At 40.3% G+C, this 72,089-nt stretch overlaps 3 protein-coding genes across 4 annotated transcripts; 1 reads left to right on the top strand and 2 right to left on the bottom strand.

Moving 5' to 3' along the window:
• Positions 1–43,200: 43,200 nt before the first annotated feature.
• On the top strand, positions 43,201–43,806 carry LOC122054809 (calmodulin-binding protein 25-like). The gene has a single exon (XM_042616240.1). It carries the CDS (start codon positions 43,201–43,203, stop codon positions 43,804–43,806), a length of 606 nt encoding a protein of 201 aa, XP_042472174.1.
• Positions 43,807–45,187: 1,381 nt separating this feature from the next.
• Positions 45,188–49,532, bottom strand: LOC122056374 (calmodulin-3-like). 2 transcript variants are annotated; one of them, XM_042618299.1, is made up of 3 exons: positions 49,491–49,532; positions 49,293–49,373; positions 45,188–45,892 (listed from the first exon to the last, which is right to left on the bottom strand). In XM_042618299.1, the coding sequence occupies exons 2-3, from the start codon at positions 49,366–49,368 to the stop codon at positions 45,519–45,521; spliced, it is 450 nt and encodes a 149-aa protein (XP_042474233.1). In that variant the 5' UTR covers positions 49,369–49,373; positions 49,491–49,532; the 3' UTR covers positions 45,188–45,518. The 2 variants fall into 2 exon arrangements, with proteins under 2 accessions (XP_042474233.1, XP_042474232.1); XM_042618298.1 differs by lacking the exon at positions 49,491–49,532 and adding an exon at positions 49,464–49,482.
• A 5,018-nt stretch (positions 49,533–54,550) lies between these two features.
• On the bottom strand, positions 54,551–57,703 carry LOC122054808 (leucine-rich repeat protein 1-like). The gene is made up of 6 exons (XM_042616239.1): positions 57,477–57,703; positions 56,765–56,836; positions 55,506–55,649; positions 55,289–55,360; positions 55,070–55,160; positions 54,551–54,595 (listed from the first exon to the last, which is right to left on the bottom strand). The coding sequence occupies exons 1-6, from the start codon at positions 57,701–57,703 to the stop codon at positions 54,551–54,553; spliced, it is 651 nt and encodes a 216-aa protein (XP_042472173.1).
• Positions 57,704–72,089: the final 14,386 nt, after the last annotated feature.

Here is a 72,089-nt window from a genome sequence, read left to right as displayed (position 1 = left end):
CAACCAACACTTATAGAAAGTTTAAAAACTGATAACAATTCGCTAACGCTTTGAAACTATACAAGAAAGTCCACTCCTGCAATCGATTTGAATTGAAAGTGTCTTTCTCATCCATTGCATTTCATTTCCACTGATCATGGAACCAATTTTACTTATTACATTTTTTTGTCTATTTTTTCCTATGGATAATTCATTATTCTGTACTTTTGCTTTGAACTACAAATTGCATTCTCTTTGCCTTCCTTGCATATTGTTGTTTTGCAAGATTATTTGATGAGATTAGATGGCTAAAGTTCGAGCTACCATATTTCATTTTTTTTCTTTCCGAGTCTTACATCCTTTGATCACACAGTGGTTTAAAATACGATTTTGAGCTAGGGTATCTCGCCTAGAACGATATGGTTTTGATGTTGTGTCTGTTGGTGCAACATCCCTCAGGTCAAGGTTGACCTGGTTGACCAAGCTGAGTCTTGGTTTGAGTTTAGATGTTTGACAATAAGAAATTGATTGAAGAAGAGTCAAGTAGGTCAAGGTTGACCGGATACTTGACTGGGAAGTCCTAACTGGGATGTTAGGTAGAATGGAAGTCCTGGTGAGTGAAGCCAGGCAGAAGGGAAGTCCTAGTGAGTGAAGCTAGGCAGATTGAAAACCCTAGTGAGTGAAGCTAGGTGAAAGTCCTGGTGAGTGAAGCCAGGCAAGGGAAAATCCAGATGGATCAAGGACGATCGGACATCTGGTGTTGGGAAGTCCAAGTAGGTCAAAGGATTGACTGGATACTTGGCACGAGGAAATACAGATAGGTCAAAGGGATTGACCGGACATCTGGTGGAAGTCCAAGTAGGTCAAGGGAGTGACCAGATACTTGGCATGAATAGAAAAGTCCAAGTGGGTCAAAGGGATTGACCAGACACTTGGTGGGAAGTCCTAGCAGGTCAAAGGAGTGACCAGATGCTAGGCATGATGTACCAACAGGTCAAGGTTGACCGGATGTTGGTTTGAGAGGCTTGGAACTTAGTTTTGGGCAAAAACCAAGTGTTGGATCGATCAGTGGATCGATCCAGGAGCTGGATCGATCAGTGGATCGATCCAGGCCTTTTCTAGCGAACAGAGAGCCTCTGGATCGATCTAGATGTCCCAATCGATCAGTGAATCGATCGGGACGATGCTGCTTCGCGCGATAAGCGCTGGATCGATCCGTGGATCGATCCAGGCGTTACTCCAGAGCACAGAGGCGCTCTGGATCGATCTGTGGATCGATCCAAAGCCTCCCCGATCGATTGGGAACATTCGAATCGATCGGGATCCGACCGTTAGCGTCGATAAAGGCCGCAGGCGCACGATTCCTTCGGCATCTCTTCACCGATTCACTTCAGATCTCTCGCCAGCTCCTCCACAGCACTCAAAAAGCTCAGATCGCCAGTTCTTGAAGGATCTTGGAAGTTCTCCAAGTCAAGAGGCGGATCAAAGCCAAGAAGAGAAGCTAGGGTTAGGGTTTATACTCATTGTAAGCTTGTAAGCTTGTATTTCTTGTATCCTTTCCCTCTCTTCTTGTATTGAGTCTTGTAGGGCTTCTCCGCCCTTGGTAGTTACCATAAAGGAGAGTTTTATTAGTGGAGGGTGTGTGTGTTGGTGTGGATCCTTGGATTAGTCACCTCTTGTGAGGTGGATACCAAGTAAACCAACCGTGTTAGCGTTGTGTGATTGTTTGTGTATTTTCCGCTGCCATATCTTTGAAGAAACAAGCAACGCCGAGCACCGAGCGAACGCGACGAGCTATTCACCCCCCCCCCCCTCTAGCTACTTTTGGTCCTAACAAGTGGTATCAGAGCGAGGTCGCTCTTCACCGGAATCATCGCCGGAAGGGTCAAGCATAACAAGAAGAGCTAGAGGGTGAAAAAGTTGAAGCAAAATTGTCAAAGTCAAAGAAATTCAAAAGCTCAACTTTTACAATGGAATTCCGAGATGGGCTCAGATTCGACACAAGAGTGGTTCCACCATACACTTCCACGAGCTTCGATTCTTGGAAATCAAGAATCGAAAATTTTCTTATGATGGAGATAGAGCAATGGTTTGCTCTTATGGAAGGCTTCAAGACTCCAACAAACTCAAAGGGCAAAGTTCTCAAGAGGAGCAAGTGGAACCAAGAGCAAGTCCAAAGGTACGAGGCCAATGACAAAGTGACCAAGCTTTTGGTAAATTTATTGCCAAGCACCATCCTTTGCAAAATTGGAGAATTTGAAGATGCAAAGGAATTATGGAGCAAATTAGCCAAGCTTCATGAAGAGATCCCTTCCTAACAAGAGCAAGAAGTATCCAGAGAGGGTGACTCTTTGGAGCAAGACCAAGAGGAGGACTCCGAGGTTGAGAGATGCTCAACCTCCGAAGAAGAGGAAATCCAAGAAGCTTCATCCTCAAGGGAATGCAACGAAGGGAACAAGGAGGGAGCATACTCCTTGTTTCATATTCAAGATGATGAAGCCTCCACCTCTAGGATTGAGGGGGAGCAATCCTTGGTGACGCCGGATCAAGAAGAAGGAGAAGCTTCTACATCCGGGTCAAGAGACAAAGAGGAGGAAGAAGATTCTACCTCCACAAGTCAAGAAAAATCAAATGGAGGAGAATCAAGGTCCGATCAAGAGGAAGCTTCTACCTCCGGATCCAAAGAAAATGCCACCCCTACAAGCAAAGGTATAAATATTTCAATTAATAATAAAAATCATATTATATGCTTTGAGTGTAGGGAACATGGGCACTACAAGAGCAAGTGCCCTAAATTGGCCAAGAAGAAGGGCCAAGTGGCACAAAAAGGCAAGGTGAAGCCCAAGGAGATCATCCCCAACACAAAGAAGAGCAAGGAGCATATTATATGCTTCTCTTGCAATCAAAAAGGGCATTACCGAAGTCAATGTCCCAAGGGGAAGAAGGTGGTCAAGGCTCAAGGAGGCACTAGTCAAGGGGGAGCCTCCAAGGTAAAGAAGAAGGTATCTTTTATTGAGCCTACCCCTTTACATTATGGTAAAAAGCATGATAGTTCTAATTTTTATCATTTTAATGCGATTTACCATAAGAATAGGAAGCATGAGGGCTTTAAGGAAAAGCATGTGGCCCTACATGTCAAAACTATCCAACCTAAGGTTAGGAAGGTAGATGGACACTTGGGAAAGAACACTAAGGATAATAGATACAAGCCCAAAAACAAAAATGCTCATGGGTGTAATGAAAAATCAAAATCTAAGGATTTAATGATAGAAAATCAAGTCTTGAGATCAAGACTTGATAAGATGGAAAAGACCCTAAAAATGATGGAAAATATCCTAAAAGGGCAAAATGAGCATAACCTAGGTTTAGGGGTACAAAAGCCATCCAATGGCCATAGAGGTTTGGGATACAAACCCAAAGCTAAAAGGGATGTGCCTAGTTATCATAGGGTTCCATATAGCTATGGAACAAACCCTAAGTCTAGAGGTTAAGTCAAAGATACAAGGGAAGATATCCCTAGAAGTATCTTTGCAACCAAAGTGACTAAGACTTCTAAGAAGTCTAAGAAAGTCACTAACAAGGTCACAAGGGAGGCTATCCCTAGAGTTGACCTAGAAAATGTGACCAAGGCTTCTAAGAAGCCCAACAAGGTCACTAGGAAGATATCTAGGGAAGTTATCCCTAGTGAGTACCTAGAGCATCCAAGGAGCACCAATAGGTGTTGGGTTCCTAGGAGCATTTTCTCTACCCCATAAATGGGTTAGAGAGTGTCAACTCCGATTAGAAGGGTAGTCAACCCAACTTTGAGGAAATTGACACTCAAGGAGCATTTTCAAGGTTTTGTTAACTTTTGAAAATGAAATGGAATTATTATTTACTCCTTGAAAGAGTAAAATGTGCCTAATGATGGAAGAATTGATTTTAATCTTAAATGGCACATATTGGGAAATTCATAAGAACTACCAAGTTGGGAGTGTGGTATGTTCTTAGGAAATTTAAGGCAATCCGGGCCTTATTTTAAAAGTGCTACTCTTGTGAAAAATGAAATATGCCAACATTTGAGGATATGCTTAATTTCGACTGGCACAAATTAATCAAGGGAATTAGAAATGCCAATTTAGGCTTTGGCATTTTCATGAAGCACTTTAGGGCAATCTAGGTTTAAGTTGTAAGTTTAGCTATGATTTTAAGGATACTTAGATAGTTAATCTAGGTATATTTTATTTATGCTATGGTAGATATGCCATGATTGTTTGCCCATCATATGCCATGACATCATGTCTATTTTTGCATTCATGTTTTATTATGAAAAATCCAAAAATACCATATCATGACATTCATACATCATGTAGTTATAGGATATTTTCTTTTGAAAATTATTTCTTTTTGATGTATGCCATAACATTATCATGCATTAAGTTTAATTCCTTGTAATTAAGGACAAAAGACATTTAACAACACTTATTAACAAGTGACATCCTAGGTGGGTGTCTAATATCTCCAAAATGCCTAGATAGATATGCATGATCCCTAGATTAAGGGCAAAACCAAAATCTACATCTCACAAAGACCTATAAGATGACTTGTATGTATTTTTAGTACACATTAGATACAAGTGAGATGTTAGGATGATGAATAAAGCTCAAGATGTTGATTTAGTGCATTCTTTTGAGTTTTAGGTTCATCAAAACACATAGTTATGTGTTTTCCCATCATTGGGAAAGCTAATGTACAAGTCATGTGCATTATGCCCAAGGAACATGATGGGATATTGGTTTTGAAAATGTTTTTAAAATGCTTTTGGAAAACCATGGTGAAGGCTATCTTTTGATAGTAATCACCATTGAATAGTTAGACACAAACTTGAAGAAAACGCTAAAGTTTTAGCAAGTTTTCAAGCTTGTGTCAATCTTTGAAAATATGATGTATTTTCATAGAAAACTATTTTTCCATGATTAAGAATGCCCTAAATAATGTCTACACGAAATTTCATGATTTTTGAATTTTTGTAGAATTTTCTAGGGGTTTCTGAAGTTGACTGAAATGGAATTTCAGCAACTATCAGAGCTCCGATCGATCCATGGATCGATTGGAGTTCCTGAATCGATCCGTGGATCGATTCAGAAGGCAAGTCCCCCGCGAGCAGAAGCTCGCTGGATCGATCAGCCGATCGATCCAGGTAGTCTGAATCGATCAGTGGATCGATTCAGAAAGGCTCAATCGATTGGAACCCAACTCCAATCGATCCAAGTTGCTGATTTTGGCTGGGAAGGCCTGATTTCAGCATCTTTGAACCTATTTGAGTCTAGGTAACCATTCCAAACCCCTAAAATACATTTGTATACATACAAAGGGTGTTTTCATGTGAAAACAAGGATGGATTGGTTAAGGAAGGCTTCATTGAAGTTTAGGTTGAGGTTTGTTTCAAATTTTGAGTATTTAAACCTCAAAACTTCTAAATCTGGGTTTCCTAAAGGTTTAGGGATTCCAAGTCATTGTTGGTGCAATGACAGAAGTTACCACCATGTCTTTAGGGGGAGGGACTCTTTAAAGACATGAAAAATTATTTTTATGAACCTTGGAAGGTGGTTAACCTTCTTTAAAGAAAATGCTCATGTATGAGCTTTTGAACTGGTAATGGGGAGTGGATATCCTCATTATTTCAAGTGGGAACTCAAGTGGTTAGAGAATGCTCAAGGTTGGGTATTTGTCTACATTGAGGGAGAAGTTAAGGATAAATGAAGGGTATGAGACCTTCATTATCATGTTGATCACAACGAGTGATGTTGTGAACAACAATGAGCAACTCTTCAGGGGGAGAGTCGTCAACAAATGGATTTGTTGATGTGTACCCAAAATTGGGGCATGGGTTGATGTGTACCCAAAGATGGGTTGATGTGTGCCAATAGGGGGAGAATGAAAGGACCTGTGAATGGGTGTAAGTTAGGCTTTCATTACCTAGAGGGAGTGTGCCCTCTTAGGGGGAGAATGAAGAGCTTAATTTATGTGTTCATTACCTGGTGGCATGAAGATTGAGGCTATAGGATTAGCCTAACTTACATGTGGTATTGTAAGTGTTATTTTGGTATTGTCAAACATCAAAAAGGGGGAGATTGTTGGTGCAACATCCCTCAGGTCAAGGTTGACCTGGTTGACCAAGCTGAGTCTTGGTTTGAGTTTAGATGTTTGACAATAAGAAATTGATTGAAGAAGAGTCAAGTAGGTTAAGGTTGACCGGATACTTGACTGGGAAGTCCTAACTAGGATGTTAGGTAGAATGGAAGTCCTGGTGAGTGAAGCCAGGCAGAAGGGAAGTCCTAGTGAGTGAAGCTAGGCAGATTGAAAACCCTAGTGAGTGAAGCTAGGTGAAAGTCCTGGTGAGTGAAGCCAGGCAAGGGAAAATCCAGATGGATCAAGGACGATCGGACATCTGGTGTTGGGAAGTCCAAGTAGGTCAAAGGATTGACTGGATACTTGGCACGAGGAAATACAGATAGGTCAAAGGGATTGACCGGACATCTGGTGGAAGTCCAAGTAGGTCAAGGGAGTGACCAGATACTTGGCATGAATAGAAAAGTCCAAGTGGGTCAAAGGGATTGACCAGACACTTGGTGGGAAGTCCTAGCAGGTCAAAGGAGTGACCAGATGCTAGGCATGATGTACCAACAGGTCAAGGTTGACCGGATGTTGGTTTGAGAGGCTTGGAACTTGGTTTTGGGCAAAAACCAAGTGTTGGATCGATCAGTGGATCGATCCAGGAGCTGGATCGATCAGTGGATCGATCCAGGCCTTTTCTAGCGAACAGAGAGCCTCTGGATCGATCCGTGGATCGATCCAGATGTCCCAATCGATCAGTGAATCGATCGGGACGATGCTGTTTCGCGCGATAAGCGCTGGATCGATCCGTGGATCGATCCAGGCGTTACTCCAGAGCACAGAGGCGCTCTGGATCGATCTGTGGATCGATCCAAAGCCTCCCCGATCGATTGGGAACATTCGAATCGATCGGGATCCGACCGTTAGCGTCGATAAAGGCCGCAGGCGCACGATTCCTTCGGCATCTCTTCACCGATTCACTTCAGATCTCTCGCCAGCTCCTCCACAGCACTCAAAAAGCTCAGATCGTCAGTTCTTGAAGGATCTTGGAAGTTCTCCAAGTCAAGAGGCGGATCAAAGCCAAGAAGAGAAGCTAGGGTTAGGGTTTATACTCATTGTAAGCTTGTAAGCTTGTATTTCTTGTATCCTTTCCCTCTCTTCTTGTATTGAGTCTTGTAGGGCTTCTCCGCCCTTGGTAGTTACCATAAAGGAGAGTTTTATTAGTGGAGGGTGTGTGTGTTGGTGTGGATCCTTGGATTAGTCACCTCTTGTGAGGTGGATACCAAGTAAACCAACCGTGTTAGCGTTGTGTGATTGTTTGTGTATTTTCCGCTGTCATATCTTTGAAGAAACAAGCAACGCCGAGCACCGAGCGAACGCGACGAGCTATTCACCCCCCCCCCTCTAGCTACTTTTGGTCCTAACAGTGTCAACATGCCGAGCCCAATGGCATTATTAAATCAAAAAATCATAAAAATCTAAAAATAAAAAAATATATAATTTTATATATATATATAAATATATATCACTATTAATAATATAATATTATCATTATTAAATCAAGGGTAATATGGTAAAATATCACATTAGGTTATATACTAAAACCTCTAAACAAATAAGATTTTACTGGATTACCTAAATTGAACCAAACAACCAATGGTTATGTTTCATTCCCTATAATCTTGGTTATGTGATTATTTGGTACAATGGCAGAGCCAGGAATTATAAACTACCCGGGCTAAAAAATAGAAACTAAAATCAAAATGGTCGATCATAAAATTTTTTTATCTCTAATGCATTTTGTGAAGAAAATTTAATTTCGTCGTGAAATTTTGCAATGAAATTTAATATTCATCACTAAATCTAGCGACGAAATTAAATTTCCATCGCTAATTTTCTTAATATTTTAAAAAATAAATATTAAAAAAACAATAATATTATCACACAAAAAATATTTCAAAAATTATTTTTTACAAGACAAATAGAAGAATATAACTTATATCTTTTACTTTAACCAAAATTCATTAAAAAAAACTCATTTGTCAAACAAACCCATAGAAAAATAATAGATATTAAAAAATATATCAGAATGCAAATTATCAAAGAATACAAATTGAGTAGAATCACTAATTTATGGGACTAGACAAGCACATCAAATAGGTAACTAAAACTGAGTTGAAATCATATCAATTATAGACAAAAGGTACCATGAAAGTAAGTTTAACGATAACTCTAGAATTAATCCTTAGGTCATTGTGGATAATGATACTATGAGCTGCAACAACAATGATGACCTCGAAGTATTTGTCGGTTGAACCCTATAAAACACGAGAGCACTAGTCAATTCGTTAGCAGTATAAAGTTCAATAGCATGAAAAGGAAAACTAAACTCACCTCATTAATACAAAATATTAGAAGTGTAACAAGCATAAACAAATAAAAAGTCTTGAAAGGTTGAGGGGCCAAAGTCAAGTTCTGCAAAAGGAATCTCTTTGGTGTTCCTTCTTGAGTTCTACAAAAGAAAATTATATTTAAAATGGATAGAAAATCAAAATCTAACAAAACACGAATATACTATTAGGAATAAATAATTAGTCGATGCTTAAAGGTCTTCATGGTCATTGATTGCCCGATAAAATGAAGCATATAGTAATTCTTTATAGTGTTTTGTGATTATGTGCCAACAAAAGAAATGAAAGAAAATCAATGTGCGACTGTAATATATAGAGTATCTATTAAAATTTTGAATTTTAAGAATAAAAAAAGAAATTAAAATAGGTTCAATACGAAACACACGCTTAATTTGTCAAGTGAAAACCAGATAATAGATAAACCAAAACTAGGAAGAATACCTTCAACACTATTCTTGAACCAAACCAAACATCACCAGAAACTTTTAAGTTGTCAAGGTCAACAATACTGAGTATGGACTTGAAACGGGAATGGAAGTTTGCCACCTACAAGTTGAGAAGCAAAATTAATCAAACAAATTGCTAGCTAACAAAAAACTAATTAAAGTTAAAAAATCGCTTGGTCATGATTTTACTTTCTTAAATGTATGTCCAAGTAAAAAAAATATAAAGTTAGGAAAGATACAGAAAGTAAAAAAAGGATAGTTGAAATCATGTTGTTCCTTATAGAAAAGATGATGGATGTATACTTGCATTAGAAGCAGATCAAATGTTGCCTTCACGGGCAAAAATCGGGACTGTCGTACATTAATCTCAATCGCATTGTTAAAAACTGTTAAAGCATACTTTGGTATGTTTTAGATATATATGATTTGAACTACAAGAGACAAAGTATCTAAGCAGCTAAAAGATTACTTGAATTGTCTCTCCAGCTGGAGTTCCAGTTGAAGAACTTTCACGCCATCAACTTCCTAAATAAAAGTTGAAAAAAATTAATTAGCACAAATAAATCACAAAGTAAAAAAAATCATTTTATGATTCATATATACATACATATATTATTGAAGTTGTGATCTACGATTCTTCAAAGTATAATATTCATCAATTATAGAATTTGAATCAATACTTGCAGCAAACTCTCTCTCAATGTGAATAATCATAGAATCTGTCAGAAAATCCTCTCCCATTCTATTACGAAGAACTGTTTTCATATGCTTCATAGCCGAAAATGCACGCTTTGTAGTTGTCGTAGAAACAGGCAAAGTTAAAACTAGACGAATCAACTTGTCAATCAAATTATAGTATTGCAATTTTTTTATTTCAAATAACCCTTGGCACAATTCTGAGATAGTGGACATTTTTTGAAATTTTTCATGACAAACTACATCGAGCTCATAATGTTGTAGTTGACACCTCAAATTATGCATTTCCTGTTGAGTGAAGTTCTCAGGATAATACTTCTCAGCGAGAGTACAAATCTTATCAATGTTAAACCAATTAAAATTATCTTTTGGATCTAAGGCAGAGCTAAGCATAAGAAGTTCTACTGTCTCATCACTGAATCTAGAGTTTAACTCTTCCAATTGAAAATTTATTGCAGTATTAAATATATCGTAATGAAAGTGATGCTCAACTGTGATGGTATCTCTTTGCCGACATGAACGACTAGAATGCTTATAATGAGCACTCATGTCTAGTATATCAATATCTAATCTTGTGCAAAATGATTTGATATATTGAAAAAGAATATCAAAACCATCATTTCTCAATGTCAGAAGAAGTGCTTTAGTTGTAGAGACCAAATCCATTGCATTTATGATATCAAGAGATTTATGTTACAAGGCGCAACAAAGTAAATCTATGATCCCCATAATTTTATGCATCAAATGCAAAATAAAAATGAAATCAAAAGACTTCATCACTATTAAGGAACCACCAACTTCCCCACGCATCGAAGTAGAGGAACCATCAGTGACAATGTTTTCAAGCACATTAATAGTTGCATTATACTTATCTATTAAGTCGCAAATAGATTCAAAATGGGAGCTCCAACGAGTAGTTCCTTCTCGATGCAAAGTACCAATCTGATTAGCTCCTCACCCAATCCCACGTTCACCAGCAACAACAGAACGTGCAATTTCATTAACTTGAGCAGATTGTAACTCGGCATTGCGTTTGGCAGAAGATGTATCAAGATTAACAATAGTCGTCATATTCGAAAAGAAAAACCATATAGAGATCTCATTTTAAGCGTCTACAACTAACGCTAGTTGGAGTCGATGGGCGAAACAATGCACATAATATGCATAGGGGCAATCTTTAAGAAATAAAGCTTGCAATCCATTAAAAGCGACAGACATGTTGCTAGCACCATCATACCCTTGACCTCGCATATTATGTATTTCTAGATTATATCTAGTGAGAACATTACATATTTCTTTCTTAAGTGTTGCAGCTGTGGTGTCATGAACATGCACAATTTGAAGAAAAAAAATGCTCCCGTAAAAAGCCATGGAGATCAACAAATCTCAAAATTATAGTCATCTGTTCTTTGTTAGATACATCCTTAGCTTCATCCACCAAAATACAAAACTTAGAATCTCCAATTTCATCACGGATTTTATTTCTGACTCTGTTACCAATAATATGTAAAATTTCTTTTTGAACATCTGGTGAGGTATACTTTGCATTTCCCAGAGCTTTCTCTAAGATAACATCGCCAATACTAGCATTCCATTTTCCCAAAAGTTTTAGCATCTCAATGAAATTACCATGATTTTGGGAATCTAAAGTTTCATCATGACCTCTCAATCCACATGCTTGCAAACTAAGCCAACGAACGCTCTCAATTGTTGCTGCAAGCCTTAATCGATTCTTTCGAATCTGTTCAGAAAATTCTCAATTCATAACTTTATCTATATGTTGAGTTACATTCATCACATCAACAACAGATTTTACAGATTTATTATGCACTGAGTTAGAACTTCCCATGTGAGACATAAAAGCACACTTGGCTCCATCATTAACGCGTTTCCAACTTTTAAACCCTTCAACTGTAAATGTAGATTGTTGTGCTTCACTTAATTCAAAAAGATAACATGGAAAACAAAATGCCGCATCCTTTGAAGAAGAGTACTCCAACCATGGAAATTTTTTAAACCATGTATATTGAAATCGACTATGTTAATTTTCTGATTTAGATCGTGGGTACTCTTGAAATTTATGTTGATATGGGTCCATTTTAATATAAGCTCATCTAATTTCATCATGATAATTAACTGGATGTCGCCACATTGGAATACACAATCCAGGATCTCGTTTAAGTGAAGTTTCATCAAACTCAACTCTTTGAGATTTAGAAGAAGGTTCGAACTCTTCATTAGGAATGGATGTATTAGTCTCGATCCTCTCGGATGATACAGGATTATCAATTCTTGGCTTAAAGAATGATAGAATATTGTTTCCCCTTTTTCTCTTTTGATTTGACATTAAAATAACCTAACACAATAAACATTTACATGATTAGCTTAGAATCTCATGAATCTTAAAGAACTATTTCTAATACAATTTCTAGTATAAATCTCACCTTCACCTACCTAGATTCAACAACAATAGTAGTAGCTAAAAAACCAACATTATTTATTGAATTAAAAAATACAAAAACTCATTTATTATAAGATATAGCAAAGTAACCATGGTAGCATACTCCTAAGAGGATTATAAAAGGATTAAAAACTCTACTAACTAATAATAACAAGAGGTAACACACGTGGTCTTTTTATCACACTTGGCAATCAATCTAGCATTATTTTTTGCTTGCAACATGAGTGAAAATAAACTTGTGTTACATATCGATATGCAATGCAGACAATGTCAGAGAGAAGCAGAGAAAAAAAAATATATCAAGCTGTTAAGGAAATGTACCAATGTATGAAATCAACAAGATGTCATAATTTCAATGTAGATATTCATTTATTAGCTTCACATAGTAAAAGGAAATGGAACATTTATCTAAATAGAAGCAAATCATTCATTTCAGTGCTAGTAAGGACTTAATCGTGCACTGATGTCATCTCCTTTGCACTGATGAACTAAGTTACATCATTAATTCAATCACATAAGATACATTTTTGTAAAACTAACTTAAATTAAGTCGATGAACTAAGCAAAACATCATGATGGAATCCATATACCCATAAGGGCATGTTTGATTCAAGTTATGACACATAATCTTAGTTATGTGATTACTAAATTAAAGACGAAGCCAAGTGAAACGCTACCCGGGCTGTAGCCCAGGGTCATTTTCTGTAAATTCCTTATTACCCATAAGGGCGCGACATCAGTGCATGGAGCAAATCATTAATTTAACTTAGTCCATCTTCCTCTCCACACTGATGTCGTCTCCTTTGCAACCTATGTCGGGGGTAGGAGGCACCACTAGGGTTCGATCGCGGCCCCCGTGATTCGATTTAAACACAATCCTGAAAGTCCCAATCTCAACGCCCCTCTGCTAATTCGGCAAATCCCAAATGAAAGCTCATAGGAGGATCGTGAAAACCGACTAGAGTGAAGAAATCGCATGCGTGAAAGAGAGAAAAAAACAGAGAGGTAATTTTAATTCACGGGGAAAAAGGTAAAAGTGGTTTAGATAAATTTTTTATTGAGACTAACACAGGAACGAGGATGAGGGTAAAACAGGAACCGAATACATTATTTTAAAATTTCCAAACTCACTTATGTGATTTAGGTAATACATAACTTTAAGTACGCATTCAGTAATTTGTCGAAAAATAATGAGTTGAGACTCATGCTAGGCTGTGCTATGCTAAATGGCTGACTTGACTAAAACCCAGAGGAGTGTAAAACGAGTTAAGCCACACAATTATCCGTAATCTAGCGCCAACATGATACGATAACTATGACATATCGAGTCTGACTCAGCCAATGTCACGGGTCTGGCTCTCTTAATCTATGTTTTGGTTAGGCTAAGCCCAACTTGACACATGAAAAAAATTGGCTTGCAGGCATCCGGCCAGGTCGATTTTTAGATCGCTGTACACATTATATATATAAAAAAAGGGTAGTCATTCAAAAGCGAAGTTAGAAACCATGAAACGAAACCCACTGCTTTCATGCATTCGACAAACAAATACGGCAGCAACTTTAACATGAATTTTGAAGAAACGATGGGCTACCTCTAGTCAAACAGGTACCATAGTCTCTATACAAACTCCACGAAAGATTTCTTAATTTATCTCTATATGGATTATGAAGAGCGAATTCAGAAAATGATAAGAATATCAAAGTTAAGATAAAATGATGATCAAAATTAGTATAGGATGATGTTTGCTAACTGGTCTTGATTAGTCGTCCTACATCAAAATTTTGAAAGCGCGCCCGAATGTTCTGTGAGCAGAATGCTCAAATAAAGCCGAACGAACATAAGGGTACTTATGTGCGCTCGATCGGCCAGAGCCCGATCGAGCTTAAAGGTACTCAGCCTTACAAAACTTCTAACATACGATCGGTCGAGCGAAGACCGATCGAGCATAATGGTGCTTGTATGTGCTCGACCGGGCAAAGCCCATCGAGCTTAAAGGTGAATAGCCCTGCAAAGGAAAACGAACCTTCTTCGAACTTTATAGCTTTATAAGAATCAACACTTGCATAAAAGAAATAAGAGACTAAATAAAGAAAGGAATAAGCACAAAAAAATTTACTTGGTTACAACCAGGGAGGTTGTTAATCCAAGGAAAATGAAAAACTCACTAATATCTCTTTCAGGCGAAGAAGTCTCTTACAGCAGTTAAAGTACTCAAAATGCAAAGGTAAACTCAAATGAAATCAATTACAAGTGTTGTTTTGAACCATTGGGACTAGGACTATATATATAGCCCTGGTCGGAGTGCTTGGAAGGGTTCCAAGCGCCTGGAGGGGGATAAATTTTTATCCCCGTCACAATGGAACGCGTCACGTCGCATTCCAGATAAAATTCTGTTCTGGGAGCCCGGAAGGGTTCCGGGTGCCCGGACCAGGTCCGGGCTCCTCGACCTAAAAATTCAACATTTTGTTGACTTTTCGGTCCGAGTCTTCTGCTTCGGCTCCACTCGCTTGGGTGATTTCGACCATCCAGAATAAGGCTCGCCCGAACTCATTTTCCGATCTTCGAGCAGTCTTCCGCTCCGGCTTCTTAATATCCCTCGGAAACATCGTGCACCTCCTTCTCGTCCGCCAGCGTACTCTTCCGTAGCACCTCGTCCCTAGTACGCACCGAGCCCATCGGTTCTCTCCCGTGTTTTCTTTCTCACTAGCTGCGTCTTTCGCTCGACTTCCTGTGCTCCTAAGTTTCTACACACTTAGACACAGGGGTTAAATATCAACAGGACCTAACCTGACTTGGTTGATCACATCAAAACTACCTTAGGGTACTAACAATCTCCTCCTTTTTGATATGAGCAAACCCAAGTTAAGTTAGGATAAACCTTAAAAATAACAGTTATACAATTTACAAGTAAATTAGCAAGTACAAAAATTAAATTGTACTACCCTCTCCCTAGATTTAATTTGTCACTACTCCCCTTTTTTATCACATTAAAAATGGAGTACTTTAAAAATGCTATTTGAAAAAAAAATAAAAGTCTAAAGGAAAATTCCAAAAAAATATTAAAGTTTAAGCTTTGAAAAATCTGGATTTAAAAAAATTAAGCTAGAAAAAAATTTCATATCAAGTTAAAATTATTTTTAAGCAGAAATAAAGTCTTTTGCACATTAAAAAAATTGTTAATAATTAAAAAAAATAACATTTAGAAAATTTTAAAAATTTTCAAACAGATGGGTAATAAAGTTATCTTTCTCGAAAGAATTAACTTCTAATTGATTTCTAACAAAATTATTGACAAACAATTGAAAGCATTTTTATAATAACTAAATACTTAACAGTTAGTCAATTAAATACTCATTTCAATAATTGGCTTCCAAGTTGTGGCTAGGCACTAGGCTTTCTTAAATATTGGAACAACAATCATTTTTACACAAAGCCTTTTAATGAAAGTAAATATTTAATTTTCTCTCTGAAAGCCCCCAAAAAATAATTAATCTAAATATGATTTTGGAACCCAAAATAGATTCTTTCCTACATGATTAATCAAAAATTTCTTAGAAATATATTTCTTTGATAGTTTCCTAATTTAGGCCTTATGATATTTAAAATGTCAATTTAAACCATTATATCTTCTTATATTTTGAACATGTGAGCATGCATGTTCCTTCAAATATTCTATTTCTGTTTTCAATTTTTTATTTTCCATTTTTATTTTGTCAAGATCTTCTAATCGACAAGATATAGCTAAGGTTGATTTTAACTCTTTATTTTCTTTTTCTAACTTACAGTAATTTTTTGATAATATTTTTATAAACTGAAATAACTTGTTAGGAGAAAAGACTGTATCTGACTTACCTTGTCGATTCCATAATCTGAAGCTCCCCCGAAGTGTTGCTTTCTTTCGATGTCACTCCCCCTTCATCGATGCTCTCGATGCTCATTTTAGATGAGCTTACTTCGTCTTCATCTTCTTGGTGACTTGCCACTAGCGCAAGTCCGACGAGTGCTTCTATGTAACACCCCAAATTTCATGATTTAGAGTTCTAAAAGATTTTATTAAAATATAGAAATGTTTTAGAAAAATTCTAGAGATTTTTAGGAATTTATAGAATATTTTTATGCAATTTTTGGAGTTCGTTTGGTATTTTTACCAAGAGGAAGAAGTTAAAAAAAAAAAAAAAAATGTTGAAGTTGGATTTTGAACCCAAGACCACGGGCTTGACCCGATAAGTCAGCCAACCAACTGAGCTAAGCAAGTTTTGTTAAATATATGGAACAAATGGTATTTAAAGAATAGTTGGGAACATTTAAAATAAATTAAATAAAAGGGGCGCGGCTGAGGAATCGAAGCCCGGACCTTGGGTTCGATTAAAAGCCGGCTGACCAAGTGGGCTAGCAGTCGGTGCTGAACAAATATGCAGAGAAATATATTTAAGGTATTATTGATAATAAAAAGGTTTCGAAAAATGGCCGAGCCGAGGCTCGATCCGGCGATCTCCGGCTCAACCCGGGATTTAAGCGGAGCGGCTGACCAGCTGATCCAGCGGTCGGTTTTGTTTAGAAAAGGTAGGAAAATTTTTTAAGAAAGATAACAGAATATTGGATTATAAAAGGGATGAGTTAATGTTGGATTTTCCGTGACCTAGTTTTCCCTCTTTTCTCCTTCTCGCTCGCGACAGCAGAATCCGGGCAGAACGGCAGAAAGCTAGGGCTTCTTCCGACGGCCGGCCAAGGTTCTCCAAGGGGTCTTCTCCACCTCCTTGAGATCCTCTCGTCGAGGAGAGTCCGTGAGCACAAGAAGAGACCGAGAGATCGAGTTATCCGAACCCTAGAACCTTCCCTCTTCGGCTGTGAGTCCAAGAACGCAAGGTAAGTTGCTACTCACCTGCAGTAGGATAGCTCCGAGGTTTAATTCTTGATCCTCTCCTTGTTCCCGAAGCTTTGCATGAATTCCCTTGCGTTTTCAGTTTTCGGATCATACTGTACAGTTTTCCTTTGCATAATCTATTTTGTGCTTGTTGCCGTGTGCTTCAATGAAAGGAATAGGAGAAGAGATTTGAATGAATTGATCATGCAGTTAGGCTCCCCAGCTTTTATGATCTGTTTTTCATGTTTAGATTGCTTTGTTTGTTGCTAGCTCAAAGAATACTGTCGGCTCCCATTAAGTCTCTCGAATTTTGGTTAGATTTGGAGTTGCTGCCATGAAGTTGATACAGAATTGTTAGGTTTAGAATTTAACAAATAGTCTAGTGACGAATGGCTGGTGTTGTAGTTTTCCTTCCTTGCCGTAGATTGAAGTAGAGGCACTTTTCTGTTTTCTTTTCTTCCATTTTTGCCGTGGATTGAAGCAGAGGCACTTTTCTATCCATGGCACACATCAAGATGATTATCCATGTTTTAGTTCCTTTCAGTAGCAGTGCAGGAACTTAGATTTCCTTAAGCATTTGATTCCTTTATTTCTAGTTTCTTTGCTATTAAATGTGCACGAGCAGATTTCTAGATTTATTTGCTATTGGGACAACATGAACAACCTGTAGAAGCAATACAGATTTTTGAATTCTTTAAACATGACCTAGGTTTTATTTTAATATGAATTTATCGCTTCTAGTATGCATAGCTTTAAGTCCATCATATTCCTATACATGATTTACCTTAAGCTCTAACTGATTATACCCAAGTTTAGTTCTAAGTTCATGTTGTTATTTGAATCTGTCGTAGCCTGTTTGAAGAAGTTAGATTTGCTTTCCTTTGATTTGTTTCCGATGTAGCATGCTTATAGAAGTCATATTTTCTTTCCTTTGATTTAATTCTGTTGTAGCAGGCCTAAAGACTTCAGATTTGTTTTCCTTTGTTTTAATCTGTTGTAGCATGTTTGAAGAGGCTAGTATTTTATTTGAACAAGTATAAGAAAGATAAAGAAAAGAAAGAAAAAGGCCAAGGCCTTAAGTAGATCCCAAAGTCAAGACTTTAGGGATTTTGGCACACAAGGTGCTAAAGAAAATGCCGAGGCATTATATAGAAGTATTAAAAGATAACAAGTATTTTACTTTTATCAGTGGCACTGTGTTGGACTCTCTGTCCTTGGGCTGGGCTCCCATAGTCGTCCCTAGGTTTAGATAACCTAGTAGTAACGGCTCGGCCGACGGTCGACGGTCGACGACCATAGGGTCGCCAAATGGGCCGCCGAATGGGTCGGGTCGTTACAAAAGTAAAAGCACAGTTGTCGGGCCCAAGAAGAAGTTGATTATTATTTTGAAGTATTATAAGTATAAGTTTTTGAAAGTTTTACATAAGTATAAAGTATTAAAGAATAAGTCTTTAAACAAGTGGAATAAGATTCAGAAGGTGTTTAGAATTCAGTAAGTTTAGTTCTTTATTCTACCATGTTTATCTAGTGGATGAGTAGTTTTCATGTTTACCTATTAGATGAGTAGCATGATTAGCGAGTAGAATTACATGAGTAGATTTCTTAGCTTTTCTTTGCTATTAGTTTGACATGAGCAGTTATGTTTATGCTTTATTTCTTTTTAGAGCATATAGTTTTTAGTTCCTTTCGTATACATGCACATTCGTGATTTTGTGAGTTAGATAGCGCTTACTAAGCAAATTTTGCTTATAGACTACACTTCCTCTTACTGCAGATACAGGAAAGGAAAAGATATAGAAAGGAAGGTGACAAGGTGGCGCGGATGGTGTGTGATGCCAGGACTATGGAAGCCTTGGGACTTAGTTTAAGAATTTATTAAGATTTCCATTTATTAAGAATGTATTAGATGAGTCATTTAGTCTTCCGCTGTTAGTTAATTGTATGTTTATTTTGTTTCCGCTATTCATTACTTGCATGATTTGATTTCATTAAACTGCGTGGTGATGTTATTCCTTTTGTGTGTTTAATATGTGTTCCAGCCGCCTGTGGTTGTGTATATTATGTTATGTATGTCAGTTTAAGGTCACCGGTACAGGGGAGACTCTGTCGAAATTTTTCGGTAGGGTTTCCATGTGATTTTTAATCATACCGGTTAAGTAGAGTTAGTAGTTAAGTAACGGTCATCCTTAGAGAGTAGTAGTAGTAAGAAGGATGGTCGTTACATTCTATATCCGATTCGGATGACGTTTCATCCCACGTTGCTTTTAGATTATACATGGTCTGGACTGGCTTCTTATTCTTTTCCTTGTGCTTGTTCTTGTCCTTGCTCTTCAATTTAGGGTAGTTATCTTTCACGTGCCCTTCTTCATTGCAGTATAACATCTTATCTTTCTTTTCCTTCTATTACCCTATACTTGATTAAATTTATTAGTTTTAAATAATTTGTTAACTTTTCTTACCATGAGTGTCGTTTTGTCATTGTTGAGAGAAGATTCAAAGTCTCGTTCATCCATTTTTGCCTTTAAGGCAATATTGTGCCTTAGCTCTTTTTTCGGATCTACAGATCTTGTTTCATGGACTTCAAATATTAAAAATAATTCTTCTAACATACTTAATTCTAGATCGTTAGATATATAATAAGTATCTACTAATGATGTCCATTCAACATCCTAAGAAATGCGTTAAGTGTGTACCTTAGCAAATCTCGGTTACTTACCTTTTTTCCAAGATTCGTAAGTCCAATGATGAGTTCTTTTATTTTTTAGTGAAGGTGTGCAACAGTTTCACCTTCTTCTAACTTGATGTTTCCTGAGTAGATCCCGTCTCATGAGTTTTGCCTCTGAGGTCCTTTCATGTAGTTCTAAGAATTTCTCCCAGAGCTCCTTGGCTGACTCGTAGGCTCCGATCAAGTTGACTTCTTGAGGTGGTAAAATGCTAAGCAAGTGAAACTTACTTTGTCGTTTGCAATAAAGTTGGCTTACTCCTTCTTCGTTCATTGATATTCTTCTTTACCCTCAGGTGCTACAAAACTAAATTTCATTATTAAAAGTAAATTAAAATATGTCTTAAAGAATACCTCCATCTTTTCCTTCCGGCTCGTGAATTCCCCCTCGAAGTTCAGTGGATAGATGCTCGATCCGGCCATCTCGTGTGCTTCGTTCGGCGTTTAGTCCTCCTGAAGCGAACCAACTCTATACCATGGTATCAAAGGTAGGTAAATAGCCCTGCAAAGGAAAATGAACCTTCCTTAAACATTATATCTTTATAAGAATCAATACTTGCATAAAAGAAATAAGAAACTAAATAAAGAAAGGAAGAGACACAAAATGTTTACTTAGTTATAACCGGGGAGGTTGTTAATCCAAGGAAGATGAATAGTTCATTAATATATCCTTCAGGCGGAGAAGTCTCTTATAGCAATTAAAGCACTCAAAATGAAAAGCTAAATTCAAATGAAATCAATTACAAATGTTGTTTTGAACCATTATGACCAGAGCTATATTTATAGCCCTGGTTGGGACACCTTAAAGGGTTCCAGGCTCCTAGAGGAGGATAAACTTTTATCCCGTCGCAATAGAACGCGCCACATCATATCCTTGATAAAATTTTACTTCGGGGGCTCGAAAGGGTTCCAGGAGCCTAGACCAGGTTCGGGCGCCCTGGACTAGGTCTTGGTCTTCCGCTCCGGCTCTACTCACTTGGGTGATTTCGCCCATCCAGAATAAGGCTCATCCAAACCCATTTTCCAGCTTTTGAACGGTTTTCCACTTCGGCTTCTCGTCCCTCAGAAACGATGCATGCCTCCTCGTCCACCAACGTACTCTTTCGCAGCACCTCATCCCTCGGACGCATCGAGTCCGTCAGCTCTCTCTTGTGTCGTCCTTCTGGCTAGCTGCGTCTTTCGCTCTCCTGCGCTTCTAAGTTCCTGTACACTTAGACACAGGGGTTAAATATCAACAGGACCTAACCTGACTTGGTCGATCACATCAAAACTACCTTGGGGGTACTAACAGTATAAGGGTGCTTGTGTGCGCTCGACCAGGCAGAGCTCGATCGAGCTTAAAGGTGTTTAGTCTTACAAAACTTCTAACATACGATCAACCGAACAAAGGCCGAACAAACATAAGAGTGCTCATGTGCGCTCGACCAAGAAGAGTCTGATCGAGCTTAAAGGTGCTCAGCCTTACAAAGCTTCTAGCATACGATCGGCCGAGCGAAGGCCAAACAAGCATAAGGGTGCTCTCGATTGAGCTTAAAGGTACTTAGCCTTACAAAGCTTCTAGAATACGATCGGCCGAGCGAAGGTCGATCGAGCATAAGGGTGCTCGTGTGCGCTCGACCGGGCAGAGCCCGATCGAGCTTAAAGGTACTCAGCCTTACAAAGCTTCTAACATACGATCGGCCGAGTGAAGGCCGAACAAGCATAAGGGTGCTTGTGTGCATTCGACCGGGTAGATCCCAATCGAGCTTAAAGGTGTTCAGCCTTACAAAGCTTCTAGCATACGCTCGACCGAGTGAAGGCCGAACGAGCATAAGGGTGCTTATGTGCACTCGACCGGGCAAAACTTGATCGAGCTTAAAGGTGCTCAGCCTTACAAAGCTTCTAACATACGATCAGTCGAGCGAAGGTCGAACGAGCATAAGGGTGCTCGTGTGCGCTCGACCGGGCAAAACCCGATCAAGCTTAAAGGTGCTCAACCTTACAAAGCTTCTAGCATACAATCGGCCAAGCGAAGGCCGAACGAGCATAACGGTGCTCGTGTGCGTTCAACCGGGTAGATCCCGATTGAGCTTAAAGGTGCTCAGCCTTACAAAGCTTCTAGCATACGATCGGTCGAGCGAAAGCCAAACGAGCATAAGAGTGCTTGTGTGCACTCGACCGGGAAAAAGCTCGATCAAGCTTAAAGGTGCTTAGCCTTACAAAGCTTGTAGCATACAATCGGCCGAGCGAAGGCCGAACGAGCATAAGAGTGCTTGTGTGCACTCGACTGAGCAAAGCTCGATTGAGCTTAAAGGTATGCTCAATATGCGACTTGCTTAACGATTGGCTTGGATACATTCAACAGAATGCATTCTTAATGTATGATCGGCTTAACGGCTGGCCAGGATATATTCAACAGAATGTATTTTTAATGTACGACCGGCTTAACAACCAGCCAGGATATATTCAACAGAAAGTATTCTTAATGTGCGACAGCTGGTTTAACTACCGGCCAGGATATATTATTAACAGAAGGTATTCCTAATATATGACCAGCTTAATGACCAGCTGAGATATGCTCAACAGAGGTCAATATACGATCGGCTTAATGACTAGTCGAAATATATTTAACAGACAAGTAGTCGACAACCTTATGACAGTCTGACAAACTTGTCGGAAAATATTCTCTCAAAGCTTCTTCAGTTACAACGATACACCCTTTAAATATTTCATCAAGGGTACAAGTTATAAACAACAAAGGAGGTACATGTGGGATAGAAAAAAGATTCCTCGGGATATTATTGCACGATGTCTAGGTTGTACTTCTCTCATCTCCTAACAAACACTAATAAATTGGGGACCACCTCACGATCGTGACAGTTATATGAGGCAGTATAAAAAGAGGAATCTTCTCCACTGGCAAGATACGCAAGCACAAGCATTCGCATCTGAAACCCTACTTTCTAGCATTTTCTGTGACTATTCTTTTGCCACTTTTCGCGGAGAGGAGACTGACTTCAGCGTCAGAGGGCCTAACCAGGGATTCCTATTCCGGAATTAGGTCACTAACGTTTTATTGGCTCGTCTAACTGTGCGCAAGGTCATTGAAGAGTTCTCTTCATATCTCGAAGAGTTTATTATTTATTCAACCATCACCTACCGAAACCAGCATATTATCTCATCGTCTTTAGACAGGATCAATCTCCATTTCCGTCCAAATTCTTATCGATTAATCAACTCATGGCCTCCCTTGTGTTTATTGTGTCAGAGCTACTGCATTTAAAAGAAGCAGAGAGAGTCGATGCGATGAGGTTAGATGCCGATGCTGCAGCTAACTTTGAATTTGTCCATAAACACCGTATTTATTCATAACCTTATGTAAATTACACTTCTTAAATTAATGCCGGAGGAGAAAGAAGCTCAAAACAAAGTCTTGGCTTGTGCTTTGGTCTAGATTCCCTCTTAGATTCCTTGCCTTAACTAATGCCTTTATAAGAATTGTCTTCTCCTTTCAAAGCTCATCCTCTCTTGACCTGACAATTTTCTCTTAGTTTAATTCAATACATCACATCAAATTATAATTTTTGATATAATAATAAATTAAGAACTGTAGAGATATTTGCCTGAGATTCTTAGGATTTTAAATTTTAAATTTTAAATTATGGATGATTATCAATCAATATATGTGATTACTATAATCACTTATTTGTATTCCATAATTAAATATCCATCTAGGTATCCATCAACATATTGTAGATTAAAATAGATATTGATAAAATCTTTTTTCTACAAACTTGCAATCTTGCCCTTCCAACCACACTATATTCCATATAGTTTACTGTCAAAATGAATTTACCCATATCAATCATAATTTCCATAACTCAATTGGACTTCAAAATTTGTTTTTTGAAACAATTTATATATAATATAAAAGATTTAAAATAGCACCTTCCGTTTTCTTTGAGTCCAATCAATAATGAAAATTGAATTGAATATAATTTCTTTTTAATGGAGAATGGCGGATTCCTTGTTAAACATTAATATAATTTAATTATCACATATACGACCCAATAAATCTGTATACAATTTTTAATTAGCAATTGATAAATTAAAGTCGTGTATGTTTTAATTAAATATATATATAAATATCTCAGGTCTAAGGATTAAAAAGAAATTTGTGAAAGTATATATTTTTGACAATAACACTTTTATATATATTCTTTAATTGATCCTGTTCAGTGCATGTACAACTTACATTGCACCCACTTGTTTGCTTAATGTCACTATCTTAATGGAGTAAATCATTCTATCTCATAGGAGCATTCTATCTCAAAGGAGCACAACAAGTGTAGGTTAGATATATAATTAAATTATTACTCCCACTAAGATCTTTTAATTATAAGTATAATTTAATAAAAATATCCAAGTAATATCTAATTGATATCACATACCAATAAAATCTACCCATGAATATAATATACACATGAATAATATTTAAAGAAATTGTTTTGAGGGCATATAATTTTAACATTTTACTCCAATGTCTACATAACGATCGATTTCTCCATTTCTTCTGCTGACGGGAGTGAAGCACAGTCAAATTTTATTATGGAACAACTTAAACGGAGCAGTGAGAACAACCGAAGGACTCGCATGTCGGCAGGTAACTAACCCAATTTCGATCTCTCGTGATCATGCCACGTGATCCACGAGTCAACGTGATAAAATCTTTCCTCCTAAATCATGTCCTGAAATTATTAATTAATATCCCACACTGACTGCTTCCCCAACTAATTAATTCAACCACCCTGACAATTCCATTAATATTTCATGAATAATAATACATCACAAATGAGTCGAGAAGCTAAGCCACAGCAACAATCAATCCAATTTCGCGATCAAAAGTCAACTAGTATTTAATTCGATATAAGTCAATCGCGATTTAAGTTGTGGTTCAGTGAACCGATGTAGAAGCTTATTTGATATAGATATAAAAGAAATAAAAATAATGATTTCGGATGATAAATTCAAAAAAAACAAAAATGCCTATTTAATGATTTTGTAAAATAGGTGTGACGTTTTGAAATCGTGAACCCCACAAAGATTGGACCGAGTGCCATGAGAAATTGACCATCAAGTCAATGCTGCATTGCAAACCTCACATGACTGAACCACTTCAACCAGCTAGTCAACGAAAGTGATACTTCCTCCCCCAAGTCAACAACTCAGTCTTTTCTGGTTATCCACTGGACAGATGGCAGACTGGAAGACAACAAGGTTAGCAAAACAGTCAAAAATTTCTTGCTCTGTTTTGAGAAATGAACACTCGATTCAATTTTTTTTTTTAAAAAATACAAAATAATAATAATAATAATAATATTAATAATAATAAAAGAGTTCTAAGGCTTATAATTAGTTAATATAAATTGTCTGTGTTCTTCCTCAAAACCTAAAACGAAAAGAGATCAAATCTTAAATGTTAAATAAGATTCGCTTTGATATAAATTTTAGTCATTTTGACTTGACAGCTATAAACAATTATAGCAATTAAGTTGACAAGAACAAAAGCGTTTGAAAGTATGGCCACGAGAAGATCACCCAAGTCAAAGGGCGCAATAATTACAATTTGGGACTTTTGCTATTCATCGTGATCGACCATGCAATTAGTTTCTAGAACTTAGCGATGTCATTGCTTATCTAATCATGACGTCACAGTATATATAGCTATGCAAATCTAAGAAGATTTTGGATTACCGTTCTAGATTTTGAGAGGCACGTAGATTGTGTGAAAATTGCACCAATAATTGTAGTTGATTAATTAATTAATTAGTTAAATTTTGTCAAATTAAACTAGAAAGTTAATTAGATAAATGAATGCATCTAGCCATACAGTTGATAGATTTGGAGATGGTTAGCTGAGTAAATCCTAACACGGTTGAAACTCGATGCACATACAATAAACATGTGGCTGTTATGTGTTCCAATTAGTTCCTGTATATTTAAGATAATTAATTAGAACATTAGGGCCAATAAATTATGTTTCTATCCGAAAACGTGAAGCTAGAAAGTCAGGGATATGGTGACTCTACTGATTGGATGAAGACCTCGTTTCTCTTTACAAAACAAAATCAAATCAGGAAAGAGGTCCCTAGCGTTGGTCCTCCAACGCTCAAGTTAGAAACAGAAGAAGAAGAGAAAGCGAAAGTACTATGGACCAAGATTAATTTTGCATTTCTTTATACCTATCATACTCTTTTATATTATCTTAGTGACCCTTCATATTCCCCTGTTTAATAATATTAATTGCAGACAAAAGATATCTTTGTCTTGATTTCTCCATATTCAATGATAGATGGAGTGTTCTCTTTCGTTTTCTCTTCCTTTTATTAAGTATCTGTTTTTTTCTCTTTTATTATATCGGTTCATTATTCACTGTCCATGGCATACCCCGAGCCGGACGGATTGCTCGCTCGGCCAGCTCTACTGTCAATCGAGCTGACCAGACGTTGTTTCCTCTAGATGGCCGACCAGACAGTGGTTCCTCCGATTGGACTATGTATCCCCCTCTCGCTCGGGCGACACAATTGAGCCACGTTGACCGTTTTGACTTTGACTTCCATCGTGATCATTGACCTGTGCTAGGTGGGCTCCTCCTTACCGCCACATCACAAGCTTCCCCTTCAAATCTAGTCGGAGGCTGCAAGTCCAACTGACTGGACAAGATGTGTCGCTGACGATTCTAAGGCCCAAGCGGCCTTCATGCTCCGGTTTCCGATTGGCGATAGGCTCATGCCACTCGGCCCTCTTTAGCGGGGTTATTGTTCGGCCCAAGCCTTCAAAGTGAAAAGGCGCATAAGTCATTCGGATATGAGGTGATCACATGTCCATGCCTGATCGGAACGACAAGCAGTTATACTTGGTGACAATTTTCTCCTGCTTACTCCTCGTGCTCCTCAATCAAGCGCGGTCCTGGCTGATGTCATCTGCATTTCTCAAGACTGCATAAATCACTGATAATCGAGCACGCGACCATACCTTTTGAATTAAGTGCCTTAAATGCTACCACGTGTCCCATACTGCCGCCATGTGCTTGATGTGACAGGCAGATATCCGCTTGTGATGCGACGTGCGGTTTTTCAAATTCAACGATTGGATCTGCTTCTAGGTTTCCTAACCCAAAATCGGACAGCTGGGGTCGATCTGCCGTGAGGTTTATAACCTCACATGCATCGTCATCTTCTTCACATCTTCGTCTTCAAGTCTTCGTCTTTGAGCTTCCCTGCGACGTTGCGTGCTTCTCCCTTTAAGGCGATCTTTCTAGTAAGCTCCCTCCTTTCAATTGAATCTTTTTGATGTTCTTAGAGTCCTCTCTTTCAATCGAACTCCATTGTTTCTTATCGACCTTCGTTTCTGATGGCAAGCTCCTCAAACCTCCCGTCTCCATTCCAGGACTCTGGTACATGTCCATCGAGTCCAGGTTCGACGGAGGCGATGCTAAGAATTTGAGAGCTGTTTTTGAAATTTCCTCTGATTATCAAATTAGTCTTCCTTCGGCTTTCGACCGCCCAAACGAGCTGCCTTCGGGTTTTATATGCTTCTTTAGGGACCAATTTACCGTCGGTCTACGGTTCCCGATCCACCCCTTTCTTCTCTATCGTTTGTAAATATTTTCGAATTTCTCCCCATCAACTAGTGTCGAACTCCTTTCGGCTGTTGTGCGGGGTCGTCATTCTGTTCCGCCTGCACGGTATTCCTTTTACTCCTCTGCTCTTCCACTATTTCTATAATCCCAAATTATCCAAGCCGAGGACTTTTCTCTTCCCAACCTGAGTGGGCCTAGCCTTCTTTGATAAAATGTCATCCTCCAACAAGCATTGAAAGGATTACTACTTCTTTGTTCGCTTTCCCCAGCGGTTGGACTTTCCGACCAGCTGGCAATTCAAGGTGTCGAATCCTCCCGAGCTCAAGAAATATAAGAGCCGATCGGACTACCTCCATCCAGCTTCCAGCTTGGCCGATTAGAAGTACCATATCTATAAGTTGTTGTATGAGGGAGTCCTATATGTGTTCGGCTTGAGCCCGATCCGCACGAAGCTCCCGTCCAACCTAGGTATGCTCTCCTTCTTCTCCTTCGTTGAATCTAACTGATTTTTTCTCCTTTTTTGTAGCTCACATCATGTTGAGGGCTGGCAAGATAAAACTTGCGGACACAGAGATCAACGTTGCGGCCGTAGCTGAGCTGGAGAGCCGCGGTTTACAACCGGTCGACTCCAACGAAGATCCGCTCGAAAAGAGCGCGGGAGTGCCAACCCAAGGGAGCGAAGGGGTGACCAGCCAGATGACTACTGTCGAAGCGATTGGTGTGGCAAATCCTCCACCAGAACGACTTCCGATGATTCCAATCGAGTGGGCCTTGGAATCAGCTTCCTCTGGGGAGTCGTTGATTAGCCGAAAGAGGTGTCGCGCGGAGGTTTCCTCCTGATCTACTTCCTCCGCGATGCAATCCCCAACCAGGACCAGCCCGCACCTTCCTTCTGAGCGGGGTGAAACCTCGACGCCTATTGCTCAAACGGCGGTCGTTCCCCACACATCCCTATTGTTTGATCTGCCGCCTTCCCTGTCAGGGCTACCACAAGGAACCATCTGCGCACTGTCGGTTGCTTTCATACCGCCTCCACTGCCGAAGACTCAGAAGTCTCACATTCGACTGGAGTCAACATCTCAATCGACCGACAGAGCAACTTCAGCCCCATCCGCTCCGAGTAGCTAGTGTCATATAACGATGATCATCCATTTACCTATGGATGATTGGCACGGCTCCAACAACGTCGAATCACAAGCCCTCGAGCACCAAATAAATATCCAGGGATCACTCGCACAGATATGGGCTGACGGTAGGGCCCGAGCGGCAGTCATGCCTCTAGGGGTGCTCGTCGATAGTCATACTCATATGTCTATTGGGATAAATATTTTACTTGTATGTTCCTATTTATCGCCGCTCGGTCCTAATAAATTTTTTGCTTCCTCGTAGTATTGGATAGAAAGTCTGGCCATGTGCCAAAGGCCTACCTTTTTGGAGCAAGAAGTTAAACAGTTGCGCGCCCCGAGTAGATAAGCAACGGATTCTCAGCTGTAGCTGGAGCAAATGAGTGCTAAGATGGCTCAATTAAAGGTTGATCTGAGTAAGAGCTCCGAGCAACTAGAGGCATAGAAGTCCAAAGGCGCCGAGCAGGCTACTCAATTGGTTCGGCTTGATAAACAGGTCAACTTCTTTGAGTCCAATCTTAACTTTGCCAACACCAGGAAGCTCCGAGCTATCGAGGACTTGGAGATCAAAAATAAGGAGTTTCGGGTGTTGGCTCAAAATCTGAAGGATGTGGAGGCCTCACTAAACGCTGAGAGGGAGAGCAAGTCAGCCGAATGCTTCGCCACAAAGACCCCAGCTCGACGTAAAAGATGAAGAGATGGCCAAGTTGAAGGAAGATCTGAATGTCTCCTGAGCGGCCTCAGAGATTTATCAAGGAGCAGAGTCGAGCAGGTTTGAGCTACAGAAGAAAGCCTACTTCCGATCGGACACTTTCAATAACAGGGTCACTGACCGGGCTCTCTGCCTCTTCAACCTCGCGATCGATGAGACGCTCAAACAACTTAGGGATGGTAGCTACATTCCAGTTACTCTGACCAGCAAGGTCATCAGCCGAGACAAGCTGGCTGAGTCGCTGCCCGACGATGTTTAAAATTATCTTCAGTGAGCCTGTTCGTGCAAGTTTTGCTTTAGTAATTTTTTGAAGTATTAATGAATGATCGTTCGTCTGATGAACCTTGTTAGATCGAATGGGTGCGATAGCGGGGGGGGGGTGAATATCACGCCTTTTTAAAACTTCTCCTTTTCTTTAAAAGCAAAGTCGTGCACAGCGGAATATAAAAAGAAAGACAAGCTTGTTTACTTCGTTTGGAGTCTAGGTCGACTCCTACTCGAAGGCCTGCGATCCTTGATCACACCGATGGGCAATCTACTATAACCCTTCTTTCTGAAATCCTTGGAAAGAAACAGAACGTACAAAATGAGAAAGATAGTAACAACCTACTATCTTGCTTAAGTTAATTACAATGCAAGCTAATAAAATATACCGACAAGTAATAGAGTTGAAGCTTTGGTCGGCACTATCGGACGGAGCGACTTGCAGAGCTGATGAAGACTTTAGCATGAGTAGCTTGCAGAAGAGAACTTCAGTCGATCAGAAAGTATTGTATAAGCCTCAAACCTCGAGCCTCATTTTATAGGTGTAATGGATGTTCGGTCGACCGATCCCTCTGTTTGGTCGACCGATCCCTCTGTTCGGTCGACCGAACTAGCTCCCTTCCTTCCTGGCTGGAGTCTAACGCTGGCTCGATCTCTGGCATTAATTGCTCATTAAGGGTTTGGTCGACCGATCCTATTTTTCGGTCGATCGAACAGGCTCCTTCCCTATTCGTCGAGATTTGTCGAGATTCGCATTTACTGTGCATTAATGTTGATTGGTTTGGTCGACCGATCCAAGGGTTCGGTCGACCGATCAGCTCTATTTCTTTTTGCTTCTGATCGATGCTGATGAATTGGCCTGTGCTGAGTCAACTTGGTTCGGTCGACCAATCCCTACGTTCGGTCGACTAATCCGGTCGAACCTGCAACACAGAATTAAACAAAATATCCCTGCAACACAAAGGTTAGCACAGTAATATATATAATGCATGAGTAATATTAGACAGTAAAACTGTCTTGATCTCAACTTGGAAACCTTCCCGGTTTCTTCAGTTGGATCAGCGACCTTAGGTTATTCCCTTCAGGAACTCGACCTCACTGTCGCTCCTCCAGTTGTTTACCTCAACTTACCTGCCAAACATGGTCCTCCAAACATGTTTGGACTTTATCTGGTCAGTGTCTGATCGTCTCATCTACTAAGACCTTTCCTGTAATACTATATTAGCCAACAACAATAATAGTAATACAAAAAATAATGATAAACCTAAACCTAGATTTATCGAGATCCGCTGGTCTGGTCAACATTGCTTGGAGTTCACTCCTCCAAGACTTCTCGTTACCTAAGGTTATCTTCCCCCTAGGGTTTTCTCCACCTGGCTTCACTCACCAAGACTCAGTATTCGGCTACCCAGGAATCAGGTCTTCCAAACCTATCCACCTGACTTCCACGATATACCGAGATTTTCCTTGCCTCAGTATTCGGTTACCCAGGGATCAGGTCCTCCAGACCTATCCACCTGGCTTCCACGATATACCGAGATTTTCCCCTTGCCTCAGTATTCGGCTACCCAGGGATCAAGTCCTCCAGACCTACCCACCTGGCTTCCACGATATACCGAGATTTCTCTTGTCTAGCCTACAACTAGGACTTTCCAAGACTCAGTTGACTTCTCACCCTTGCCTAGCCATGACTAGGACTTCCCATGATCAAGCTCCATTAAACATACTTAAACATATTTGTCGGACATTAAAATCTTAGAGGTCGATTGCACCAACAAACCCTTATTTATTTTTTTCCCCTTCTTGCCATTCAACATTTTCGATTTCGACTTGCATTTAGTTCACGCGTTGTCGCGCAAACTCGAGCGAAACTGAGTTGCTTATACCCCCCCCCCCCCGGTATGGCTTCGTAATCTTTCAATCGGCAACAGGCTATCTGTTTTCATAGCTAATTGATTAGTTCTGGGTTTAAGGTCGCCGCTCGACTTTTTAAAGTCACCACTCAACCGTTGGTGAAGACTGGGGTTTAAGGTCACTACTCAAATGTTGATAGCGACAAGAGTTTAAGGTCACCGCTCGACTATTGTTAAAGACTGGGGTTTAAGGTCGTCGCTCGATCGTTGATGGCGACAAGGATTTAAGGTCGCCGCTTGACCATTAGTGAAGACTGGGGTTTAAGGTCGCTGCTTGACCGTTGATGGCAATAAGAGTTTAAGGTCGCCACTCGACTGTTGGTGAAGACTGGGATTTATAGTCGTCGCTCGACTTTTAACTTGGCCAATCGGCTCAAGAGTCTGGAAAACTTTAGTTGTTTATTCATGTCTGTCATGCATCCAAAAGGCATATACACAAGTACATTTATATTTGTTCACGCACCTCTCACCCAGCTCTATAGGGTTGGAGATGATTCGAACTCCATGGTTGCTTGAGCCGTCTTACATCTTTATCTTCCAAGTAGTAGTCCCCATAGCAGAGTTTCTGTACGACCTTGTAAGGTCCCACCCATGGCGCCTCGAGCTTGGTGACGTCCCGACCGGCTTGATTTTCTTCTAGCCAGATCGTCGACCTGGAAGGATCTGGGGATCACCCTTCGGTTGTAGTTTTACTTCATCCACTACCGATATGTCATTAGTCAAACGGTAGCTTTATCCCATGCTTCATCAACCAAGTCGAGCTCCATTAACCGCCGCTTGGTGTTTCCCTCGTCGTAGAGTCACACCCGGTTGGATTCTACTGCAACCTCCACGGGGACCACCGCTTCTCCTTTATACACAGCTGGAATGGTGTTACACCGGTCACCTCTTTTGGAGTCGTGTGCAGTGCCTATAAGACACTCGGGAGCTCGTCGACCTAGCTGCCCCTAGCGTGGTCGAGCCAAGCTCGTAAGCCTCTAAGGATCTCTCGATTTGTGACTTTCGCCTGGCCGTTGCTCTAGGGTAGGCCACTGAGGTGAAGACCTGCTAGATGTCATAGCCTTTGCACCACTCCCTAAGCCTCCGACCCATAAACTACCTCCCGTTATTCGAGATGAGCCGGTGGGGGATGTCAAATCGACACAAGATATTCTTCCAGATGAATTTCATGACCGTTTGCTCACTTATTCTTGCCAGTGGTTCGGCCTCCATCCACTTTGAGTAGTAGTCTACCACAATGAGCAGGAACCTTCGTTGACCAGGCGTCATAGGAAATAGTTCTACGATGTCCATGCCACATTGGTTGAACGAGCAGGACACCGCAGATGCCTTCATCTCCTCGGTCGATCGATGCGGGATGTTGTGATACATTTGGCAGGACAAAAACGTGGCTATTGTCCGAGTGGTATACTCTTGGAGGGTTCACCAAAAATATCTGGCCAGGAGAATCCTTCGAGCCAACGAACGACCGCCCCGATGGTTTCCACAGAAGCCTTGGTACACTTCTTGCATGATGTACTCTGCGTCCTCTGATCCAACGCACTTGAGCAGGGTCTAGAGAAGACATTTTTATATAGCTGATCTCTGACCAAGGTGAACCGCCCGACCCTCTTCTTTAATAGTCGTGCTGTCAACCGGTCGGCGGGAGTTCTACCCGATCGGAGGAATTCAATCAGCGACGTTCTCTAGTCGCTCGAGAAGACTATTGAACCCCGTGGTAGTTTTGATGTGATCAACCAAGTTTAGGTTATGTCCTGCTTTGTGTTTGATCCCTGTGTCTAAGTGTGCAGGAGCTTAGGAGCGCAGGAAGTCGAGCGGAAGACGCAGCTAGCGAGAAGGACGACACGGGAAGGGAGCCGACGGGCTCGGTGCGTCCGAAGGACAAGAGAGCTGCAGAAGAGTACACCCGGTGGGCGTGAAGAACATGCACGGTGTTCGAGGGACGTAAAGTCGGGACGGAAGACTGCTCGAGGAGAAGGCCGGGAACTGGGTTTGGGTGAGCCCTATTCCGGATGGCTGAAATCACCCAAAGAAGCCGAACCAGAGCAAGTCAACTGGAAGTTAACTTGTCAATGGTTCGGTCGACTGAACCCCTCTCAATCAGCAGCCAACCGCCAATACCACGTCAGAAGCTAACCGTTGGTAAAGCTGATCGGTCGACCAAATCTCCTGATCGGTCGACCGAACCGAAGTTAATCGAGAGACTTAGTCGAGCAAGTTAATCGGGCCAACTCAGCTGGAGATCATTGGCCGATCAGTCGACCGAACCAAAGCTCGATCATCAGAGACTGCACCTGGACAGAAGACTGGGCAGGTACAGCAGGTTCGGTTGACCGATCCCTCTCGAGTCAAACCTGATCCCGAAGGTTCAGGTTATCTGATAAGCTCCAGAACCCCTATATAAAGGAGGTCTCGGGTAGCTATTCAGAACAACGAAATCGAACTACAATTTCTGTACTCTCATTCTAGCAATAGTTCTGTGCTTCCAAGTGTGTAAAAGGTTTCTCTGCCTTCAGAGAAAGAGATCGTTCATAGCGCTTTATTACTGCCTTGGATTAACAACCTTCTTGGTTATAACCAAGTAAATAGTTGAGTCCTTCTTTTCTGTTCATAGTTTAGTTGTGTTTAAATTTATAACTATTGCATTTATTTGAGTTTAAATTGGTTGAGGAGGGTATAGCTTTTATTTGCAGGCAATTCAACCCCCTCTTGTCGGTCCCCGCTGCAACAACAAGTGGTATCAGAGCCCAACAGCCTCAGAGGGACTAACCATCATCTGAAGCACAAAGATCAGAACAATGGCCGACGCGAACATTTATCCCCCCAAGTTCGACGGAGATTTCGCTACATGGAAGCGAAAAATGGAGGTATTCTTTAAAACGGATTTTGACATTCTTATTACAATGAAATATAATTTTGCAGCGCCAAAAGATAAAGAAGAAAACACGTGGAGCAAGAAGGAGCAAGCCGATTTTGTCGCCAACGGAAAGGCAGAATTCCACCTGCTTAGCGTGCTACCACCACAAGAGGTAAGTCGAATCGGAAGCTACGACTCCGCGAAAGACCTCTGGGAAAAATTCCTGGAGCTTCACGAAGGAACCTCGGAAGCCAAGCTAGCAAGGCGCGACATCCTCCGGACTCAACTTACGAACCTCCGGATGAACCAAGGCGAGAAGGTAGCGCAACTCCAAGCAAGGATCAAAGAGCTGATCACGCAACTAACCAATCTTGGAGAAGAAGTAACGAACCGGGACTCGATCCGGTACGCCCTCAACGCCTTCCCGAGAACTCCCGAGTGGGCCTCCTTAGTAGATGTGTACTACATCTCTAAGGGCTTCGAGGTAAGTACTCAAGAACATTTGTTTTCTACTTTTGAATTTCACGAATCTCGAGTTGCAGAGCCAAATGGAGTAGAGAAGTCTAGTCAGAACATTGCCTTAAAGGCAAGAATAAACGGTTCTGACTCTGAAGCCTCGATCGACGAATCCGAAGCGGCATTACTGGTAAGACGCTTTAATAAATTTTTTAAATCTAATAAATTTAGATCGCAGTCGAAAAAGTTCCAACAAAAGAAAAGGGTGGTTCGTTGCTACAATTGCAACGAAGAAGGACATATAAAAGATGACTGCCCAAAGCTGAAGAGCAAAAGTAAAGAAAAGAGTAAAAAGCCAGCTCGACCCAAACACAACCTAAAGGCCACGTGGGATGATTCATCGTCCTCCGAATCCGAAGTTGAAGAATTCTCGGGACTAGCACTGATGGCCAACCATCAGCTAGAAGAAACGTCTAGCTCAGAAATGAGCATAGATGAAGGGGGAGGAACAACAGAAGAAGAAGAAGAAAGCTGTGATGAAGGGGGAGCATCACAAGACGAGATAAGTAAGGTACGTGCCCTAAACCCTAAACAGTCCTTTTGTTTTATTAAAGCTCTTTCTAAAGAATTAGATAAAGTAGAAAAAGAAAATGAATATTTGAAATCAGAAAATGAAGTGTTAAAATTAGAAATTAAAAAATTTAAAAATGATGCATGTTTTAAAAATGTGTTTCCACATTCAAAAATGAAGTTATATGGAAAATTAAATTGGTACATAAGGAAGCATCAGGGTCAACTTAGGAAAATACCAAGAAACTATGTACCCCCTAAGTTTTTGACCAACCCTGTAGGTAGGAATCTTTATTGGGTTCCAAAATCTTTACTAGTTTAAATTTCTCTTTTAGTTAAAAGCTTACAGTGAGAAAATTAAACATTGAGGTTCTTTATGGAAGCTTTGTCTAAGGAAGTGGTTGTTGCTCCAATAACCAAGAAGACCTAGTACCTCGCCACGACCTGGAAGCCGAAATATTGAAATAAAAATGTTTAATTAAAAGCATTAAAATTAGAATTAAATAATGTTTTGAAAAGTTTTAAAACATTTCCTTAGAAATTTTTTTTTAATTCTCTATAAAAAGTGTTTCTTGAAATTTTTACTTAGAATTTTTTTTAAAAAAAAATTCTGAAAATTCATTTTAACTTAGACAATTTTTCAAATTCATTTTTTTTACCTAACTCAATTTTTGAAATTTGTTTGTACCCTGTTTTTACTGTGATCAAAGGGGGAGAATAAAGATAAGTTCAGTTAGGGGGAGTTAAAAATTTTTTTTCATGTTGCAATTTATTTTAAAGTTGCAAATTTATGCTTGAATTGTTAGTTTAGTAATTTCTTTAAATTACTATCTGTTTGTGTTACCCTAACCTGAACTTGGGTTGATGCACATCAAAAAGGGGGAGATTGTTGAACCCCGTGGTAGTTTTGATGTGATTAATCAAGATTAGGTTAGGTCCTGCTTTGTGTTTGATCCCTGTGTCTAAATGTGCAAGAGCTTAGGAGCGCAGGAAGTCGAGCGGAAGACGCAGCTAGCGAGAAGGACGACACGGGAAGGGAGCTGACGGGCTCGGTGCGTCCGAATGACGAGAGAGCTGCGGAAGAGTACACCCGGTGGGCGTGAAGAACATGCGCGGTGTTCGAGGGACGTAAAGTCGGGACGGAAGACTGCTCGAGGAGAAGGCCGGGAACTGAGTTCGGGTGAGTCCTATTCCGGATGGCCGAAATCACCCAAAGAAGCCGAGCCAGAGCAAGTCAACTGGAAGTTGACTTGTCAATGGTTCGGTCGACCGAACCTTCTGATCGGTCGACCGAACCCCTCTCAATCAGCAGTCAATCGCCAATGCCACGTCAGAAGCTGACCGTTGGTAAAGATGATCGGTCGACCGAATCTCCTGATCGGTCGAATGAATCTCCTGATCGGTCGACCGAACCGAAGTTAATCCAGAGACTTAGTCGAGCAAGTTAATCGGGCCAACTCAGCTGGAGACCGTTGGCCGATCGGTCAACCGAACATAAGGATCGGTCGACCGAACCAAAGCTCGATCATCAGAGACTGCACCTGGACAGAAGACTGGGCAGGTACAGCAGGTTCGGTCGACCGAACCCTCTCAAGTCAAACCTGATCTCGAAGGTTCAGGTTATCTGATAAGCTCTAGAACCCCTATATAAAGGAGGTCTCGGGTAGCTATTCAGAACAACGAAATCGAACTACAATTTCTGTACTCTCATTCTAGCAATAGTTCTGTGCTTCCAAGTGTGTAAAAGGCTTCTCCGCCTTCAAAGAAGAAGATCGTTCATAGCGCTTTATTACTGCCTTGGATTAACAACATTCTTGGTTGTAACCAAGTAAATAGCTGAGTCATTCTTTTCTGTTCATAGTTTAGTTTTGTTTAAATTTATAACTATTGTATTTATTTGAGTTTAAATTGGTTGAGGAGGGTATAACTTTTATTTGCAGGCAATTCATCCCCCTCTTGTCAGTCCCCGCTGCACCAACAAAGACCACTCCCTCCATCCGTTCGATATGCGCCACTAATGAGACCTGCTCGATCGGCCATCTAATCTCGACTAGGGATAATGAACTAGCTAACTTAACCAGTTCATCTGCTGCTTGATTTTTCGATCAGGGGATCTTTTGTATAGTGACCTCTTGAAAATTTGCCTTCAACTTCTCAAAAGCTTCTGCATATAACTTGAGTCGAGAGCTGCTAATCTTGAATGTCCCTGACAGCTGTTGGGCGGCTAACTAAGAGTTCGAGTGAATGAGGATTTTTGTGGTTCCTACATGTCATGATACCTGTAAGCCAACTATCAAGGCTTCATACTCAGCTTTGTTGTTGGTGGCCCAATAATCCAGTCGAACGAAAAATTGCATTCGGTCTTCCCATAGTGAAATGAGTAGAATGTCGATCCCGCTGTCTTGTCGAGTGGGCGAACCATCGACATATATTCTCCAAGTTGCTGCTGGCTCGACATTCTGGACCTCTGTGACAAAATTAGCCCAGGCCTAAGTTTTGATCGCCATTCAGGGTTGATATTGAATTTCAAACTCGCTTAGTTCGGTTGTCCATTTGATTGGCCGCCCAAACACTTCTGGGTTGAGGATAACTCTTCCTAGGATACTGTTGATCATGACGATGATCGAATGTGTGAGGAAGTACGGGCGGAGTCTCCGACCGACAAGCACCAAAGCATAAGCTAATTTTTCCAGACCAGTGTAGTGAGATTTAGCGTCTTTCAATATATGACTTAAAAAGTACACGGGTTGTTGTTCATGACCGTTCTGCTTGATTAATGTTGAGCCGACCGCATACTCGGTGGATGACAAATAAATCCCTCCCCGACACTCGGTTTAGCTAACATAGGCAAGGAGTTAAGATACTCTTTGAGCTCTCCCAACGCCCGATCGCACTCCGCGTCCCACTGGAATCTTGTCACTTGGCGCAACACTTTGAAGAATGGTAGACTCCGTTCAGATAACTTGGATATGAATCTAGACAACGCTGTGATGCTTCCGGTCAACCGTTGGGTCTCTTTCAAGCTACAGGGTGGGGCATGTCTTGCAGTGCCTTTGCCTTGCTTGGATTCGTCTCTATCCCTTGTTCGGTGACGATATATCCGAGGAAGTGTCCACTCTTACGCTGAACAGACACTTGCTCGGGTTTAGCTTCATCCTGCATGTCCTTAAATTTCGGCATGTTTCTTCGATATCTGCACACAGATCAACAGCTCGGACTGACTTTATTAATATGTCATCGACGTATACCTCCAAGTTGCGGCTAATTTGCTTCCGAAACACCTTGTTTATGAGCCTTTGATAGGTGACATCGGCGTTCTTCAGTTTGAACGATATGACGTTATAGCAAAACGTTCTGTCGATCATGATAAAACAAACCTTTTCCTGATCTTCTTTGGTGAGCAACACTTGGTGGTAGCCCTGATACATGTCTAGCATGCAGATTAGCTCGTAGCTTACCGTAGAACCCACCATCTGGTCTATCCGGGGTAGCGAATAAAAATCCTTCGAGCACGCCTTATTCAAGTCACGGAAGTCGATGCACACCCGCCATTTGTTGCCCGGCTTGAGATCAGCACGACATTAGCGAGCCAGCTCAGGAACTGGACTTTCCGAATGTGACTGACCTCCAGTAATTTCTCTATTTCTGCCCGGATGATCAGGTTCTGTTGTATGCTAAAGTCCCTTTTCCGGTGCTTCACGGGTTGGGCATCTAGTCAGATATGAAGCTCATACTGGGTGATGCTCGGCGAGATTCCGTGGAGCTCGTGGGTCGACCAGGCGAACACGTCATGATTCCGCCAGAGGCAGGCGAACAACTCCGCCTTTCTCTAGCTCTCTAGATCAGCGGCAATGAAGGTGGTCGCATCCAACCGACTCGGGTGAATCTGGACCTCTTCCTTTTCTTCATAAACCATCGCAGGGGGCTTCTCAATGGTGGCGTTCACCTCTAAGAATGGGTTTTTCTGAGTGGCTCATACTTCAGACTTGGCCATCTCGACGTAGCATTGTCGAGCGACCAACTGGTCTCCTTTGACTTCCCCTACCTTATCGTCCACCGGGAATTTGATCTTCTGACAATAGGTGGACACCACCGCTCGGAAATCATTGAGCGTTGGTCGGCTCAAAATGACGTTGTAAGCTGATGGTGCATCTACCATGATGAAGTTTGTAGTCCTTGTCCTCTTCAGGAGCTCTTCTCCAAGCGAGATGGGCAGCTTAGTCTGTCCGATCGGCAACACTTCATTGCCCGTGAAGCTGTAGAGCGGGATAGTCATTGGCAGCAGTTCACCCCGGTTAATTTGTAGTTGATCGAACACCTTCTTGAATATGATATTTACCAAGCTCCATGTATCAACAAAAGTTTGATGGATTGTATAATTGATGATTACCGCTCGGATTATCAGTGCATTGTCGTGAGGAGTTTCCATTCCCTCTAAACCTCTTGAGTTGAAGTTGATTTCGGGTCATTCTGCTCTCTTCTTACTGCAGCCAATAGTGTGGACCTCGAGTCGTCGAGCGTACGACTTCCTTACTCGATTAGAATCTTCGTCGGTCGGGCCACCGGCGATCATCTCTATCTCTCCCCGAGCGGCATTACTCCGGTTCTCTTCCTACCATGCTGATGGTTTGTTCCACTCGGCAGAGACTCGGGCTAGATTACGACTGCTCTCACGCTGAGGTCGATGGTGGCGTGGTTCGGCTGTTGTCTTATCTTTTTCCCATCGGCCGATTGATCGATGCCTTTATCGCCGATCAGGTGATGGGGATCAACGACAATATCTCGGTAAGGTCGATTTACTTGTTGCCAGGTCATAACAATACTAGGTGTTGTGCGTCGCCGATTGGTGGAAGGAGCAGAACATCGGCGTTCTTATTTTGCCTGTTGCAGCCTTTGGACGAGCGACCACCATATGTTGCACGACATGTGTCCTAGGCTCGTGTGGCGGGGCTACTATCTAGCGAGGCCCCTTGAGGGTTGATGACTGCTCGGCTGACACCGTTCAAATGCTCCTGCGGGCTCGGTGGACGTCTCCTTTTTTCTTACATCATGGGCTTCTTCCACAATGACGTATTTATTGACTTTCTTTTGTAGGTGGCAAAAGTCCCTCGGCGACCTTCGAATAAGCGATCGGAAGAACTCTCCTTCGGTGAGTTCTTGGATGAAGGTGTTCACTAACACGTCTGAGGAGACTGTCGGGATGCCCATTGCCACCTGATTGAAGCACTGAATATAGGCCCTTAGCGCCTCTCAGGGCCCCTGCTTTAGTGAGAATAGATTCACACTCGTCTTCTGGTGGCGGCGACTACTAGCAAAGTGATGTAGGAAGGCCGCTCGGAAGTCCTTGAAGCTGCGGCCTGCGGATCGAGCCGCTCGGCAACCGTTTGAACCAACATTGTGTCAATCCAGATAATGTGGTGAGGAAGACTCGACATTTCACTCCATCCATGTATTGGTGAAGTGTGACCACGTTATCAAACTTGGCCAAGTGGTCGTCTGGGTCGGTCGCTCCATTATATTCCCCGATTGTCAGCGGGGTGTAATATTTTGGCTGAGGGTCATTTAGAATCCCCTCTGAAAATTGTTGATTGATCCGCTCGGGCGAATCATCCTCTCTGGGTACCATCCTTTTCCTTATGTCTCGAGTGGGTGCCTCATCCGAGGAAGATCCCCGGTCTCTGTCTGCTTGGACCCTCTCTTCTGCTGGAGTCCATAATGGCACTTGGTGGAATGGGACCAGCGCATAAGGGCCTTCCCCAGAGGTGTCACTCGACCTTTTGTTTGGTTCCCGAATGTCTCGTTCCCCTCACTTAGCATAGCGTCTTGCTGCGGAGGCTGCAGGCCCCTGCGCTTGACGTTCAGACAATACATGTTGGCTCTCGGTCAGCGCCTGTTGTTATTATTATTCCACTATCTTCACTGCTCGGGTCTGTATCAGCGTGTCGAATTCCTCTTGCGTTAGCGTCACTGTTGTGATTCGTCCAACGTCTTCCATATTCTCATTTGGATGCAAGTTACTTTCCCACAGACGACGCCAAAATGTTCCTATCCGAAAGTGTGAAGCTGGAAAGTCAGGGATGTGGCGGCTCTGCTGACTAGATGAAGACATTGCTCCTCTCTGCAAAACAAAATCAAATCAGGAAAGGGGCCCCTAGTGTTGGCCCTCCGACGCTCAAGTTAGAAACAAAAGAAGAAGAAGAGAAAGTGAAAGGGACTAAGATTAATCTTGTCTTTCTTCATACCTATCATACTCTTTTATACCTGTCTTAGTAACCCTTCATATTCTCCTGTTTAATGATATTAATTGCAGACAAAAGATATCTTTGTCTTAGTTTCTCCGCATTCAATGATAGATAGAGTGTTTTCTTTTGTTTTTTCTTTCCCTTATTAAGTATCCATTTTTTCCTCTTTTATTATATCAGTTCATTATTCACTGTCCATGGCATACCCCGAGCCGGACGGATGGCCCGCTTGGCCGACTTTACTGTCGATTGGGCTGACCAGACGTTGTATCCTTCATACGACCGATCGGACAGTGGTTCCTCCGATCAGACTATGTATCCCCCTCTCGCTCGGGCGACACAGTTAAGTCACATTAACTGTCTTGACTTTGACCTTTATCGTAACCGTTAATCCGTGTCAGATGAGCTCCTCCTTACCATCACATAAAGGTACATGTGTCGACCGACTCTACTACCGATCGGATTGACCAGACGCTGTTTCCTCCATAAGGCCGATCGGGCAGTGGTTTCTCCGATCGGTCTATGTATCCATCTCCCTCTCGCTCGGGTGATACGGTTGAATTACATTGACCGTCTTGATTTTGACCTGTCATAATTGTTGATCCATTCCAGGTGAACTCTTTCTTACCGCCATATGAAATTATATGTGATATAGTGCTCGATTGCGTATGCATAAAGACTTGTAATATTGCCCCCAGGGGCTGGATCAGTTGGTAAGTGGCTGGGAAGTTGTATCATGACGCAGCGGTTCGAGTGTCGACGGTTGCAATGTGGGATAATATCCCCGTCTGCCGGCTTAAAGCCTCGAACCCTAGCCACTTGTCAACCCAGCATTCACCCTGATTAACCCTCCTCCTACATCACCGTGGGGCAGGCGTAGGGGGCCGTCGGGGCGGCGGATTCCTTTTTTTTTTTTTTTTTTTTTTTTTTGTATCATAAAGACTTGTAATATTGATAATGCTGAAGCATAATGATCACAGATTTGTTGACAAAATAGAAAAAACTGGAATTTCAAAATCGTTGAGATGAAAGAACTCGAGTGGCGATTTTCAACACACTGTAAATTTGACGTTGGAAAATGATGTAAATAAAGTAGCCAAGCACTCAACCACAAATGTAATTGATAATGATAAAAATAAAATAAAATCATCGAGAAGTAGTAGATTTCTTTGAATAGTCGTCGTTGAGACAACCTTTTAATTGACCAAGGTGTATAGCACCAATTTACTATGTAAAAGATATGAATAATTTAAGAAGACGGAGAGAATAATAATAAAATGATATGTCATACCCCTTCCTTCCTTCCTTCTTTCGTTCCTTCCTTCCTGTCACCCTTTCCTCTCGACATCATGACGTCACTGCTGGCGCACTGCCTCCTTTCTGCTTTGATACCCAAAATGCCACTACCATTTACCACAATTGCACCGACCACCCCCTTCCGGGTTCCTGTTCCATCTCACTTGTTGCCCCCTCTGGACATGATCGTAAATAAATACAAATTTTGGCCAATTGCTAATATGGTGCCCCTGCCAGCCTATGGGCCCTCATCTGATGGCCAGCGTCCATGTTTGTTTTTTTAAAAAAACAATAACTGACCGCTACTAGCGCCGCTGGTGCGCAGTTATACCAAAAAGCCGAAGTACACGTGGCCGGGTGAACGCGCTTATTAAAGTCCACCACACCCACTCACAACTCGGACGGATCGTTTCCTTGGATCGAATGCTCTGAGAGGGCGGAGAGAAGAAAGAAGGTTTCATCGTTGGTCATGGCGGAGAACTGCTCGGTGCTCGATCCGTGGCTGTTCCGCTCGGAACCGGCGTGGATGAGGGAGGCCTTCGCCCGCGACAACGAGGCGCTCACCCGCGCCCTCCAGATCTCACTCTCGGACACCTCCTCTTCGGGCGCCGCCACTCCCGCCGCTGCCTCGCCCTCCGCCGCCACCACCTCCTCCACCTCCCCCTTCCTCCTCCACCATCACCTCGCCCCGTCCGCGGCGCCCCTCCGCCCGCGGAATAACCCGCTCGGCCCCGCCTCTGCCGCCCGCGTCGCCAAGCGCAAGTCGCGCGTGTCCAAGCGATCGCCCACCACCTACATCAACACCGACCCGTCCAACTTCCGGGAGATGGTTCAGCGCGTCACCGGCGTCCAGGTGATCGGGGATCTGCCGCCGGACGTCGAGCCGTTGGTGAAGCCCGAGCCGATCCGGCCCCGCGCCGCTCCTCAACATGCCTTCCTGCCCACGCTCGACACCTCGGCACTATTGCTGGCCAACGGCGTCGGGTCTCTCGCTGCGTCGCCCGAACTCCCGGTTTTTGACGCCGACGCGCTGTTGCCGGCCTTCCCCACCCTCGAGTCGTGGGGGGTAATGTAACGGCCGTTACATGCTGTTTGTAATTGTCCATTTTGTTAAAAAAAAAAAAAATGCAGCCTTCTGTTTTTTTTTTTTGTGTGTATTTTATCAAAACGTGGTAGTACGTTATGTTTTACTGAATCAAGTTCCTTGACCGCACTGGAGCAATGTAAAATAACTGATTGCGACGTATGGACCAGTAACTACATGCCACATCCGTGCTGATGGTGCAGAAGCAGACAAACCCAATTAACTGGATGGTTTCTGGTTCACAACCAAAAGTCCAAGTTTGGACTCCTCGCCGTTGTTTCGGCACGTTCTAGTAGCTACAGAGCTCAGCAGCGACTCTGGCTGACGTTACGGTGACGCTAGAATGACGTGCGTGATTAGGTTGCAAAAAGTGACTCGAGTCAAAATTGGCTACATGGTCAATGTGAATCGGCCGCCCTCTTAGTTATGGTTAAGGTGAATCAGAATTGGACATAAGCTTCGAATCTGATCTTTTATATCGAGTCCGATGTTGTTGTATAGGTCCATGACATTTATCACTATTATTATACATTTAATTTCCCTAACTATTAACTTTTGCTCAAATTTTAAGGCTTGCTAAAATTTTCCTAGTGCTGATTGTGTTTGAAAATGACCTGGACATAATCATCATATTGTCTTCCTTCGAGCCCAAGGCATTAGCATAATTAGGTGTTGTATGTTTTAATCAGATTTTATCAGAAGTCATTTGTCAAAAAAATATTAATTGAATAGTAAAGAGCTGAGTTTGACATGACCTAATTTGGAAGATAATGAATGTTAACATCACGTTAGGAGAATAAGGACAGTACAATCATTGTATTCGTTTTAAACCAGTGTGATACACGACTTCAAAATTAGATCCATGTAATCATTTATACGAATTTATTATTGTGCATTTTTTTATAAGTTTGTGGGTATCTTCATATTCTATAATAATTTTTCATTAGGTCCATGGATTTAACTCTCAATTTCTAATGAAAAGGCATCTCAATTTATCTCATTTACTTGGATAGCTAGACCAAACAATTATTATTGTTTTTTTTATATAATTCAAATGTTCGATCTTCTCTAGCTAGATTAATTCTAGAGTTAGATGACCTCTCATGATTCACCGAGTAAATGCTTTGCCACTGCATCACAGCTATTGAGACAACCAAGCAACAATTATTTGTCATTATGCAATTTGTGCTTACACTAACCAATGTCGATAGTAGTAGGATGGTCTTGAATAGTTGACATCCAATTCCAATGATTCATTCCACAAGCCTAGCACAATTGCTGTTAAATAACAAGCAAGTTTACAAGCAAGTTTTCAGTATCTATGTTAAGCATTCTCTTATCATCGAACTGTTGAACCTATTAAATACATGGATTCAGATCACAAAAAATTGCAGTTATATTATTATTAATCAAAGTGTACCATGATTTGTTCCAACATTGTAAAAGTTGGAACAAGAAATCCATTTACCACAGGTTTACAGATTTTCAAACCACACCATACAATCAAATAAAACAGTCGAGAGGAGAGATGCCCTAGAAACAATCGTCAAAAGTCTGACTGAACCACCACTGCTGAAAGGAAATGATACGCTAGTATTTAGTTTCACTACCACAGCTATTGAGAGAAGGACCGAGCAGGTATACTGATATTTTACAACTCATTCACCGCTGGATTTACTCGGTATTTCTTTCATAGTGGAAACTCACTTGGCCATCATGACTTTGACAAATTCATCATAGTTGATCTGGCCATCACCATCAACATCAGCTTCGCGTATCATTTCAACGACTTCCTCATCGGTAAGCTTCTCTCCTAGATTGGTCATGACATGACGAAGTTCAGCAGCAGAGATGAAGCCATTTTGGTCCTTGTCAAACACTCTGAATGCCTCCTTTAGTTCCTCCTCTGAATCTGTATCCTTCATCTTGCGAGCCATCAAATTAAGAAACTCAGCAAAGTCGATTGTACCATTTCCATCGGCATCAACTTCATTTAGCATGTCTTGAAGTTCAGCTTCTGTAGGGTTCTGACCCAATGAACGCATGACAGTTCCAAGCTCTTTGGTTGTGATGCAGCCTGCAGAAATTCCCCAAGGGAACATGTCAGTATACAACACATGAAATTTATTTTCTACTTCACCTTGATAAATAAATAATTTCCAAAAAGATCTCATAACTTAAATACTTCCAATACAATCTGCCTTTCAGTAAATTAGATTTTTTCAAGTCATGTCCAGGCAAAAAAAAGGAATGTGACTTAACTACTGTACAGACAAGAACAAAAAGAAACAAACTAAAAAGTTAAGATTCAGTCAAGCTTCTAACTAAAAAGAAACTGATCATCTACTTGATCATACTAGTACCATAGTAGAACTGCTACCTATAGCAGAACATAAACTTACGTGCTCAGAATCATGATTTTTCAAACCAAAAGTCTGAAAATGAAGTCCATAAATAACCTGAAAACTAGAAGGATGGAAATGAAGTTTAAAAATTATCTTTTCTAAAAACAAGTTATCAAAATTCTTCAACATCAAGATTAACTAGAAATCATATAGCATAATATGGTAATTTTCTTCCGGTAAAAGAGCTTAGCTGTAATGACAAAACATAATCATAGAGGGAACTAAATTGAGGTAAATTATTAGTTTAGCATGCGAACTGGTAGATTGCACAACAGAAAAAACAAAAAGCTCTGGTAGACTACCAAAACTGTGTTAACTTTTTACGACTAAAGGTTTGCTCATGCTCGCCTAGTTTTTATGGCAGTTAGTTACTAGTACACTTCAACAGATATCATAATGGGATTTATTTTCTCATATCACTGGGTTGGTTAACTTTGGTGCTCTTGTATGCGTCTTGACAAAGTTATAAACACACTTTTCAATTTGAACTTCAAATGGAATCTAAGAGTGCAGACTCAATCTCATCATTATTTATATGGCCTATATGATGATCCAATAGACCATCAACTCCATGGCAACTTTTTGGATATCACATCTTAACAAAATATTTTAGCCACAAGATTTGAAAATTAGGTTATACAATATAAAGTAATAATTGTGTCCCACTTGTCTTTCCATTAGATGTGTGAGGCATTCTGTTTGTGAAAGTCACAAAAGATGCAATAAAACATGTAGAAAATGATTAGTATGCACAAACACATAACATATTATCTAACTCCTTAGTGATATGCAGATTAGATGAACTCAAACCTTTTATAAAAAGTCTACTTAAAATTCTAGTACGCTACTGGTATTTGTGCTTTTCTTTTTTAGAGCTTTTGGCATAAATGCAATGTTGATGTCTTATCAAAACTTCATGATTATGGCATGCAAGAAGGTACATCTCGAGTGTTGAGTACAATATGTAATGCCCATTATGCCATAAGCATGACAATACACTAGGTTAAGCAGAATTTGCAAGAATTCCAGATAAAATTGTTGAGAACTTGGATTCCCATGCACATGATCTCAAAAAATACATGTCCTAGCAATTGGTATCATCCATATGTTGTGGACAATAGAATAATGAGAAGAATGTATAATGAATTTTCTCCTATGCAAGAAGAAATTTGCATCACTATGCTGAGGTTATATTCTCTTCCGGCAACCCACTATTGTCACATTATGTACCTTCTATCAAATTTACATCCTTGTAACAGATTTAAATTTTAGAAATACTAGACTTCACTGTTTCATTGTTAAAAAGAGAGACCAACATAGACCCATTAAGCCATTATCCAACCAAAAGAGCAAGCAGGAACTACAATTAACGACTTGATTTTTCAACTCATGGAAAGGTTTAATGATTAGCTGGTTGAGAGGTTAGATAGGCTACTAAACATCTATAAGATAAAGGAGAATAAAAAGTTTAAATAGCTAAGACAGACAATGTGAAAATTCAACAAGTTTAATACTATCTCACTGACTAACAGTAAGCTAAAGTTTCCAAGTTTAGCACACCTCATATCATAGGCTATCATCATGTTGACTTCTAACGCTAGCTGGATAATTTAAAAAGCAACAAAAGCAATTTAATGTAGAACAATACCTTCACTATCAAGGATTGTTAAGATTGGCATTTTAGTTATGACATACATATTACAATGATATTTACATAATACCAAAAAATCAAACAAACAATAGTTGGTCTTTTTCCTTGTGGCTGTCTTCCTTCCTCAAGTCGAAAATAAGCAGTAAAGAAGCCACGCCATTCCATTTGGATGCACGGACAACAAAGGTTACTAGTCACTTATATTTACTGGAGAGAATATTTTCCTATTAGAAATGAAACATCAAACGCAAAAAAGCATATAAATGATGGATTTTACTAGAATTGGTTCCTACTAGCTAGCCTAGTTACCCAAATTCTGTTAACTCAAAAATGATATATTTTTTATTTAATTGCGATTTTTTTTAGTTATTTCATAGTGGAACCAACAAAACCGTCTATATGAATTGGAATTGGTTTCACCTAGTCATACTTTAACCAGAGCCAGTTCTGAATTTTAGAGGGCTCAACTATCTTTTGTTGCTGTGCCAATGAGTGCTGTCATTTTTCTTTATTCTTTGTTTTCTACTTCTCATTGCTCAAGTGTTAGAGACAAAGGCAAGGTTTATCATCATCATGGCAGATAGAAGAATCCACCTAAGTTGCACTAGAGGTATTAAGGGGTGTAAACGAGTCTAGCTGCTCGTGAGCTATTCGGATCTCGATTCGAAAAAAAAATTCATTCGAGTTCGTTCGATTAAGTTAATGAGCCGAGTTCGAGTTTGATTTCAAGTTCGAAAACATTATCGAATCGAGCTCAAGCTTAATAGTATTTGGTTGGTGAGCTCACGAACATGTTCGTTAAAAGGCTCGTGAATGCGTTCGTTAAGAGGCTCGTTTATATATATATATAGGGCTATATATATAGGGCATATCTGAATTCATCTTTCAAACACACCTCCAACAATTTAAAACGATAATCATGCTTATCTAATTTTATACTAACAAAGCTAGATTCTCTTAGTTTTAATTAATTCTGGTTGTGTTTTTGTGTGTGTGTTTTTCCATAGATAATACGTGTAAGCATATTAGAGCACAATTTGAACAGCGAATCTAAACATCTTAGGAGAAACTCAAATTTGAGTAAATTTCCTATACCACAAGATACAACAAAGGCGGACTCCCCAACTCCCTTGATCAGTGAAAAAAGAATAAAAAGGAAAGGAAAATCAATCCCTAATCATAACTAAGAATAAACTAGCTGAGTAAAAGAAAATCATGACATACTAAGCAAAGGAACGTTATATATCTTCCAACCATTAAATCTCGAGACGATAACAATAATCGAGGTGGTGAAGACAGGTCGACTAGAGAGAATATCAGCACCCACAATAAGTAGAAAAAAGAAAGAAAGAAAGTTTTGTTACGGATCTAGCAGATTAGATCAAAAAAAAAGAAGAAAATTAAGATTCTGAGGGTTTAACCATCGCCATCCTTGTCGAACAAGCTGAAAGCCTCCTTGAACTCCGCGATCTGCTCGTCGGTGAGCTGCTCCATCATGCTTCCTGCGCTATCCGCCGAACCCGTAACCGGTCAAAAAAAAAAAAAGGAAAAAAAAGAGAGAGACCGACAAAGAAGAGGGAGAGGACGCGAACGTCTGATGGCCTCGAGCTCGACTTCACCTTGCCAACTACTTGAAGTCACCGAACCGCCCAGCCAAACGAACAGGACAAGAGCTATACGATTTCGAGGAAGCGCGGTCTGGCCCCAACCAATTGTCCAGTTTTTGGGGCAATCACAGTGGAATATCTTTTTTAGAGGCATTTCTCTTTTTTTTTTTTTTTTTTTTTTTTTTTTTACAAACGGCCTTTTTTTTCCGATATATATATCACTCCCCAAAAAATCACAATATATCAAAATTTTAGAAAGAAATGAATATAAATTTTAATCACTATTTTGAAAATTAGTTGAATTATCTAAATATTGACTAATATTTAAGTGGAGAAAATTTTTGTATTCGTCCTCATCTATAACCTCCTTCATTTTCATTTATCACACAACACCCACATAATTTCTAACTTTTTACATACTCGTCGTCATATTATAATAATTTCTGGAACTATCCAAATTTTTCCAGTAACGACACTTGAGCTTCATTGTATACATATTCATCAAAATATTGACAGAATAACTAATATTTCATGTAAGCTATATTTTATGAAATTAATCTGCTTCAATCATTAGAGATTCAATCAAATGAATCGAGAAGAACTAGTGTTGATGCAAATAACAATGATAAAAATATAAAAACATCTTATGCAATCCCTGATTCACAATTTCCAACATTCTAATCTCAAGTAGGGCTTGACAATACTATTATCAATCAAAGAATTGAGACAAGCAACAAATCGGATGGAGATCATAGTAAGCAAGTGGTATGTACAATAGCAAATGATAAACTCCTTGTAGCAGCCTATATAATCATTAGCAAAGATTCAATAATTGGTAATGCCCAGAAAAGTGAGTCTTTTTAGAAACGATTGGTGGCATACTACAATGCATAAGGGAGATAAAAAGAGAACTACGGATAAAGTAAAATCATATTGGGGTTTGATGAAAAAGATTGTGCATAAATATAATAGAATATATAATAAATGGTATAATAATGGACCTAGCAGATGGAGTGATGAAGATTTAATGGTGTGGACTAATGAAGAATACAATAGTACTTTTAAATCATCTATTTTCTAATATGAATATGTATGGATGATTGTGAAAAATAGTCTAATGTACACTCCTCAATTTTTAGGACGACAATTACAAAGAAAATAAGAATATAAAAATCATTAGGTGTGCATACTAACTCTTCTAATATTAACAACTAATGAGGTGGATGATAGAAAAGTCTAATATCGTCAAATGAGACAAAAGACAACAAAGAGGAAAGACAAAGAAATAATATGTATAATTAATGAATTGAATAAGATTATACAATAGTCAATAACATATTTAGAGTAGTATAATAATAATAAGAAAGTGAATCAATTCATCAAAGTACATCAACTCATTGTAATGGACACATAAGACATAACAAATGAATAACTTCAAAATCATCTAACAATATATGAATAACTAAAGAAAAGATTAAATATATAGTAAATTTATTTATTTTATTAACTAATTGCGGTTTGTAATTTCTATAGTTTATCATTATGTGTTTTATTAATATGGTTTGTACTTCTATATTTTAATTTTGAATTTATGAAACATTTATATTAGTGTATATTGTACTATTTTTTATAAAAATTTGTATGTCTTGTATTGAACTCCTTCTATTTAAATAAATTATTATTATTAAATTAATTATATTAATAATTGTCAAAATATGTAAATAAATATTAAGTAAAAAATATTTATAAAAATATCGATGAAATATATTAAATTGAAAATTTTATAAATATAATTAATTTTATTTAAATGTAAAATTAGATGTAAATTAATAAAATAATAGTGGAATCCATACATATTTGCTTGATGAGATATTTGATTATGAAATTTGAGATATTTATAATAAGATATTTGATAGATGGGGCCATAAATATTTAGTTTGTAAAATATTTGATTATGAGATTTGAGATATTTGAGAAGTGAAATATTTGATTAATAATATAGATGTTGGGATCATAAATACAGTCATATCAACTAGGGTGACTTGCGAGAACAAGTGAAACACCAAAAGATCTCATTTTTTTTTATATAAAACTTGATGAGTCTCGTCTCCTTGTTCTATGTAAGTCAGTACTAATTTTTTTTTAAAAAAAAAAAAATCCTTGTATCACATAATTAATCTAGAGGTGAGACGACCTTTATCAAGTTCGTCTTACAGATAAATTTGGAAGCGCAAATATTTCCTTGTCCGGCGAGAGGAGAATGCCCTATAATACATCTCGTTTGAAAGTCAACATCCTAAATTTTTCATTCTACGGGAAAAAAATATCCTATAATATTCGATAATTGAGATTGTGAACATCCCGCCACTACACATGCTCGTGCAATCATGGGCAACTAATAGATGGAATGTGATCTTGCATCTCTATAGGCTTGCTTCATCAATATTATCATTATTCCAATAGCTAGTAGCCACACGTAATTTATCTCCTTCATATTGGCTTTCGGACAGATTGACCGGCACTGGTAACAAACACAGTCACCTTTTGTCAACTTGCTTCATCAATTAATTCAAAATTTGATACTAAGTCTTATTTATTGAATTCTACTTGATTCAATACTCTCTGATATATCATCATTAAGAAAAACTAATCTAAGTTTGTGACAGTGATCAAATATTATTTTACTTCCTAATAATTATCAATAGATTGTCGAAAATATTTTCATCCAAATATGGTAATCCAGGATAATTAATCATGTTCTTGTATTATCATATCTGTCTAAACACGAAAGCTATAATTTAAGCTATAGATATTGAAATGGAATGGAGACCTGTTTCAATTCCTCGTAGTTTTAAAATAAATAGAAATAAATCATCCGGTAGTATGATATAGACTGTTTGCAGGATCTCATTTTAGGATTCCTAATTAGATTAACATTGATGTTTAGAATTTAAAATGAGCAAGTTTGGGATGGATGACCTCCTATGAAGCTCAATTCTTTTCAAAAACTATGATACTGATAGTATAATTTCAGACTTTATATCAAAGCATCTAATACCTTCATGTCGTTAACTACATGGCGTGTCACATTTTGGTATAAGAGCAAAAGGAATTACATGATCAGCCAAATGATGACATGCAATGCTAAAGTGTAACCACTAGCAATACGGCTGAGTTCTACAAAACTATCATCCTTGAAGGTACTCTTTTTGTTTAACTATTAACTTGGTGGGTGTAAGTATGCTTTAGTGGTGGTGAGTATTAGCTTTTGCATCAGACACAATGTATGGCCATTGTATTGGAAGACATAACAAATAAATGACAAAAAGAAAACTAAATGGCCATTTGAATGTGATAATAACTGAAGCAAAACTAATATAACTCCCAACTTCAGTTCCTTTATGCATACGAGATAAGGATGAAAGAATAATATACGGAACCAAATAACTAAACAGAACTTAGAATGAGAACTTCCACAACCATGTTTGAACCACATTCAGAGAAATAGGGAAATAATAAACAGAATGAAAAACACAGGAATAAAGGCTGGCACGTCAACTAAAAATCATAGCTAAAGACCCGATTCTTACAAATATTGAACTAACTAACAGGTCTAAATGCAACTCGATATCTCCTTCCATGAGTTTTAGTGGTCTCTTCAAAATTTATTGAACTAACTTATTTTACACAAGCAAGCAAGGATCCAAACTGGCATAGTACAATGACTTTGAATTTGATGCACTTCTTCGAAATGGAACATGGAGTCTAGTTCCGCGCGCTCCCTCAATGAATGTTGTGAGCTCTAAATGAGTATTCCATCTTAAGCATCGAGCTGATGGTTCTCTTGAATGACATAAAGCTTGACTTGTAGCTAAAGGATTTAGTCAACAATCAGGTATTGACTTTAATGAAACTTTTAACCCAATTATCAAAATTACATCTATCAGACTATTATTATCAATAGTTGTTAGTACTAATTAGCATGTACGACAATTAGACATTTCAAATGCGTTTCTCCATGGTTATCTTGAGGAACCTGTATTTATGGAGCAACCACCTAGGTTCATTCATCCACAATTTTCATCTCATGTTTGTCAACTTAAGAAATCCTTATATAGTTTTCGATAAGCTCCTCGTGCATTGTTTCATCGACTATTTAATTAGTTACAAGCTCAAGAATTTTCTGAATCAAAGACTGACTCATTTCTATTTCACAAATATAATGACTCATCGACTATCTAGTTGGGCGACATTTATCAAGTTTTTTCATCAGCTAAATTCGAAAATGCAAATACATGCAAAAATATCCGGCGGGAGGAAAATGTCTCATAATGCATCTCATCCGACGGTTAACGTCTTCAATTTTTCATTCTACAAAAGAAGAGTATTCTATAATACATCATCGTAATTAAGATTCAAATATCCTTGATTAATCTAACGCCTTGCCAGTTGCCACTACACATGCTCGTGGGCAGCTACTAGATGGAACTTGATCTCTCTTTCCTTGAGAGGATATCCATGGTTGGTGGGAAAGAAATCTGGAATATGATTCGCCATAATGTGCTTCTCTGTCGGCTTGCTTCATCAAAATTAACTCAAAATTTGATACTATATAACATTTTAATCCTTTTTATAATTTGATCCTATGATATATTTTTTTATAAAATAATAGATTTTTCTAATATTCTTTTTTGTTGAAACATAATTGACATTTGGCGAATTCTTTTAGATACATTCTTGTAAAATTCGCATAGAGATTATTTCTGGGCACATCCTTGATCATTCAGGCATGGATATCAAATTATAAAGATTTTCTAAGAAATTTAGATATTTAAGATTAGAAAAAGGCATTTTAGCAATTTCATGATCAAAATGCCTTCACATTTTTTTAAAAAAATTTCCTTTATAACTATCACGAATACCCCAGCTTCAAATTTCATTGCATTAACATAACTATTTTTTTTTTTATTGAGATCAAAAGCCTTCATTAGACTTATTTCGATGCACATGCAAATAGAAATCAAGGTATGATTGTAAGATAGATTTCACCATCATCTAAAGCTTTAGTCCAATCACACCTCTTTGCCATCGACCATAATCAATCCCTTTTTTCTAAGCTGCACATAGTGAAAGTAAACAGTCAAGGAGACATGCAATACGAAGCAAAGAAAAAGGTTAAAACTTAAAACTCATCAAAGAACAAACACAAGATGTCAAGATTAGATTGTAGGTTGTAGGTTCATGAGATTCCAATCCAATCAAGATCCTATCTGAGATTGGGACCATTAGGACAATTTGGTTCTCATGGATTCGAATCATAAAAAGCATCTTGCAATATAAGATAAAACTAAGTACAATAATAGAACCTTCTCAAGATCTTGTGAGAAACTTTATGTTGATTTAACCAAATTTTTCTTCCTAATTCAGTGTTTTAAACAACAATTCACTGCATCTAGCTATATATGAGAACAGGCATTCATTCGCATTATTTATTAGCTTATGCAGTAGCAAGAGTATATCTTAGGTCCAAACAATCAACATCCACGCAAGAGAAAACTATAGATCCATATAATAATGAGTTCAAAAGAAACATTGAGAAGAAGGTGGTACTTGTTTAATGAGAAGGGTTCAAATGGACCAGTAGTTGGAATTGGGCCACTAAGGTCGTTGTTTGAAACATTCCTGAAATCAACAAAAATGTGAACAGTGTTAGAAAAAATAAGTATTGTAGGGAATGAAAAATGTCTATTAAACCTAAGTTTTGTAGTGAATAACTTAATGTATATTCAATCCAAAATCAAAGCACTTACAAAACTTTGATATTATGATTTTCGAGAATTGCCCGTGGAACATGACCAGTCAAATGGTTATCGTTGAGTCGTCTGGAAAATAAATATCTAAATGTATTAGCCTTAACAGTTTAGCTTAACCATAGGTTAATAATATATGATCCCATCGACATTGTCAAATAGTTATTTGATGGATAGGCTTTATAACAAATTAAAAGCTAAAAAAATGATGACTTACAAGGATAATAGATTTTTCAAGTTCCCTAATGTTGGAGGGATGACACCAGAGAAACTATTATGATTCAAAGACAGGTCCACGAGATTCTTCAGGTTACCTAATTCTACTGGTATTGTTCCTTGAATGTTGTTATGGTGGAGTTCCCTGCATTAGTCTACAAAAGTTAGAAAGAGACAATTAAGCTTTATTTATTGAATTCTACTTGATTCAATACTCTCTAATACATCATTAAGAAAAACCAATCCAAATGAGAATGATAAAATATTATTTTACTTCCCAATAATTGTCAATAGAGAGTCCAAAACATTTTCATCCAAATATGATAATCCAGGACAATTAGTTGTGTTTCAAGGTTATCATATCCATCTAAACTCTAATGCTATAATTTAGGCTATAGATATGGAAATGGAATGGAGGCTTGTCCCAATTCCTCTTAGTTTTAAAATAAATAGAAATGGATCATCTAATAGTATAATATAGACTATTTGACTGTCAAAAAGTATGTGTCGTCTATCTAGAGCTAGTGCATTCAGATTTATAGGTCATGATTCGTGAGTAGGATCCCATGTTAGGGTTCCTAGTCAGATTAACATTGATGTTTTGAATTTAAAATGAGCAACTTCCGGATGGATGACCTCCTATGAAGCTCAATTCTTTTCAACATCAGCTAAAACTATGATACTGATAGTATAATTTCAGACTTTCAGTCAAAATATATAATACCTTCATGTTGATAACTACATGGCGTGTCACATTTGGGTATAAAAACAAAAGGAATACACATCAGCCAAATCAGCCAAATGATGATATGCAATGCTTAAGTGTAACCACTAGCAAGTTCTACAAAACTATCATCCTTGAAGATACTCTTTTTGTTTAACTATTAACTTGGCGGGTGTAAGTATGCTTTAGTGGTGGTGAGTATTAGCTTTTGCATCAGACACAATATATGGCCATTGTATTGGAAGACATAACAAATAAATGACAAAAAGAAAACTAAATGGCCATTTGAATGTGATAATGACTGAAGCAAAACTAATATAACTCCCAACTTCAATTCCCTTAAGCATACGAGATAAGGATGAAAGAATGAGTGATACATAAGACAACAATATATGGAACCGAATAACTTAACAGAACTTTCACAAGCATGTTTGAACCACATTTAGAGAAATAGGGAAATAATAAATAGAAAGAAAAACACAGGAACAGAGACTGGCACATCAACTAAAAATCACAGCTAAAGACCTGATTCTTACAAAAATTGCAGGAATTCAATATTTCCAAGTTCAGGAACAAGATGGCCTGATAAATTTGAATGTCCCAAGTCCCTGTAAAAAGCACCACTTGAAAAATCAAAAATATGAATCACAATAAGAATCCTGAGAATCAACATGTAGCAAAAAGACCAAATTAGTACATTAAAGTCTGATAAAAAATGTTAGATATGATACTACTTTGTGATTTAGATTGAGACACACCATCTAAATTCAATGTTACATTTTTGAAGAGGTTGTAGTCATATAAATAATGACTACCAAAGATTAAGACACAAAATATATACTTTCAACAAATTCAGAAAAAAAAGCATACGACTACCATTGAACTTGAGCAATATTTTCATTGTACAAGTGAGAAACTCATTAATCAGAGAGATGGTGCACATGCATAATCTTCAAATTTATACTTGGTATTCCTAAATGTCCGGCCTCCCATCAAGACAGCCAAGATAAATTTCAAAATTTAGAAAACCGTTTAAACCTTGAAGCCGATGAAAAGATGAAATACGTGCACTGATCAGATCGGCATTTATTAGAAATTTACACTCTTTCTTAAAACTCTTCAAATATACTGGATGATTATCAACCCAATGAAATGAAACTAGCTATCCAAATTTGAGAGGAATCAAAAGATAACTTAAAAAGCCAGCAGGGAAAAAGAAAAAAAAAACTTTTTAAAAAAAATGCATACACTCGCGTGACTCGATTTTCTTGGTTGCAAGTGATGTGGAACCAAGTGCACGGAGTATCAAGCGTCGGGTCCCAGCTATCGAACTTTCCGCCAGGATCCGAGAGACTCTGCCGGAAGACGGCCAGAGCGTCCGCGTCGGAGTTGGACGAGACCAACGATGACAGTAGAAAAGCCGCCGACAGGGCAACTACTAGGATTCCTGTCGCTACATCCCCAGCTATCACCATGGCGCCTCCCTCAAGAAAAAGACTCACTCACACTGACCAGGATTTAGAGTGGGAGTTTCAGCTCATGCAGCTTAATTCGCGGTGGGTTTTATAGAGCAGATGAGTTATAAAGAGCAGGTTGGGCTGTAAACAGACAGAGCCTAACCAAGTTTTAGTGTTGAAATTTATTTGGTAAGATAATTAAATCAAATCAAATCAAGTCCAGCAGATAATGATCCTATTTTTTTTTTAAATTATTGTTTATAGTTGACTTAATTTGTTTATTATTATTATTATTATTATTTTTATTTTTTATTTTTTTTTTTGAAGTTGAGCTTAATTTAAGATTGATTTATTTAGATATTATTAAATTTTTAATTTAAATTTAATTTGAGTTTAGTTCGTTTAGATATTATCGAATTCTCAATTTAAATTTATTTAATTGTTTAAAATTTTTAATTGTTTGATGATTAATAATTTAAATTTATTTAATTGTTTAAAATTTTTGATTGTTTGATGATTAATAATTTAAATTTATTTAATTATTTTTTAAAAAATATTTATTTATCCTGTTAATAAAATTTTTATTAATGAATATTTAATAATATTATTCGTGAACATAAATATTAACATACAATATATATATATATATATATTTTGATCCGGAGGTAGGGATGGGGGCCCACAGAGGAAGGGTTCAATGGCACGGGAGAGTCAAAGGTTCGGCCGAGCAGGGAGGGAGTCTCCTGGCCGACCGACCTGAGTAGACCCCGGGTCGGCACGAAGACAGCTCGACCTCGGGTTGAGCTTCCGATGCTCACAAGCTTCTTTATAGAGAAACCGCTATGCCGAGTAGCTGAGCTGCTCGGCCGAACTGCAGAATAACTAGTCGATGCCCCATCCGAGTATGTGACCGAGCGGCAGTCTCGCCTGGTCCGAGGTGCGCGTATACCTGGGAGCCTGGGAGGCCAAGCGAGCAACCCGACTGACCCAATTAGAGACAAGGGGCTTAGAAGAGGACAAAAGGGGCAGCTAGTAATATTATTCTCGAGACGTCTGCCCCCGACAAGCAGCATGGTCAGCGGCCGGGCCGTACCAAGGATCGTACGGAGGAAGTTTCCGCTGCCATGACAGAGATATGTTCGGACAATTGCGGTATGGTGTCAGACATGCTTTTCTGATACAACCATTCCAAGGTATGCTTTGAGGAACGTGCATGCCTTGGGAAGCATGCACGCACTTCTCCGGGGTCCTATATAAAGACCCCCGGACTTCGACGGAGGTATGATTTTCTTCTCATCTATTGCAGCCACAGTGTCTATTCTACCTCTGTCTCTTCTTGCCATCGCCTGACTTGAGCGTCGGAGGGTCGTCGCCGGGAACCCCTTCCCGGCCCGACTTTGTTGCAGGTTCATCGGAGGCTACGTCGCTGCGAAGATCACCGGGGAGTAGCAGAGAGCGTCACGCCCCCAGTTTCCATCGACTCAATGCGCGGACAGGATCAAATTGGCGCCGTCTGTGGGAAAGCACCTGAATCCTAGCCGAGAAGATGGAAGAAGCTGGACGCCAACTCATGGTAATGCTCTCTCCCGAGGAGCTAGAGGCACTTATTCAGGCACGAGCCGCAAAAATGGTGGAGCAACAGCAGAAGGCCCAAGCCGAGAGGATAGCGCAGCAGGCCGCCTCGGTTTCTAGAGGCCGAGCGGTAATGGAGGACCGACCGGAGCAATATTCTACCTGGGCTTAGAACAAGGGGACCGTCACACCAGGAGACGCGCCGGCCGCCCCTATCCCATTCCATGGGGCACTGTTCCAGACTCCGTCGGAGTTGGCCCTAGCCAACCAAGGATCGTCCGATGAAGCACCCGTGCGGGACGCCGGAAAAGGGAAAGCGCTGCGCGTAGAGTCATCCCCCGAGCGGGTCAATCGCCAGTTCTATGAGGCGATCTTGCAAGACCCTCTCCCAAAACATTACTCTCCAATATCGATCGGGGAGTATAGTGGTGTAACGGATCCGGACGACCATCTCGGTAAGTTCGATAATGCTGCCACTCTTCATCAATATACCGACAGAGTCAAATGCAGAGTCTTCCTTACTACATTGTCCGGTTCGGCTCAACGCTGGTTCCGGAGGTTGCCGGATGGATCCATTAAGAGCTTCAGAGATTTCCGAACGACATTCCTTTATCACTTTGCCAGCAGCCGACGTTATCAGAAGACTAGCGTGAGCCTCTTTTCCATGAAGCAAGGGCCAAGAGAAACTCTCCGAGCCTACATCCAGCGCTTCAACCAAGCAGCTATGGACATCCCCTCGGTCTCGTCTGAGACAATGATGCATGCTTTTACACAAAGCTTAGTAGACGGGGACTTTTTTCGCTCGCTCATCCAGAAGCCGCCTCGCGACTACGACCACATGCTGAAAAAGGCAAATGAGTATATTAATGTGGAAGAAGCACAGGCGGCCCGAAAGAAGGAAGCGCCGGGCGAGCCCCCAGCCCAGACCAAACGGAGAACACACATCAACCTGCAACCGCCAAAAGGACCACGTGTCGAGGGGATGAGGCCACCTCAAGATTCCAGGACGTCAGTCGTTCAACACATTACGGCCGAACGACCTTGGCAAAAAGGCAAGGTATGGACGCCCATGTTTTGCAAAATCCATCAATCAGCCACCCATAACACTCGAGACTGCCGAAGTCTCCCCTGGGTCAGCCAACCTGAGCCGAGGATCTACCGTCGCAAGTCACCTTCACCGGACAGGCGAACTCATCATCAGCACGCCGAGCGACGAATAATTCGGCGTTCACCCGAGCGACACCATCATCATCAGCAACAGCGCCAGCCAAGGGCCAGCCCCCGAGTCATCCATGAGCAAGCCAGACCGTCTGCTCGGGAGGAAGAAAATAGAAGTAATTCCGCGTGGGGGGAAATCAATATCATCACCGGTGGGCCAACAAGTGGGGACTCCAACCGAGCCCGCAAGTCGTACGCTCGACGATTGGAAATACATCCTGTGGTATGCAGTCAAGAGAAGGCGAGCGGGCCGACGATCAGCTTTGTTCCTGGTGATCTCGAGGGAGTCGAAGTGCCACACGATGACACCCTCATCATCCGAGCGGTAATAGAAAACTACACTATTCACCACATCTTTATTGACACAGGGAGTTCGGTCAACATAATATTCAAGAAGGTGTTTGACCAGCTCCAAATCGACAGGGCAGAGCTACTACCGATGACCACACCCTTGTTCGGATTCACGGGGAACGAGGTTCAGCTGGTCGGTTAGATTAAGTTGGCCATTTCGCTCGGGGAAGAGCCACTCAGAAGGGCGCGAGCTGCTAACTTCATCGTTGTGGGCGCTCCCTCAGCGTACAACGTTATTTTGGGTCGACCAGCCCTCAATGAGTTTTGGGCAGTCGTCTCAACTTTCCACTAGAAGATCAAATTCCTCGTGGAAGATCGAGTAGGAGAAGTCAAAGGCAATCAGTTGGCAACGCGGCGTTGTTATGTGGAGATGGTACGAGCAGAGGCGAGATCGGCTCGGAAGGCTCCTCGTATCGAGGTAAATACTATAACTGAAAAGCCGCCTACTTTTGTTTATGAAGAAAAGGAGGAGGTACAGATTAATCCGGCTCGATCGGATGCCACGACGTTTATAGCCTCCGACCTGGAGGTAAGTCAGAAGGAGGAGCTGATAAGATGTCTCCAACAAAACCACGATGTCTTTGCGTGGTCGACGCACGAGCTGCCAGGAATCTCACCGAGCGTCGCGCAGCACGAGCTACATGTCCGACCGGACGCTCGACCCGTCAAGCAGAGCAAGCGGGATTATAGTGCCGAGCAGAACCTCATAATACGGGAGGAAGTCGAGAAGCTTCTGGAGGTCGGCTGTTAGTTAGAGCCCTAGAGCCAATCATTTGATGATTGTTGTATGGACTCATTGTATCATATTCTTCTATATATAAATAAAGGCATTTGTTTTGGTTATTATACTTACTTGTATTGGTACCAAATAACTAAGTATAATAGCGTCCTTAAGTAGAAGGTTCTTACTTATATCAATCGATTGGTTGAATTGATAGTGAGATGATATAGGGAACACTACTCTTAATCATTCCTAGTCGAGTATTAACATTCAGGGACAATGTTAATGCGATGAGACTAGCATGTAGGTCAACTCGATAACTTGATCTCACAAGTCATGGATATAGAGATATCAAGTTGACACATGGGTATGCATTAGAGAATGTATACTGAATGACCCGCCATGAGAAAGTATCATGGATCGTTATATGAGTGTCATATACTTTCTCATGTGGCTATTAGTATGACTATTAGTCCTTGGACCTGAAGTCACCATGATTCCCTACATAAGGAATTACGTACTTTGGCTTCGTCAAACGTCACCCGTAACTGGGTGGACTATAAAGGCGATTACTGGGTATGTAACGAATTATGCAGAGGGATGTGAGTGATGTAGATGGGATCTATCCCTCCTATATGACGGGAGTGACATCGATATTCTTGATAGAGTGAGACCACGAAGTGCATGACCATGCCCAAGTGAGTCAATATGAGATATTGAGCTCATTTGATTGAGTGAGTCTACTTGGAGTTCAAGATTTAGATTGATTAGAGGATGACACGGTCTATGTCTCATATTGATCAATCTAGATGTCTAGGATAGAAGGACAATGTCATATATTGTGAAGAGTCACAATTAGTAGTCATAAGGTGATGTTGGATCTCAACATTCTTGTAACTTGGGTAATAATGATGTGTTGCCAGATACCGCTCATTACTTATGCTCCTAAATGAGTTTAGGAGCATTGCCAACGTTACAAGAACCTATAGGGGTCACACAAAGAACAATTAGATGGAGATTATGTTCATTTGATGAACCTAAAGGATTAGGTTCATGTGATGAACCAAATTGGATTAAGAGTAATCCAAATTAGGCTAATTGAGTTGAACTCAATTTGGTTCATGTGTTAAGTGAGTCTAATTTGGACTTAAACTCATTTAATTAATTTAATTCAATGAATAGAGATTCATTAAATTAAAATTAACTTGAACCAATTGTTAAATTAGATCAACCAAGGGAGAGAAGTGGTCAAGTTTGACTTGACTTGAGAGGAAGATGAAGGGTCAAGTTTGACTTGATCATTTGCCATCTCATTGGTGAGTTGACATTAAGTGGCTAATGGTGATGTGCCACATCATCAAGGCTAGCACATGTGTGTGCCACCTCATGAGGGAGATCAAAAGTTTTTGACTCTTGAAATTCCATGGAGTATATAACTCCTCATGAAAAGTGGCCGGCCACTTTAGTGCTTGTGAGGAGTTTCATTTTGTGTGGTAACTCCATCTTCTTCTTCCTCAAGCTCTTTCCTCTCTCCCTCTCCTCCTCTTTGGCCGAATCTTTCAAAGGGTGCTAGCACACCTTTTGTTAGGTTTCTCCATCTTCCGTCCGTGTGGATACACATAGAGAAGTATCTACATTGATACTTTCGAGATCCGGCGAACCTTGGACGAGCGGGATTACGCGAAGGGCTTCGCATCAAGGGTAACCTTTCTTCCTAGTAGATCTAGTGTAGATCTAGGCTTAGAAACTCGTACATGAATGTTTTCGAAATTTTATTTCTTCGCACGGATCCGTGGCATGGGGTTTCGGGGTTTTCGTAACGCAAAAAGCGATTTTTGCGGCCCGAAAAACCCAATAGTTGTATCAGAGCCACGTGCGAAGCTCGTACGAGTTTTAATTTGAATTTTATGAAATTCTATAGATCTGTAAGTTTCTGTAATTTTATGATTTTTATTGATTTTATCGGTAATTTTCTCGTAGAAGCGAAGCACAAGTGTTTAGACACTTGTAAGTTTCGACTACCGAGAAGATATTTCCGAAATGGAAAGGTTTCACCCCAAATCCTTTTGGGACAGTGGACTAAGGCACTGTAGGATTGCTTAGGAACATTCGTGATGGTTATATCACGAGTAGGGGTGCTGCCCTTGACCCTATAAGGGGCTTCGTTCCGCAATTGCGCCCGAAAATCGCTAAACGGTACCGCCGGGAATTTTTACTCATAAAAAATTGTAAAAATTGTAAGAAAAATTACAGAAATTTATAGAAATTACATAATTTAGAATTATATATTATTTTATGATGGTCATGGCCCAAAAACCCCAATTACATTGGAAATTCTGTGTTGTAATTCATATTATGGCTTGCGTGCCATTTTCTGTGATGTGCGTGTTGTATGTGATACGCGACCTGCGCGTCGTGCCTTTCCTATTTTTATTTCCTGTTGTAAATTAGTTTAGACTCGAATGTAACTCTAGTTTCATTTTTTTAATGTACAAAATGGAGCGGTGGAAGGTCCACTCGAGACGGAGTTACGAGGAGGATGCGAGCAACACAAGGTGGTCAAAGGAAGGAGCTTGAGAAGCTGTTGACCTTAGGTTGACCATCCGATCTTCTCATTGGCTTGAGAAGATCGTAGTAGGGCCATGACTAATCACAAAAATATTTAATTAATTGCTTGTGTGTGTATATGTGATGCATGCTAGAATAGTAATTAATTAGCGCCTTGACAATTAGATTAGATCTAAATCGCGTATATGATGCGCCCTAACGATTAGATTAGATCTAAATCGTATATATGATACACCTCGTCGATTAGATTAGATCTCAATCGCGTCAACTCAAAATGCCTACCATGTCGTGATACCCATCACTACCTCGATCGCATGTTGTTATTGAATCTGCCAAAGCAGAGCAACGCATACTATCTTGGTAGGGTGCGGAGGGACAATCTTGGTCCCGCCTATCAACGCATGGGTGAGTACAACTCAATTAGATTGAGTAACTAGTTAACTCAATTGGATCGAGTTTAACTATAGACATTTTCCAATTGTTGGTAGATAGGATAAAATCATGTTTATATTAACTCTTGGGCGTATTAGCCAAAGCTAACTCAAGTTTTAATATAAATGCGGATCTTGATCCTATAAACAAGAGTTGCATAGAGATGTAATCGGTAATTAGTTACCTACCAATTATACTAAGTCTTGGGCGATTTAGCCAAAGCTAACTCAGGGCATAGTATGATGTGGATCTTGTCCCACATGAATTATAGAATTCAGTGGGAGCATCATTTAATTAAAGGCCTAATTAGATGATTAATAGAATATAATATTTATTTATTTTTCTTCATTTTTCTGTTGTAGATAACCATGACGTCAAACACGAACACCTTCTCTCTACGTTCTGTCCTTGATAAGGACAAGCTCAACGGAGCAAATTTCCTGGACTGGTACAAGAATCTGAGAATAGTTCTCACCCAAAAACGTAAACTATACGTTCTAGAGCAGCCCATTCCGGAGGCTCCTCCTACCAATGCCACGCGAGCAGACAAAGATGCTTACAAGAAGCATCAAGATGACGCATTAGATGTATCATGTCTAATGCTCGCAACCATGAACTCTGAGCTTCAGAAGCAACATGAGTTAATGAGTGCTTATGATATGGTTGAACATCTTCATCAACTATATCAAGGACAAGCGCGGCACGAGAGATTTGAGATCTCTAGGGCATTATTTCAGTGCAAGATATCAGATGGGGCTCCCGTAGGTCCATATGTACTCAAGATGATTGAGTACATAAAGAATCTACAGAGGTTGGGATTCCCACTTGGCCAAGAGCTGGCCACTGACTTGATCTTGCAGTCTTTGCCAGAGAGCTATAGTCAGTTTGTCATGAACTACAACATGAACGAAATTGACAAGCCACTACCCGAACTGCTTAGTATGTTACGAACTACTGAGCTCAACCTTAATAAGGTTAAGCCCAACTCTATTCTGATGGTTCAGAAACACAACGGCAAGGGCAAGCCTAAAGGCAAGGGAAAGTCCCAAGCCAAGGGCAAAGGCAAAGCACTGAAGCCTAAAGGAGGGGTCGCCAAGGATGCTACTTGCTTCCACTGCGGTCAACCGGGCACTAGAAGAGGAACTACAAGGTGTACCTGGAAGATCTTAAGAAGAAGAGAAATGAGACTTCCACTTCAGGTATATATGTTATAGAAGTCAATCTATCTATTTCTTCATCATGAGTATTATATACCGGATGTGCTTCTCACATTTGTACTAATGTGCAGGCATTGAGAAATAGCAGGGCATTGATGAAGGGCGAGGTGGACCTACGCGTAGGCAATGGAGCACGGGTTGCTACTGTTGCTGTAGGGACTTATTTTTTATCTCTGCCCTATGGGATTGTATTAGAGTTGGATGATTGTTGTTATGTGTCTGCTTTGACTAAGAACATTATATCAGTTTCTTGTTTGGACAAGAAAGGGTTTTCATTTATAATAAAGAATAAATGTTGTTTAGTTTATTTAAATGATATGTTCTATTGTAGTGCACATCTGATGAACGAACTCTATATTCTAGACCTTGAGAGCCCTATCTATAACATAAGTACCAAGAGGTTCAAGTCAAATGACATGAACCAAACTTATCTCTGGCACTGTCGCTTAGGTCATATAAATGACAAGCGCTTATCCCAGCTCCATCGAGATGGTTTGCTGGACTCATTTGATTTTGAATCATATGAGACATGCGAGTCATGCCTTCTAGGCAAGATGACCAAGACTTCCTTTAGTGGACACAGTGAGAGAGCGACTGACTTGTTAGGTCTTATACATAATGATGTATGTGGCCCTTTCAATGTCGCTGCTAGAGGTGGTTATAGGTACTTTATTACATTTACTGATGACTTCAGTAGATATGGTTATGTATACCTGATGACACATAAGTCAAAATCCTTTGAAAAGTTCAAAGAATTCAAGAATGAAGTACAAAACCAGCTTGGCAAGAGTATTAAGATACTTCGATCAGATCGAGGTGGGGAATACCTTAGCCATGAGTTTCGTGACTATCTAGCTGAGTGTGGGATTCTATCCCAACTCACTCCTCCTAAAACACCACAGTGGAATGGTGTATCTGAAAGGAGGAATCGTACCCTATTAGATATGGTACGGTCTATGATGAGTTACACAGATCTTCCTACATTCTTTTGGGGCTATGCTCTAGACACGACAGCCTTTATACTCAACCGAGTTCCATCCAAGGTTGTAATAAAGACACCATATAGGATATGGACTAGGAGAGATGCCCAGTTGTCTTTTATGAGGATTTGGGGTTGTGAGGCTTACGTTCGACGTCAAGTCTTAGACAAATTGGGACCCAAATCCGACAAGTGCTATTTTATTGGATATCCCAAGGAAACGGAGGGATATTACTTCTACATTCCCAGTCAACACAAGATAGTTATGGCTAAGACTGGGGTTTTTCTAGAAAGAGATTTTGTTTCTAGAAAGACTAGTGGGAGTACGTTCGATCTTGAAGAAGTTCAAGATGCGAACAATAGCATTGAAGCCTTGATGGAAGTTGAGCTGGAACCACAAAGTGTTGTGGATGATGTTGTTCCACAAGGAGTTGAGGAACAACAAGCAGTTCAAGTAGACATACCTCTTCGCAGGTCTGATAGGGTACGTCGTCAGCCTGAGAGATACTCATTTCTCTTGTCTGACTATGATGACATTGTGCTCATAGAGGATGAGCCCACCTCCTATCAGGAAGCTGTGATGAGACTAGATTCCGAGAAATGACTAAAGGCCATGAGATCTGAGATGGAATCCATGTACACTAACCAAGTATGGACTTTGGTTGATCCACCTGAGGGTGTAAAACTCATAGGGTGTAAGTGGGTCTTTAAGAGAAAGACTGACATGGATGGACTTATTTATAAGGGTCACTTGGTAGCTAAAGGTTTCAAGCAAATTCATGGTATTGACTATGATGAAACATTTTCTCCAGTAGCGATGTTTAAGTCCATTCGGATCATGCTTGCTATTGCAGCATACCATGACTATGAGATATGACAGATGGATGTCAAAACCGCGTTTCTGAATGGAAACCTGCTCGAGGATGTGTACATGACACAACCTGAGGGTTTTGTAAATCCACAGCATACTGGCAGAGTATGCAAGCTGCATAGGTCCATTTATGGACTAAAGCAAGCTTCTCGGAGCTGGAATCTTCGATTCGATGATGCAATCAAACAGTTTGATTTCATCAAGAATGAAGATGAACCTTGTGTCTACAAGAAGGTTGTAGGGGACATAGTTGTCTTCCTCATATTGTATGTGGATGACATACTACTCATTGGGAAAGACATCCCTTTGCTACAGTCTATCAAGACTTAGCTAGGGACTTATTTCTCAATGAAGGACTTAGGTGAAGCATCCCGCATTCTAGGCATACAGATCTATAGAGATAGATCAAAGAGATTGCTTGGCCTAAGTCAGAGTACATACATTGACAAGGTATTACTTCGATTTGCCATGTAGAACTCCAAGAAGGGATTTCTGCCGATGTCACATGGCATGAGTCTTTCGAAGACTCAAGGTCCCTCTTCTAGAGAGGAGAGAGATTGCATGGATCAGATCCCTTATGCCTCAGCCATAGGATCTATCATGTACGCCATGCTATGTACTCGTCCTGATGTCTCGTATGCTTTGAGCATGACGAGCAGATACCAGTCAGATCCAGGTGAAAGTCACTGGATAGCGGTCAAGAATATTCTTAAATACTTAAGAAGGACTAAAGAATATTTCTTGATATATGGAGGCGATAATGAGCTAGCTGTAGAGGGTTACAGTGATGCCAGCTTCCAAACCGACTAGGATGATTATCGATCGCAGTCATGGTTCGTGTTTTGCATAAATGTGGTGCTGTGAGATGGAAGAGTTCGAAGCAGGACACAGTCGTTGATTCTACAACAGAGGCCAAGTACATTGCTACATCAGAAGCAGCAAAGGAGGCAGTTTGGATCAGCAAGTTCATCACTGAACTTGGGGTGGTTCCTAGCATTGCTGAACTTATTGAGCTCTATTGTGACAACAATGGAGCTATAGCACAGGCGAAGGAACCTCGCTCACACCAGCGGACCAAACACATATTACGGCGCTTTCATCTCATTCGAGAGATCATCGATAGAGGAGATGTGAAGATTTGCATAGTACCCACAGAGGCTAACATCGTAGATCCCTTGACCAAGGCTTTGGCACAGAGAAAGCATGATGGTCACACTAGGTCATTAGACCTTAGAGCCTACACTGATTGGCACTAGTGCTAGTGGGAGATTGTTAGTTAGAGCCCTAGAGCCAATCATTTGATGATTGTTGTATAGACTCATTGTATCATATTCTTCTATATATAAATAAAGGCATTTGTTTTGGTTATTATACTTACTTGTATTGGTGCCAAATAACTAAGTATAATAGCGTCCTTGAGTAGAAGGTTCTTACTTATATCAATCGATTGGTTGAATCGATAGTGAGATGATATAAGGAACACTACTCTTAATCATTCCTAGTCGAGTATTAACATTCAGGGACAATGTTAATGCGACGAGACTAACATGTAGGTCAATTCGATGACTTGATCTCACAATTCATGGATATGGAGATATCAAGTTGACACATGGGTATGCATTGGAGAATGTATACTGAATGACCCGCCATGAGAAAGTATCATGGATCGTTATATGAGTGTCATATACTTTCTCATGTGACTATTAGTATGACTATTAGTCCTTGGACCTGAAGTCACCATGATTCCCTACATAAGGAATTACGTACTTTGGTTTCGTCAAACGTCACCCGTAACTGGGTGGACTATAAAGGCGATTACTGGGTATGCAATGAATTATGCAGAGGGATGTGAGTGATGTAGATGGGATCTATCCCTCCTATATGACGGGAGTGACATCGATATTCTTGATAGAGTGAGACCACGAAGTGCATGGCCATGCCCAAGTGAGTCAATATGAGATATTGAGCTCATTTGATTGAGTGAGTCTACTTGGAGTTCAAGATTTAGATTGATTAGAGGATGACACGGTCTATGTCTCATATTGATCAATCTAGATGTCTAGGATAGAAGGACAATGTCATATATTGTGAAGAGTCACAATTAGTAGTCACAAGGTGATGTTGGATCTCAACATTCTTGTAACTTGGGTAGTAATGATGTGTTGCTAGATACCGCTCATTACTTATGCTCCTAAATGAGTTTAGGAGCATTGTCAACGTTACAAGAACCTATAGGGTCACACACAAAGAACAATTAGATTGAGATTAGATTCATTTGATGAACCTAAAGGATTAGGTTCATGTGATGAACCAAATTGGATTAAGAGTAATCCAAATTAGGCTAATTGAGTTGAACTCAATTTGGTTCATGTGTTAAGTGAGTCTAATTTGGACTTAGACTCATTTAATTAATTTAATTCAATGAATAGAGATTCATTAAATTAAAATTGACTTGAACCAATGGTTAGATTAGATCAACTAAGGGAGAGAAGTGGTCAAGTTTGACTTGACTTGAGAGGAATATGAAGGGTCAAGTTTGACTTGACCATTTGCCACCTCATTTGTGAGTTGACATTAAATGGCTAATGGTTATGTGCCACATCATCAAGGCTAGCACATGTGTGTGCCACCTCATGAGGGAGATCAAAAGTTTTTGACTCTTGAAATTCCATGGAGTATATAACTCCTCATGAAAAGTGGCCGGCCACTTTAGTGCTTGTGAGGAGTTTCATTTTGTGTGGTAACTCCATCTTCTTCTTCCTCAAGCTCTTTCCTCTCTCCCTCTCCTCCTCTTTGGCCGAATCTTTCAAAGGGTGCTAGCACACCTTTTGTTAGGTTTCTCCATCTTCCGTTCGTGTGGATACACATAGAGAAGTATCTACTTTGATACTTTCGAGATCCAGCGAACCTTGGACGAGCGGGATTACGCGAAGGGCTTCGCATCAAGGGTAACCTTTCTTCCTTGTAGATCTAGTGTAGATCTAGGCTTAGAAATTCGTACGTGAATGTTTTCAAAATTTTATTTCTTCGCACGGATCCGTGGCATGGGGTTTCGGGGTTTCCGCAACGCAAAAAGCGGTTTTTGCGGTCCGAAAAACCCAACACCTGCCACATACGCGAGGTGCAGTTCCCGAGCTGGCTCGCAAATGTGGTGCTAGTCTCCAAGCTCGGTAACAAATGGAGAGTCTGCATCGACTTCCGTGACCTGAACAGGGCGTATCTGAAGGATTTTTACCCACTGCCCCAGATCGACCAAATGGTGGATTCGACCGCCGGGTGCGAACTGATATGCATGCTGGATGCATATCAGGGTTATCCCCAGGTGCCACTCGCCCAGGGGGATCAAGAGAAGGTCAGTTTCATCACGGTGGATGACACCTATTGCTATAACGTAATGCCGTTCGAACTGAAGAACGCAGGGGCTACTTACAAGCGACTCATGAACAGGGTGTCCCGGAAGCAGATCGGGCGAAACCTAGAGGTATATGTTGATGATATACTCATTAAATCATTCCGAGTGACTGACCTCTATGCAGATATAGTGGAAACTTTCTAGACATTACGGGCGTACAGGATCAAGTTGAACCCGCAGAAGTGCCTATTCGGAGCAAAAAGTGGTTGTTTCCTATGCTATATAGTCACCGAGCGGGGCATCGAGGCCAACCCTAGCAAGGTCAAAGCGCTACAGGATATGCCGCCGCCCAGAAACTTGAAGGAAGTCCAGCGCCTTACGGGCCGCATAACAGCATTATCTCGGTTCATCTTCCGAACGGTCGATCGAAGCATGCCCTTCTTCAAGATCCCGCGCCGGGCAGCCAAATTCCAATGGGAAGAGGAGTGTGACCGAGCGTTTGAAGAATTGAAGACCTACCTAAACTCATTACCTGTATTAGCTAAGCCATCTGTCGGTGAGCCTCTCTGCATTTATTTGTCTTCAACCGAGAACGTGGTCGGCTCAACGCTGGTCCGGCAGAACGGCGAAGAACAGCCGATGTATTTCCTTAGTCACATTCTAAAGGATGCTGAGTCTCGCTACACTAGTCTTGAGAAACTTGCCTTTGCACTTGTTCTAGCTGCTCGAAGGCTCTGACCCTATTTCCTGGGGCATACAATCATCGTCATGACGAATAGCCCCTTGAGTCGAGTTCTACTGAACCCTAAGGCATCCGGGCGGCTGATCAAATGGACCACAGAGCTTAGCAAGTTTGACATACAGTATCAGCCCTGTACGACAATCAAGGCACAGGCGTTGACAGACTTCATCACTGAGGTACAAAATTCCGAGCCTGAAGCCACCTGGAAGGTGTATGTAGATGGATCGTCCTCTCGACAGGGAAGTGGAGTAGGAGTACTACTGGTCTCCCCCCATGGAGAACGGATGCACCTATCCGTACGGCTGGACTACAAAGCGATCAACAATGAAGCGGAGTGTGAGGCGCTTATAGCAGGTCTGCAGGCTGCTCGGCATGTGGGAG

Source organism: Zingiber officinale, chromosome 3B, assembly GCF_018446385.1.
Source record: "Zingiber officinale cultivar Zhangliang chromosome 3B, Zo_v1.1, whole genome shotgun sequence".
Lineage (NCBI taxonomy): Eukaryota > Viridiplantae > Streptophyta > Magnoliopsida > Zingiberales > Zingiberaceae > Zingiber > Zingiber officinale.
The sequence above is the reverse complement of the archived record's forward strand: the minus strand, read 5'-3'. Positions and strand labels throughout refer to the sequence as shown.

Coding starts and splice junctions, on each gene's coding strand:
- LOC122054809 (XM_042616240.1), top strand. CDS start 43,201: ATGGCGGAGAACTGCTCGGTGCTCGATCCGTGGCTGTTCCGCTCGGAA.
- LOC122056374 (XM_042618299.1), bottom strand. CDS start 49,368: ATGATGGAGCAGCTCACCGACGAGCAGATCGCGGAGTTCAAGGAGGCT. Junction 45,893..49,292: donor GTTCGACAAGGATGGCGATG/GTTAAACCCTCA, acceptor GAATTTCTGCAG/GCTGCATCACAACCAAAGAG.
- LOC122054808 (XM_042616239.1), bottom strand. CDS start 57,703: ATGGTGATAGCTGGGGATGTAGCGACAGGAATCCTAGTAGTTGCCCTG. Junction 55,650..56,764: donor ATTGAATTCCTGCAATTTTT/GTAAGAATCAGG, acceptor AGACTAATGCAG/GGAACTCCACCATAACAACA. Junction 54,596..55,069: donor AGTACCACCTTCTTCTCAAT/GTTTCTTTTGAA, acceptor CACTATGTGCAG/CTTAGAAAAAAGGGATTGAT.